General features: G+C 47.5%; 3 protein-coding genes across 20 annotated transcripts; 2 read left to right on the forward strand and 1 right to left on the reverse strand.

The window, feature by feature from the left end:
- Nucleotides 1-1,757: 1,757 nt before the first annotated feature.
- On the forward strand, nt 1,758-7,560 carry FITM2 (fat storage inducing transmembrane protein 2). The gene is made up of 2 exons (XM_059037859.2): nt 1,758-2,032; nt 4,261-7,560. The coding sequence occupies exons 1-2, from the start codon at nt 1,860-1,862 to the stop codon at nt 4,874-4,876; spliced, it is 789 nt and encodes a 262-aa protein (XP_058893842.1). The 5' UTR covers nt 1,758-1,859; the 3' UTR covers nt 4,877-7,560.
- A 2,900-nt stretch (nt 7,561-10,460) lies between these two features.
- GDAP1L1 (ganglioside induced differentiation associated protein 1 like 1) lies at nt 10,461-49,229 on the reverse strand. 18 transcript variants are annotated; one of them, XM_067013617.1, is made up of 11 exons: nt 49,118-49,229; nt 41,573-41,676; nt 39,644-39,742; nt 33,416-33,604; nt 32,231-32,372; nt 31,949-31,988; nt 26,341-26,533; nt 25,140-25,313; nt 21,405-21,502; nt 20,508-20,622; nt 10,461-10,831 (listed from the first exon to the last, which is right to left on the reverse strand). In XM_067013617.1, the coding sequence occupies exons 5-11, from the start codon at nt 32,341-32,343 to the stop codon at nt 10,488-10,490; spliced, it is 1,077 nt and encodes a 358-aa protein (XP_066869718.1). In that variant the 5' UTR covers nt 32,344-32,372; nt 33,416-33,604; nt 39,644-39,742; nt 41,573-41,676; nt 49,118-49,229; the 3' UTR covers nt 10,461-10,487. The 18 variants fall into 18 exon arrangements, with proteins under 18 accessions (XP_066869718.1, XP_066869711.1, XP_066869719.1 ...); XM_067013610.1 differs by having other exon boundaries at nt 20,490-20,622; nt 33,416-33,524; nt 49,118-49,192; XM_067013618.1 differs by lacking the exon at nt 33,416-33,604 and having other exon boundaries at nt 49,118-49,192.
- Nucleotides 49,230-49,370: 141 nt separating this feature from the next.
- OSER1 (oxidative stress responsive serine rich 1) lies at nt 49,371-59,914 on the forward strand. Its single transcript, XM_059037845.2, has 4 exons — nt 49,371-49,499; nt 53,142-53,257; nt 56,177-56,290; nt 58,613-59,914. The coding sequence occupies exons 2-4, from the start codon at nt 53,181-53,183 to the stop codon at nt 59,298-59,300; spliced, it is 879 nt and encodes a 292-aa protein (XP_058893828.1). The 5' UTR covers nt 49,371-49,499; nt 53,142-53,180; the 3' UTR covers nt 59,301-59,914.
- Nucleotides 59,915-65,165: the final 5,251 nt, after the last annotated feature.

Genomic DNA, 65,165 nt, shown 5'->3' on the forward strand with positions numbered 1-65,165 from the left:
CAGTTGGGAAAAGTTGCACAGTAACATACTATACAATAGATGTAAGCAACCTCAGGGGCATAGGTAATGGTGAAACAGAGTAAAATAATTTGGAAATGATGGGTTTTGAATATTTATTGTGCATTTATATAAATTGTTCATTTATATAATGTGATTTTTAATAGTGGCTTTAACGATCAGCTGGCAGAAGTCCGGAAAATTTAACGATCTGTTCTCGCCATCCGTATGGGTTCCCTCCAGCACACAGCTGGACCCACAACATGAATATGTATTTCTTCACATGGGTTGAAGTTTTTAAAAAAGAAAAGAAAACTTTAGAGACCTACAAATTTTCAGGTCTGGGTGTAGCTCAGTCTTCAAAAATCTCCAGGGATTAAGTTATAGAGTTTCAAATAGAACAAACCCATTTCCTTTCTAGAGAAATACAAATCCTAAAACATACAGGAGGTATGTTTTTGCTGGTTCCTCTGGGTGATGTCTAGAGTTTCTGTCACCTAGAGCCCTTTCTCCTTTTCTTGGGGGTGGGGGATTAGCATCTGGATTTTCGTCAAAGGGGACCACTTAGCTAATAATGTCCAGTGTACCTCCGTTCTTTTTTATTTATTTATTTATAAATGTATTTATTTAGGCTGCATTGTGTCTTTGTTGCTGTGTGCGGGCTTTCTCCAGTTGCAGCGAGTGGGGGCTTCTTTTTTTTTTTTTTTGCGATATGCGGGCCTCTCACTGCTGTGGCCTCTTCCGTTGCAGAGCACAGGCTCTGGACGCACAGGCTCAGCGGCCATGGCTCACAGGCCCAGCCACTCCGCAGCATGTGCGATCTTCCCAGACCCGGGCATGAACCTGTGTCCCCTGCATCGGCAGATGGACTCTCAACCACTGCACCATCAGGGAAGCCTGGTAGGCGGATTCTTAACCATTGCACAACCTGGGAAGCCCTACCTGCCTGTTCTTGACCATTATGCAGCTTGCTATGGAAAGTAACAATAATTCAGCACCTGACAATCTTCAGGAGATACGGATGGTTTCAGATACAATTTACAAGCTGCCTTCACAATTAACATCTTGCCAGCTGTGTGGTTTTTATCTCCAATCATGAAAAGGCAAATTAGTATAATCACCAGTACATTTGCTTTTTTCAACCTAGCTTTTTGAAGACCGATGACAGGGGATGAGTGGGTTTAACTCTGTGATAAACGAGTGACTAAGTCATCAACGCCCTCATCTGATGGCCATTAACCTCCAGCGTCCAGCATTTTCTCTCAATACCAATCACAGTTGTTTTAAAAGTGAAAATAAAGCTAATAATTTAAAATGGTTATTGTATGCATTTATTTTCTCATGTCTGGACCACCATAATGAACCTCGAGTTCATAAACTAACTTGGGAAAGGTTGATCTCCTCTTGGCTCCCCATGTTACAGATGAGAAAACTAAGGCTCATATGGAGGAAGCATCTCCAAGAGAGACTAAATGATGCTGGGACCACTGCTCCAATTCCTACAGCGCTACGTTTATTCTTCCCCACCTCCAGCAAATATTTCCACAAGCGCTTTTTCCTCCGACCAGAGGAAGGCACAGAGGATGAGATTCGAGGCCGTCTTACCCGGAGCATGTTGCCCTGGCTGCGGGATTTCGAGAAGGCAAGGAGGCAAGCGAGGATTTTGGAAACAGGAGCGCTGCAGAGGCCGCCGGTGGCCAGGAGGGGGAGCGCGCGGGCTCCGGAGCGCTCACCATCCTCGGGGGCGGGGCCTGCGAGCGGCGCGCGTGCGCTGAAAGGGAGGCGGTGGCGCCGGCCTAGACGAAAGGCAAGACGGTGGCCGAGAGGGCACGGGGAGGCTGACGGTGGCCGACAGGTCGGGCATGGAGCACCTGGAGCGCTGCGCGTGGGCCCTCAGGGTGACGCTGGTGCGGGCGGCCGTACGTAGCTACCTGCCCTGGGCCCTGGTGGCCTCCATGTTGGCGGGCTCCCTCCTCAAGGAGCTTTCCCCGCTGCCGGAGAGCTATCTCAGCAACAAGCGCAACGTCCTCAACGTGTGAGTGCGCCCCGGGTCTTCTCCTGTCCCCGCCGTAGCTGTCGCCTTGCCCAGAGAGCCGGGGGTTAGCTGCCCTGATGGACGAGTCATTGGAAGGGGAGATCTTTCTCCCCTTCGTGACAGTAGCGTCTGCACGCGTGTCGCGATGGAGGGACCCCGGAATAGCTAGTGTCACTAGCAAGTCGCGTTTGCACACCCAAACCAGACAGTCTGAGCTTGACTGGGCAGGGGTGATGGGCAGGGTGGTGTGTGTAGGGGTGGGGGGGTGGGAAGCGAGGGTGAAGCTGCCGGTGTCGCTGCGCCCCCTGCCTCCCTTTGGGGTTAGGAGTTGGCCCCTGCCCTGGGGGAGATGCCACCTCCCTCCTGCCTGCCAGTGTCAGACCCTGCGCCTCCGCCCTAAATCTGATACCCCCCAGCTGGTGACAGAATCCCATCACACCTGGGTGGGGCAAGCAGACCTAACTTTTCCCACCAGCACCCCCCGCCCCCCACCTTTGAGAGCCTGTCCTAGCCCATGCCAACCCCCGTTCTAAGACAGTTGCCCCGGAGTGGAACCCTCCAGTCCGTGACATTTCCCCTGGATCTGCTTGGATTTTCTCAGCCACTCGAAGTTCGCGGCAGTGGCCTAGGAACACCATCCCAGCCGGGCTCTTTGAGACTTCTCCTTAAGTCCACCCGTCCACTCCTTTTTTTTTTTTTTTTTTTTTTAAACCTCTTGGATTTTAAGTTTATCGACACAAACACCGTTGCAATAGTAAAGGGAAACTCTGAAAGATAAAACTCCTCGCCTGACGTTAGCTTCGATTCTCCTTGGGAGATACAGTGTCTGCAGCATCTCCCAAAAGTCAGTCCAACTTTGGTTATCTACTTAAAACCCTGGTTTCTCTCTCCAGCAGTTTCATCAAATACCTGACAGGTCTTGGCTGTGGCCAGATCCTTGCATATCAGTCCCAGGGAAGATTTTAGCGACAGGCCCTTGGGTAGTGTCTGAAGAACCTTTGGAACCCAGGAAGAGTCCTTCTGTCCTTTGCGCACCTTCCTTCCTCACCTGCCCATGGAGGCTGGGCTGAGAATAGATTTTGAGAGTGGTCATGGTCCCAAGTCTCTTGCATATGTGTTTACCGTGCCTGGTCCCCAGGTCAGCCACCTTTGATGAGGGCAGGGGAGGCAGACAAGACAGCTGCTGCTTGATCTGGCCTGAGTGAGCTGGGAGCCGAAGAGCCTGGCAGACAAGTCCCTGTCTTTTGCGAGTTGCCGTGGATTCTGGTGTTTTGCTCCACACCTCTATGCTAGTTAATTATTGAAAGGGAACAAGTGAATCATTGGCTCTGGATTTAAAAATCGTTGGGTCCCCTCAGTTATATTTAACAGTTCGGAAACAGGCCTGGAGGTGTAGTAATAAGTCGGAGTCAGGGTTTGAACCTGGGTCTTCTAGCGTGAAGTCAAGCTGTGTCTGATCATTTCTACCACGTAGGAAAAAGCCTTGGTGTAGGAAAAGCATGGGCTTTGGGACTGGCCAAACCTTGGTTTAACCTGGGCGTGCTGGTCATGTGAGTGTGATCCTGGCAAGTTACTGAACTATTCTTTTTTTTTTTTTTGGTGGTACGCGGGCCTCTCACTGCTGTGGCCTCTCCCGTTGCGGAGCACAGGCTCCGGACGCACAGGCCCAGCGGCCATGGCTCACGGTTCCAGCCGCTCCGCGGCATGTGGGATCTTCCCGGACCGGGGCACGAACCCGTGTCCCCTGCATCTGCAGGCGGATTCTCAACCACTGCGCCACCAGGGAAGCCCTGAACTATTCTTTATCTATAATATGGGGCTCATGACACTTTCCCCCGCGGTAAGTGTGAGTATTCTATGGGAAAGTGGATGTATGTGAAAGCTCTGTAATTCCTTTCCTCAGCAAATAACATAGTGCTTAAGATCACAGAACCTGTGTTTAAATCCCGGCTCCACCACTGATGACCTCTGCTTTGGGCATGATGCTTCTCTGTGCCTCTGTTTTCTTCTCTGTAAAGTAGGGATGTTAGCAGTACCTACCTCACAGAGTTGTGTAAGGATTCAATAGTTAATACACTTACAGTACTTAGTGAATAAAGTTGTCGTCTATAGCTTTTATCACCTATTTCTCCTTTTTCCCTCCGTCGAGAGTCCGGAGTCCTGAGTCATGACATTGTTCCCTCTCCGCCATGTCCCCGCTCTTCACTCCCACTTTCTTCCTCTGCCAGGTATTTTGTCAAAGTGGCCTGGGCCTGGACCTTCTGTCTCCTCCTGCCTTTCATCGCCCTCACCAACTACCACCTGACGGGCAAGGCCGGCCTGGTCCTGCGGCGGCTGAGCACACTGCTTGTGGGCACGGCCGTCTGGTACGTGGGCACAGCTGTCTTCGCCAACATCGAGCACTACACGGGCAGCTGCTACCAGTCGCCAGCCCTGGAGGGGGCGAGGAAGGGGCATCAGAGTAAGCAGCAGTGCCACGGGGAAGGAGGCTTTTGGCATGGCTTTGACATCTCAGGCCACTCCTTCCTGCTGACCTTCTGTGCCCTCATGATTGTGGAGGAGATGGCTGTGCTGCACGAGGTGAGGACGGACCGAAGCGGCTGGCTTCACGCTGCCATCACCACCCTGGGGGTCGCCCTGGGCTTCCTGACCTTCATCTGGGTGTGGATGTTTCTATGCACGGCCGTTTACTTTCACAACTTGTCCCAGAAAGTGTTTGGCACCCTGTTCGGTCTGCTGGGCTGGTACGGGACGTACCGGTGTTGGTATCTGAAATCCTTCTCTCCAGGGCTTCCTCCCCAGAGCTCTAGTTTGGATCTGAAGCAAGACAGTTACAAGAAATAAAAGAGAAGCGAAAGGGATGGCAGCAGGACAGTGGCTAATAGATTTTCCACCTGTTTTTCTTAGTTATCGACTAAGCTTCCGGGGAGGAAGCTTACCGGGCAGTGTGTGGGGCGGGGGTGGGGTGGAGTCTGGGGGGCGAGCGAGGTCAGGCCCCAGACTGTCCCTGGTGGCATCGCCCTGTGTCACAAGCACCGCCACTCCCAGTCAGGCACTTTGCGTTCCTGGCAAGACTTGACCATGATCTGGAACATCCCTTTGGGCCCTAGAGGGCCAAGCTCCGGCTCAGCGAGAGGGCGAGATTGGGAAAGCCTCCGTTGTGTGGCTGAAGTGGGGCCAGGGCCTCAGGACTCTCCTCTGCTGCCATCAGATGCCCCCTGATTCTTCCTGTCTTCTGTGCCAATGGCTATTAACGCTGTTACTTAACAGTACTTCCCTCTGGTCAGTTTTGCAGAAGCATTTATTTCCAACAGGGTTCTTTATAGAACACCCAACTGCCTGAGAGACACATTCTGGTGGTTGTATTTATTGCATCCGCGGAATGTCAAATATCGCAAGTGGCTTGTGATTAGCTACCAAAACAGTTAAACTGGAGTGCCTCTGCGACAGAGTATTGTATGATTTTTAGGTAACGAACATTGATGATTTTCTGTCCATATTGTCTATTATATATTGGTTTTCGGAGCAATAAGCTTACTTCCCCCCCCCTTCTATTATGAGTGAATGCTTTATAGTTTTTGATAACAATCATGGCATTTGTTCTTTGTTGACAGAACTCCCGAAAATAACTCACGACTCTGCACTCTGGCACATGTGTAGATTGCTTTGAGGGTTTTTTGGAACACTCTTGGCTTACGGTATTAAATTCAAGCTCACGGGACTCTTTGTTAAGAATAAAACCGGAAAGCAGACGTTTTAATAACCTGTTGAATTTTAAGCTGAGTCAGGGTAATTTTGCAAAATGCACATTTGCACTGAACCTCCCCTGACCACACGTCAGTGGTGTAGACTGAATGGTGCTTCAGAGTTGCGTGATAATAAACCTTCTGTTCATTGCTGTGGCCCAAGGCACTTTTACCCTTTTGGACAACGTTATAAGTCAGAAGTGGACGAAAATATCTTCCCTTGCTTCTGATGGCAAGAAGCCAACCTGTTTGCAAAAATGTCCCTGATAAATGGTGACTTGACTTTGGCCCACCCCCTCCTCTTACTTGGACCACCACCAAAACCAGACCAAACAGGCCCCTTCATCTGCCCTTGAACTCAACCTTTTATTTCCCCTTGGCAGCACTTCTCAATTGCCAGCCTTATCCTTGTGTGGCCCTCACCTTGGGAGTGCTGAGAATGGTGAGATTCCCTGTCCCCTCTGCCCCACAAAGGCACAGTTACCGCTCTGTGATAAGATGCCCCTTCCCTATCTCAGGGTGTCTCCTTAAGCCTTTCAAACCAAGCCCCTTGCATTTTGGATAATCATCCTGGAAGCTTCTTTGACGCCCCTCCCCCCCCAGTCAAGCCTGGTAATAGCATTAACTGATAAGCACTACACTTGCCTGGCTTAACTCAAGCTTAGGTTGGTAGGAGTTTGAGGTCTGGAAAATCTTCAGTGTAAAATGTATTGCGTTTAAATATGTACTTAAAATATGTAGTTCATATCTCATCTGGCCACAGGTTAACCTATATCGATCAAAATGCGGGGTGTGATACGTTGTACCCAAAGGTGGCAGAAACACCTGACAGTGAGATTTCGAAGGTGTCACCGTGGTGCTTTGGCAGCATTGGCAAGCCATGATGGGCCCCGGGAGAATTGTTTTGCCCTCTGGAGCTTACATCTGAAAACGGGGGTGGTGGAAGTGGGGCTGGGGTAGGTGGCAGGGGCTTGCTGAAGGGATTGACATCTCTCCTACGTTTCATGTTCAGCACCAAAAGGCAACAGGCACAAGGTGACGCCAGAAGTTGACTTGTCCCACTTACATGTCCAGACATTTCTCTCCTGCAGGTCTGATTCAGGCTCAGCCTTACATTGACTCTGTGGAAAGCGTCCCTTACCACATCTTGTATATTGATGAGTCTTCTGCCACTTCCTATTCAGTCTTAGCACCTTTGCCTGTCTCTAGGGAACATGCTCTCAATCCCTGTGTGAGACAGCGTGGCGAGGCTGAAAGTTTAGGCAAATGTGATATGTGGGTCCAAATCGTGTCTGACCCTGGTTAAACCTCAATTTCCCCATCTGTAAAATGGAGGTGGTACTGTCAGGATGAAGGGAATATGTATGTAAAATGCCCAGCACATGTGCATAGCAGGTGATAATCCTCCTGCCTCCTTTTTCTTGACTAAGCCTTTAGAACTTTATGGCTCCTCTGGAGAAGGCAGAGAAACGAATATGTTCTTTGGAGTACCATTTGGGGTCTGGGTGTCCTGTTGAAGTAGCCTTGTATTGTCTTTTGAAAAGTGTCTGTTCCCCCGGTGCTGAACAAGAGGCTTTTGAGGGCATCTGTGATCACAGAATACCACCGTGCTTGGTTTGTCTCTCTGTGTTGAGGTTCATTCACTGGCGCCTCATTTTCCACATGCATCTGTCATAGTCTGAGTACCAGATTGTATTTAGAAAATGGCTCTTACCACTGTTATGTACACACACAGATCATGTGTGTAAACAGGCAAATTAAACTAGAGATAATGAAATCCCACATTCCTGCGTTTTGTGTGTTCTTTTCCAAAACCCTCAATTCCAGAACCAGGAGAGCTGAGCCCATTTTATGAAAGGAGGTTAATTCTTTCTGGAGCTACTCGTTGTGTATAGGGGAATTTCAAGGCTGTAGTCACTCTGATTTTTTTTCTCCTCAATCCTGTAACCTAAGGATATGTTGTCATGTATTTCTCAGCTTGATTTACTCCTTCCCTCTGTGCCACGTCTGTGTCTCAGAGTCTTGAGGTCTGAAAAGGGCAGCAACTACCTGGGACCTGCTCTTCTCGTGATGAACACTGAGGCCCCCACATGGCACGTTTAAAGCCTCTACTCCCATCACATCCTTCCACTAACAGTCCACTGGCCCAAGCTGGTCACATGGACAGTACCCCGATGCGGCAGGGAATAAACTCCACCCACAGTGGGAGGGGCTACAAATTTACATGGCAAGGGTTGTGGATGTATAACCCTATTAGGGAATCCAAAAATCCAATCTACCACTTGTACCTTGGGTGCTAACTCTCTGAGCCTCTGTTTCCTCATCAGTGAGACATAAAAAGCTATGCTTTGCAGACTTAGAAATAATTTATGTGAATTTCCTAGTACCTGGTTAGTACTCAAAGGATGGTGGCTATTATTATTATCAGCTCCATTTAGAGATGAGAAAACTAAGGGTTTTAGGCAATGTGGGCCCAGGTTGCTAGGGAAGGACCAAACAGGTCTTTTGAGATAACATTGGAATGGCCTGGGCAGATGATTCTGTGACTTTGGCAGTGAGTAGCCAATGAGCTGAAGGAGATATGACCTTCAGCAGCCCTTACCGTCTTCCCCAACAGGCATCCTTCTGTGAATGTTGGAGAGACCTTAGCATTGTGAACATTGGGGGCGCCCATTACCTCAGTCCTGGTGGTGGTGGTGTCTGTCTTCCCAACTAGACTGAACTCAGCCCCACACCCTGTCCATCTCTGCAACCCTCCATGGCACCTGGTAGAAGGCCCAGCAGCTGATGGATTCTGAGTAAACGTACGCATGTTGACTCTTTCCCACACCCGAGCTGTTCTCCGTCACGTTCTGAGACAGAAAGGGACCAGGGAAAGGACACTTACCTCTATCTCACTTGTTGTGGGATCCTGACCAAACCAGACACATGCCCATCCCAGGCCTCAGTTTCTGCACATGTGGAACAGGCAGGTGGGGCCTGTGGAGTGTTGGAGTCTATGGTTCTCTCCAGCAGTCTGCCTGGGCCTCTTCCCATTCAGTGCTTCCTTATGTCAGACGCTGCTGGCTGTCCACCGGGATCTGTTCTCTCCTTCCTTAGCAATAGGCTGCCCAATCACAGACTACATTTCCCAGCCTCCTTTGCAGCTGGGTGAAGCCTGGTAATTAAATTCTCACCCATGGACCATGCGTGGAAGTCACATGACCCTCTTCCACAGCTGGGCCTTAAAGTGCTGGACATGTGCTCTAACATCCTCTCTATCCTTTCCTATCAGATAAAACCTGGCCATGGGAATTCCCTGGCAATCCAGCGGTTAGGACTTGGAGCTTCACTGCCTCGGGCCCAGGTTTGATCCCTGGTTGGGGAACTAAGATTCCTCAAGGCATGCGGTGCAGCCAAAAAACAAAAGACCTAGCCTCCCCAGATCCAGCCTTGGGCCCCCCAAGCAGCCATCAGTCATCTCTTCCTTCTCACCAGAAGTGAAATGGTCAAAACATTGGTGGGAGTCAGAAGAGTCAGACTCACTGAGTCTCAACGTCGTACCTCCACCCCTCTGGCCCCAAACTCTGGAAACGAGAACTGGATGGACGGACAACACAGGTTTAGAAATGAGAAGCAGCTGCTTCTCCTCGATGCTTTTTACTGGGGGCTTTCAGCGGTTTCTAAGCATGAGCTGCAGTGACACCCTGACCCTCTCCCAACAGGCAGAAGGCACAGGGAGGTGAGACGCCGCGAGGACGGGCAGCGTGGACGCAGAAACGCCCCTGCATGGCATGGCAGGGCGTGGGGGGGCCCCGAGAGTGAAGGGGAAGGCAGACGTTAACAGAGATGGCTTTGGCAGAGGCTGGAGGAGGGACCTGAAGGCCATCCACCTCCAGACCCACCCCTGCACTCCGGCCAGGGCTGAACTTTGAGAGAAGATCAATGTGGCTTTTCCTGAAAGTCCCCCTCACATGGTGGGAAAACTGAACTCCGGGTGGGAAGAGGAGGATGGACACTGCCTTCAAGGACTTCCGGCAAAGTGCCAGACCAAGCACACTGGCCAAATCAAGAGGGGAATGGGAGGGTGTGCTCATGGCGTCGGCCCCAGACATGGCCTGTGGCTGGAAGTCACTGCCTTGGCTCGGCCAGTGCTGTCTCAGTTCACTTCCAGGAGAAGAATGAAGCCCCTCCAGTCTTCAGGGGCCTCCCGTGGGGTCTCCAGGTCTCCAGCCCCACCCGGAGGTAGTGCTTAGAAGAGTCAAGTCTTGATGTTGGCTTTGTCCTGTGCAAGAGTTCCCTGGGCAAGAGGGAAGGGGAGGCGAGGGGTCAGGCCCTCCGAGCCCCCAGCACCTCCCAGTCTGGGCCCTGGTGAATGAAATGACCTGACACTCACCTCAGATCCTAACCACTCCCCACAGTTCCATCTTGAGACCTTGAATCGAAAAAAAAAAAAGGCATTCGTGTTTTTGTTTGTTTCTCTCTCTCTCTTTCTCTCTCTCTCCCACTCACTCTTTCTCTCCTTTAGTAGAACCGTGGCCTCAACTCACAGCATTGGCAACATCTACTCCTAAACTATGGAATGTTTTCACACTGACGATAGAATTACTCCGAACAAGGGGTGGGAGGGGCTGTCCAAGTGCGCATGAGACTGTGCGTTACTGAGAGCTCACTGGGAATCACACAGGACAGAGACACCAACAGTCAGACACCAAGCCCGGGGCCTGGCTTTAGATGTATTTTTTCTTGAGGTACCAGTAGGCAAAGTAGCCCATCCCACCCAGGGAGCCCATGAGGAAGGATGCCCCAAAGAAAGATGGGGGTTTCCGCTTGACCAGCCGGAACGCGTTGGGGATGACGGCTGACAGCAGAGTGGTGTGGATGTCGCCCAGAACTTTCCGGAAGGCAAAGCGTTTCTGGACCCTCTCAAAGAAGGACTGCAGGTTGGGCCGGCTGCCATCTTCCCAGTATTTCTTGGACAGTCCCAGGAATTTGAGGCGGTGCAGGGTGGCTCCCAGGAGGACATCAGCCAGGGTGAAGGCACAGCCACAGAGCCACAGCTCACATTTCTGCCCTAGAATGGAAGTGACAGGAGATTGGGGAGGGGAGGGGTCAGCTCTTCTTCCCCCATACACTCCCTCCTCTCTCAGTAACGCCTCTGGCTTCTGTCTACCTGCCATAGTGTTTCTCCAAGGTCACCCACTCCTGTACTTTCATGATTTTTGCCAGATGCATATACTACCTCTATTATTTGTTTTCTTTAAATCAACGGACTTATTAAATGCAAATATATGTACTGAAACTCTGGATACATATAGCCCACTGCCCATTTTCCAGCTCTACTTGCATGTCCGCTGTGCATCTTACACGCGACATGTCCAAAACTGAATCCCTAATCGTCACCCCCCAAACCCACCACATTCATCCCACGTCAGTAACAGCACCTCCATCCTTCCAGCCACTCAGGCCAAAAGCCTCAGGACATGTTGAATTCTTCTCTTTCTTTCACACCCCACATACACTTTGTCAGCAGTTCCCATCAACTTTATTTTCAAAATACATCCAAAGTTTGCTGTTACCTCCGACATGACCATCCTGGTCCTAACGACCATTATCGTTTGCCTTTGACTCCCTAGAGTCTATTCTCAGCACAGCAGAGACAGGAATCCTGTTAAATCTTAAGCCAGATCATGTCCTTCTCTCTGATCAAAGGCCTCTAATGACCCCCTGTCATAGTCAGAGTAAAAGCTGAAGCCCTTCTAATGGTCTAAAGGTCCTACGTGATCTGGCCCCCAGGTACCTTTCAGACCTAGGAGTCTACTTTTTCCCCCTTGACTCACTCCTTTTTTTTTTCTTTTTTTTTTGGCTGTGCTTCATGTCTTGTGGGATCTTAGTTCCCCAAGCAGGGATTGAACCCAGGGCCACAGCAGTGAAAGCACCGAGTCCTAACCACTAGACCACCAGGGAAGTCTCCGACCTTGACTCATCCTTCTTCAACCACACTGGCCTTCTTGCAGTTCCTCATTCCAGGCACATTCCCACCCCAGGGCCTTTGCACTTGCTATTCCCTCCGCCTGGAACACTCTTCCCCCACAGAGCTACAGGGCTTATTCCTCCACCTTTCAGGTCTTGGCTCAGTGCCATCTTCTCGGGGGGCTTCACTGACCACCCAGTTAAAATTGAAACCCCAATCCCAGCAATCACTGTCTTCCTCCCCTGCTCTGTTTTCTTCCATACAACTTTTCCCCAGTGTTCCACCATATACTGTACATGCTCATTTTGTTTATTGCCTGTCACCCTCTACCAGAATGGAAGCTCCATGAGGGCAGGAATTTGGGTCTGTCTTGTTCACAGCTGTATCCCCTGCACCTAGAACAGTGCCTGGCTCACTATATCTTTACTTAATGAGTGATGAATGAGAAAAGAGACTGTATCACTAAGAGTATCATTTGCCATAACCTATGTGCCATGATAAAAGTACATTTAACAAAAACCAAAACAAATGCTATTAAATTCCAGCTGGATCCTACTGCCTGCCGAAAATCCCTGAGCCCAAGACTTGTTTTGTTTATTTGTTTGAAGAAAAGGGCAGGTATTAATACATAACCCCTTTATAGGAATTAAATACTAGCATCATACTAACACTCTTTCTTTAATACAATCAAAAGAATTAAAAAGAGAATAATTCTCATTATGTGGTTTTATGTTATTTATCGCCATGGTCACGTGACATCTAAGATTAGCCTGTGTATTTAGGAAACACTAGACTTGAAATTCTGGAGCCCCTTTGGTCTCCTTCATCACTGCTTTGCTCAAAACCCTCAAATTCTCCCCACTGACTACACATTATGTTCAGATTCCTGTGTGGCTTTTAAGCCCTTTCAGTAGCTGGATGAGCTCCAATGTATTGGGTTGGCCAAAAAGTTCGTTTGCTTTTTTTCTAGAACCTCTTACGAAAAACCCAAACGAACTTTTTGGCCAACCCAGTACTTCTCTGATCTTCACGTCTCACAAATTGCCCACTTGCCCACTGTTCCCCTCAAGCAAGCCACGCCCATTTCGGCCTCTGGGCCATTGCCCCTGCTGCACCCCATGCCTGGAGTGATCCCCCCTTCCTCTGCACTTCCGGTGAGGTCTGCTTTCTTGGGAAGCTTGCTTCTGCCCTTTTGTAGAGGTGTTCCTTTCAGCTCAGAAATTCCATGGATCTAATACCCTTCACCCTCACAGCCTGAGCCTCCCCCTCTCACTGTGTCCTCATGTTCATTCATTCATCCAACTAGTGTTTATCTGGTAGTATGTGCTGGGCATGAAGACATGACAAGACACAAATGTCTTCCCTCCAGAGGCTCCCGGTCTCACGGGAGGAGGAGCTAAAGTGTAATGAAGGCTCTGATCAGAAGTTTGTTCTTGAATATGGAATCTTCCGGATGCCTGTTAGACTTCTGAGGGGAGATGATGTGTCTGCAGCTAGAGGTACAGGTGCACAGCATCATCAAGGGCGTGAGTGGAGACAGAGCTGAGAACAGAACCAAGGACTGAGCTTCGGGGCCTCAAGATTTAGATATTGGGCAACAAGAAGCAACCAGCGAAGGAGCGTGAGGAGTAGCCGGTGAGGTGGGAGACGACCCAGGAGAGTGTGGTGTCCCGGAAGCCAAGATAAGAAAGTGTTCCAAGGACAGAGTGCTCAGGTGGCTTCAGATGCTGCCGGGAAGTCACAGAAAAGGAGGCTGAGAATTGGCGATTACATTTGGCGACTGGTGACCTTGACAAAAACAGTGGGAGTAGATGCTGATGACGAAAGCCTGGTTGGGAGGGAGTCCAAGAAAGAAAGGGAGGAGAGGAATCAGAGACGGTGAGCAAAGGTCACCCTTTCAAGGAGTTTTGCTGTCATGGGAAGGATATGCCGATAATGTGAGATGGGTCAAGAGTGTTTTGGGGGACTTCCCTGGTGGCGCAGTGGTTAAGAATCCGCCTGCCAATGCAGGGGACACGGGTTCAAGCCCTAGTCCAGGAAGATCCCACATGCTGCGGAGCAGCTAAGCCCGTGCACCACAACTACTGAGCCTGTGCTCTAGAGCCCAGGAGCCACAACCACTGAGCCCACATGCCTAGAGCCCGTGCTCTACAACAAGAGAAGCCACCGCGATGAGAGGCCCGCGCACCGCAACGAAGAGTAGCCCCCGCTCGCCGCAACTAGAGAAAGCCCATGCGCAGCAACACAGACCCAACGCAGCCAAAAATGAAAAGATAAATAAATAAATAAATATTTTTTAAAAAAGGAGTGTCTTTGCAAGTTGGGAAGAAAAAAAACAGCACGTTGATGGGAATGATCGAGCCGAGAGGAGGTGATGCTACGAGAGAGTGGAGAGAATTACTGATGTGGTGTCCTTGAAGGGATGAGTGAGGGTGGCGTCAAGTACACAAGGGAAGGGACTAGGCTTTGCTAGTTCAAGAAGTTTATCCTTGGTAACAAGAGGGAGTACAGGGCACCGCCTTTCAACAACTTTAAGTTGCTGTCAAATGTAAGACATCTACCTGAGAGAGTACTTCGTCGTACATGTGTATGTATCTCCACTGATACATAGGTCCCTTTCAATGGGTACATTTTTATTTGGGTCTGTGTGTGGACCTATGTGCCTGCATCCTGCATGGTGTGTATGCTTACCCATGTGAATGCCTGCTCAAATCCAGGAAGCTGGTTGTGTGTTAGCATGTAGACGGCTGCGCACATGGGCATCCGTGTCCATGCAGTGGGGTACTACCACACGCACAAGTGAAGTGTCTGCCCACGTGCACTTGGTGTTTGCCTGCAGACTGTTCATGAGTGTGTAAGCATGCATCACTATTTAAGTATGTCCATTCCTGTGTTTCTGTTTGTAGGCAAACACTGCTAGCCATGACTGCATGATGTCCGTGGGCACGGGTAGCTAGCTATCTGGCATGTCACCAGAAGGTCTTTGGTTTCCCCGGCTCCTGCAACTGTGGATTCCCTTTGCCAAGTCGCAGCCCTGGATGAACCCTGTCTTGTGCCTTCTCCAAGTCTGCCAGTTGAGTGTGCTGGAGACAGTTACCCTTACCAGTTACACTTTAAATCCTGACCACAAAGCCCGGGAGGGCCGGCAGCCCTGCCCGGGTCCTGTAGCAGCTCTGGGGGATGCTTGCTTCACTGCCCCCTGCAGAGATGACGCACATCTTTCATCTTCTCTCCTCACACCCGGTGGTTTTCTCTGCTGATGACGTCACCTCATGCTTCATTCAGAAAACAGGAACCTTCAGACATGAAAGCCCTTATCCCCCACCATGAAACCCACAATACCAGGCCCGTGCATTTACCACCTGCTGACACAAGGGAGGGTGTGAGCCACCTACGCTCAAGGTCAGGCCCTCCGTGGTCCTCTGCACCCACCCAACGCTGCGTATCCTCCCTGTCCCTTTCTGGAGCCACTCTCCTCCCCTCCCCACGCTGCTCTGCGCCCCCCAGGAGGCCAACTTGACGGATACACTGATGGGACTCCGTGCCCTCTGGCTCCAGGGGTGTTTGGCCAATGGGGAGCAGAGGTGGGAGATATGATGGTGGGCGAGGGTGAGGTCAGAGCCTTACTTCCCTCCGTTTTTTCTCTGCAGGTTGCCACGGGCTGGCTGTGTTGGTTTGTTTATTTGTTTGTTTTTGGCCACACCAGGCGGCAGGCGGGATTTTAGTTCCCCGACCAGGGATCGAACCCAGAAAGTCACAGCTCCTGTCAGGTGGCCCTCTTTGTCCCGGTTCCTGAAACTGCTTCCATTGCTCACAACCCCAGGTCCAGGTACTGCACTTTTCCTTGTGGTTTCCCTGTGTCCCGCCCACACATTTGTAAACAGTCCCTTTATGAAGGCCTCTTTGATTTACCCAATTTGAGGGTGCCCTGTGTGTCCCCTGGGGACCCTGCCTGAAGCACACCCTCTCCATCCTCATTGCTCCTGCATCACTGATTTCTCCTTTCCACTGAGGCATTTCTACCAGCCTGAAAACATGCTGTGGTATCTCCTATCTTGAAAACATTCCTCCCTTGGCCCCACAGCCTTCTTCAGGCACCACCCCATTTCTCTATTTCCTCTACAGCTGAACTTCTCAAAAGGGTTGTCTACACTAGCCATCTTCACGCCTCACCTCGCATTCACTCTTCAGCCATTGCCCTCACATTCCAGTGAAACTGCTCTTGGCAAGGTCACCACCAACAGCCATGGGACAAAACCCAAGGGACGATTTCCTATCCTTGGTTTATTCAGCCTCTCAGCTGCATTTAACACTGTTCTCCCCCCTTAAAACACAATCCTTTCTGGGTTCTATGACACAGGAGTCCTCACACCTCACTGGCCATTGTATCTCATCAGCTTTGCCAGCTCCTCTGCCTTTACCCTTCTCTCAATGAGGGGGACCCTCAGGGCAGATGTGGTAGTTTTAAAATACGAAACAGTGCTTGTCTTGCTCTGTGGAATTTAAAAAATAATATAAACACATGTATATGCAAAACAGAAACAGAGTCACAGGTATAGAAAATAGACTAGTGAATATTACTCAGCCACTAAAAAGAATGAAATAATGCCATTTGCAGCAACGTGGATGGACCTGGAGATTATCATACTAAGTGAAGTAAGTCAGAGAGAGAAAGACAAATATCATATGATATCACTTATATGCGGAATCTAAAAAAAATGATACGAATGAACTAACTTATTTACAAAACAGAAACAGACTCACAGACTTAGAGACGGGGGAAGGGTTGGGGGATGGGATAGATTGGGTGTCTGGGATTCACATGTATACACTGCTATATTTAAAATAAAATGCCTTTCCATAAAAAAAAAAAGAGAGAGAGAGAGAGAGAGAAAATAAACTCATGGTTACCAAAGGGGAGAAGGAAGGGGGAGGGGCAAATTAGGGGTATGGGATTAAGAGATACAAACTACTATGTGTAACATAGATAAGCAACAAGGATATACTGTATAGCACACGGAATTATGGCCATTATCTTGTAATGACTTTTGATGGAGTACAATCTGTAAAAATACTGAATTGCTATGCTGTACACTTGAAACTAATATAACGTTGTAGGGAATTCCCTGGCAGTCCAGTGGTTAGGACTCCACACTTTCACTGCCCAGGGCCCGGTTCAACCTCTGGTCGGGAAAATAAGATCCCGCAAGCCGTGCAGCGCAGAAATAAATAAATAAATAGATAGATAAATAAATAAATAAATAAATAAATAAAATAATATAGAGTTGTAAATCAACTATACTTCAATTTAAAAAAAAGAAAAAAATACGCTCACAGATTACTTGATACTTATCTCTTTGGTGGAGCCCAATTTTTCTCCCCTTGAATATGGGCTGATTGAATGCCTTGCCTCAAATGAATAGAATGTGGCAGAAGTGACAGAATGACCTCCAAGAGTAGGTCATAAAAGATAATGTGGCTTCAGCTGCTTCTGTCTCTCAGGGATCACTTGCTCAGGGGAAAGCCATCTGCCGTGTGGTGAAGAAGCTCAGGCAGCCCTAATAAGCTGCCCATGTAGTGAGGTCTCCGGCCAACAGCAGTGGGGAACTGAGACCTCTAGTGAAGACCCATGTGAATGAGCCATCGTGGACCCTTCAGCTCAGGGTGTTGCAGCCCCAGCCAATGGCTTGACTTTGAGACGGGGGAAGAGTTGGGGGGAGGGATAGATGCATCATGCATCTATCCCTGCATCATGCAACCCTGAATTAGAAACACTCAGCCAAGCTGCTCTGGAATTTCTGATTCACAGAAAATGTGTGATGTGACAAATGGTTTTTTTTTTTTTTTTTTAAACTATGACTCTCAGCTCAAATCTAGCCTGCTGCCTGTTTTTATTTATTTATTTATTTATTTATTTATTTATTTATTTATTTATTTTTGGCTGTGTTGGGTCTTCGTTGCTGCGTGCGGGCTTTCTCTAGTTGCGGTGAGCGGGGGCTACTCTTCGTTATGGTGCGCGGGCTCCCCATTGCGGTGGCCTCTCTTGTTGTGGAGCACGGGCTCTAGGCACACGGGCTTCAGTAGTTGTGGCACGTCGGCTCAGTAGCTGTGGCTTGCGGGCTCTAGAGCGCAGGCTCAGTAGTCGTGGCACACGGGCTTAGTTGCTCCGCGGCATGTGGGATCTCCCCGAAGCAGGGCTCGAACCCGTGTCCCCTGCATTGGCAGGTGGAGTCTTAACCACTGCGCCACCAGGGAAGCCCGACAAATGCTTTTTTTTTTTTTTTTTTGGTTTAAGCCGCTGAGTTTGGGAGCAGTTTGTTATAAGCAATAAATAACTAATAAGCAGGTCTTGATTCCTCTTTCTGTCTCTCCACTGCCCTCTAGGTGACATCATCCAATTCTACGGCTTTAATCACCGTGTATATGCTGAAGACTTGCAAAATCTCCCTCTCCAAATTCTGACCTCTCCTTTGAAAGTCAGACTAGAATACCTAATGGCTTATGTGACATCCCCTCTTGGGTCTTGTGAAAGCATCTCAAACTCACTGTGTCCCAAACTGAACTCTTGGGTCCCCCTTGCCCATATCAGGAAATGGTACCACTCAGTAGCTCAGACCAAAACCTCATGAGTCATCTTTGATTCCTTTATCCCCTCTTACTCCACTCCCTCCAATACCCTCAACCTTTCAGCAAGTTCCTGCCCATTTTATCTCCAAAATACCTCTCAAGCCTTTCATGCCTCACCATCTCCACTGCCACCACCTCAGTGCAAGCCACCACCATCTCATCTGGGCTTCTGTCTCCCTTGAAATCCATTTTCACAGCAACCAGAGTACTTTTAAAAGTAAAATCAGGGGCTTCCCTGGTGGCGCAGTGGTTGAGAGTCCTCCTGCCGATGCAGGGGACACGGGTTCGTGCCCCGGTCCAGGAAGATCCCACATGCCGCTGAGCGGCTGGGCCCGTGAGCCATGGCCGCTGAGCCTGGGCGTCCGGAGCCTGTGCTCCGCAATGGGAGAGGCCACAACAGTGAGAGGCCCGCAAAAAAAAAAAAAAAAAAAAAAAGTAAAATCAGAACACCTCACCCCTGAGTAGATTGCAAAAATGGCCACAAATTCCTCCCATTCCTGCACGCTTGCCCCTTTGCAAAGGCTTTACTGCTTCTGCCATCAAGAGGCAGAGTCCAACCCTCCACCCTTTTAATCCTGCCTCTGCCATGTCACTTGCTTTAGCCAATGGGGCTTTCGTAAATGTGACACAAGTAGAGGCTTAAAACATATTTGCACTTTGGGGCTTTGCTCTCTTGCTGCTCTCAGTATCCTTGCAACCACCATCATATGAAGATCCTGGCTTAGCCTGCTGGGTGATGGGCAACATGTGGTCCAGCTACTTCCATTGGCCCCTGAACACTCTTCTGTAATGGCCCCTCTCCAGCACCCTCTCTGATAGAAAGGAGAAAGTTCCTTCTTGAGGTATGTATTGTTTTTACTCATTTAGCCATACTCTGCTTTTTTCTAGAAAGGATTTATGGCAGTGTTCCTGTTTAGGACCTTAGGTATCTGTGTGTGCCATTTGCTTGAGGCCTCAGCTGTGAAATGCTGGAAGAACATTGGACCCATTGAGAGGGAGCCTGTTCTTACCCTAACTATGCCATTTAAGAGCTGTGTGACCTTGAGTGAGTCACTTTATCTCTCTGAGCCTTAGTTTTCTCACCTGGAGAATGCACGTGCCTTTAGCTGTCATATGTAATTAACTAGTATGTTCCAGACACTGTGCTGAGTGCTTTTCATTTTTTGAAGAGTTCAACAAGATGGAGTTTAGGTTTTAAATTCTACTATTACCATCCTGTTTCACAGATGTTGAAACTGAGGCTCCAATAAGGAAAGGAAGTTGCCCAAGTCACACAGTATAGGCAGCAAAGCTAGGATCCTAACTCATATCTGTCTCACTCTAAACCCATCTTTCAGAACACTGTGCTGCACAACCTTCCCACATACACAGACATCTCTGTGTGTGTGTGAAGCTATGAGTGTAGCAGCGTATGTTGGATGGGTTCCACAAATTTGCATTGTTGAGGAGACCAGACTAACAGGGTACCTAAAATAGAGCAAAATGGGAAGGTCCAGAGTGAAATTTGAAGAAGGGTGGTGGCAAAGATGGTGTATAGATGAAAAAAGGAGCAGAGTGGTAAGGAGAGGGTACTCCAGTCTGGAAGAGCTGCAGGAGCTAAGGTGTGGAGGTGGAAATGTAGCTGGCATGCTCAGGGTCCAGAGAGGAGAGGCACTTGAGAACAGAAGGAGTCAAGGTCAGAGAGTCTGGGTGAGCCTAGAGGTCTGGCTCCTACAGCATGAAGAAGCCATAATACATCCTTCAGTCAGGGAAAGGGGAGATGGTGTAGTGGATACTGACCACCACCACCACTACCATCATCATCTTCAATAACCTTTATTAAATACTGTGTGCTAAGCGCTGATCTAAGCATTCTACATATATTATTTCATGCAGTGTCTCAACATCTCTCTGAGGTCGGTCTTACTATTATCCCCATTTTATGGATGGGGAACTGAGGTCTAGGGAGGTGAAGCACCTGGCCCAGGGTCATTCAACTAGCAAGTGGCCATGCTAGGACTTAAACCTAGGTCTTTCTGACTCCATGGCTCATGATCCTAACCACCTGGATGGTCCTCTAAGATCTTTGGGGGAAAAGATGCTGGGAATGTCACGGACAGGGTGGGCTGGATGGGCTCCAGCACTCACCTACCCCAGAACTGGCACCCACCCTCGTTCTCAAGCTTCCTCTTCTCCAGCTCAGCCTCGATCTGGTCCAGCACCATGGCCAGCTCCCCCAGGATCTTCTTCAGGTAGCTCACATCATCGTGCTCCAGGATCTTGGCCTGGGGGCAGGACAGGCAGGAGCTAGAGGAGCTGAGTTGGCTTCAATAGAACAAGGATGACCAGGGATGGAAGACTCTTGGCCCAAATCCCCTTCTGCAGACCCAGTCTCCTTATGTCCCCTTAAGTGTATAGGATACCCCATTGTTACAAAGCATCCTCATCCGGTGTTCACAATAGTCCTGTGAGCTTGACTGTCCTGGCCAGATCCCTTTCATGGGGCTGGTACTCTCATACACCAGCTGCTATGAGAGTTGGTTGATAGTGGCTCACAGCTGCCCCTTCTTCAGAGAATTGTTCTCAGCCAATGAGGAGTTTCCTGGAAATACTTGGGAAATAATTGGGTCAATGATTGGCTGATAAAAGGGTATAAAAGTCTGTCCCTTTGTCTCAAGGTGGATTGACTCTGTGGCACCATTTATCCTCCAGAGCTCCCTGTGGGATCAGGTGAACTTAGCCCCTTCTTCATTCCTATCTCATCCTTACTGGGTTCTCCTTAGAGCGCTCCCTCAATACCTCGCTTACCCCAGAACCTCTGTCCAATGCTCTGCTCTTAGGGACACGACCTAAGACATTAGGAAAGTGAGGCTCCAGGGCGACAGTGACTTGCTCAAGGTCAAAGAGCCAGTAAATGACAGAGGAGGCAGGATTGGGAAAGCAAGCCAGTGGTTTTCCCATTTCATGTCATCAGCTGATTCTCTACTTAGAACCAGCTTCTTCCAGTTCTTCTTTTCCATGGAAAAGATGGTGGGAAAGGAGAATGAGCAGGCCTGGGGTCACTCACCATGAGCTTCTTCTGTTTAGAAAGGTAGGGCTCAGAGAGCTGGGGCTCCTCTTCATGGTCCAATTTCATGAAGTCCATGGTGGCATTGGCTAAATGTCCTGGGGAGAGAATAAGGAAATGTCCCGTTCTTCTGATACCTAGTGCTCTTCCTTTCCCTTTTCCCCAACAACTTGGAATAGGTCCCATTCAAACACTAGTCCAGGAAGTAACAATATTAACAGGCATAACTAGGAGACACTATGTCATTACAGGCTGGGACATAGGGATGGATGAGATGCCATCCTGCCCTAGACCATAAAAGAGATACCTACGACATAGCATGATCAATCTCTAATGAAGAGTGAACAGAATGCTGTGAGACCCAGAGGGCTACCTGCCTGGGGCACAAGCTGTCAAGAAACCTCATTGAGGAGGAGACTCTAAGGGATGAGTAGGAGTTTGCCGGAAATGAATATCACCCTAAATTGTGGACAAGCTCATGCTTCAGGGAACGTCTCCCTCACTCCTTTCTGTAGGTGAAGAAACGGATTCAGAGAGCCTAGTAAATTCCACACTAGTAAACGACCAGCAGATGGTAACATTTCAGCCATTCACTCCCAATGCTTAACACTCCCTGAATGTGCCAGATCATTCCAAACTTCTAGGCTGTTGCTCACACTGCTTCTTCGTCCTGGAATAGCCTTCTCCAATATTCCTGAAAACCCCCTTCCAGGTCCAGCTTAAGATGACCTCTTCCTTGAAGCCCTTCCTGATCTTCTAGGAGGTCTGACCACTCAATGCCTTTGTCCTCCAGAGTACGCTGTACAGATTTCCACCAGAGAATGCACATACACACACACTAATCAGAGCTGCCATTGCACGAATCCATTCACATTGTAGTCTATGTGAAAAGCACCCCCTGGACTTGTGCAGTGCACAACCTGTGTTACTGTACATGGAGATTTTGATGCTAATTTACTTATCTCTGGATGTATATGTCTCCCTCTAGAATCTGAGTTTCTGGAGAGCAGTGGCTATATCAGATTCATCTCTGTTCCCTTAAAATCCAATACAAGCCTGGCATAGAAGAGGAGCTTAGTGAGTGTTGAATGAATGAATGAATGGAATGAGTGAATAAATGAGTGACTGCAATTGTTCAGCTTCTGCCCTCTGAGGTTTCACTATCCACCACCCTATCTCCTGGCCTGATACCAGTAAGCATAGTCCCAGATCTTTCAGCTTTGGGGCTATATTAAGTCTCATTGATATTTTATGAGTTTGAAGGTCAAGTACAGCATCTTCTCTCTTGCCAGTCACCCAGGGCTGCCCATGTGACTCTCTTTAGACCCCAGGAGGGCAGACTAGGCCAAGGAAAGACCTTGGACTAATTGGGTTGGGGGGTCACTGCGAGATGACTTCTGCATCCTGTGAGGTCCCCCCCACCAGCTGGGCTGGAGCCTTGAGATCCTCTCTGCCCCCCCGCTGCCTTCTAGGCACCTTCAAATGGCTCAGGACAGGGTAGGGGAGCACCTCCAGCTTCCAGAAGCACTTAGGGACTCCCTCCACTTAACCCAGGCCACCATCATTGCTCACCTAGATGACAGCCAGGACCCCCTAACAGCTCCACCCAGTCTTCTCTCGGTTGAATAATCTTTGTGAAATGCAGATCTGATCATGCCACTTTCCATCACTGTTTCTCCACTGCTCTTCGGATAAAATTCCAATTCTGCCAGCCCTACTCCCCAGACTTGTACCACGACTACACTACACATACCCACATTGGGCTACACTTCAACCACATTAAAGTCCTTCATTTCCTGAAACACACCAGGCCCTCCCCTACCCCCAAACCCAATAGGATTCTCCCTCTCCTTCCCTTTCCAACTCCTGGTCATCCTTGGATGTTGCTGCATTCTAGAAGCCTTTCACGACCCCGGAGGCTGGGATGGGCATCTTCTCTGGCCCCACTGCCTCTATGTTCCCCTTATCATAACACTGATTGGTACTAGGTTAGAAAAATTTTAATCAATGTGGTTTTGTGGGGTTTTTTTGCCACAATGCGTGGCACGCAGAATCTAAGTTCTCTGACCAGGGATCAAACCCATGCCCCCTGCAGAGGAAGCACGGTGTCTTAACCACTGGACCGCCAGGGAAGTCCCCAAATCAATTAGTTTTGAATCGATTATACATGCATGCTTGTTTAAAAATTCAAACAATATTAAGGAATGTACAGTGAAAAGTAAATCTCTCTCCTCTCAATCTGCAGTCCCTTAGTTCTGGCTCTCCCAGTCTTCATGCGTCCTTCCAGAAATACTCCTTGTGTTTGCAAGCACCTGTGTATCCATTCGACCCCCTTTTATATATATTAACGATAGCACACTAGATGCATTTTTTTGCCCTTCACTTTCTCCCTACTTACTAATATATCTTAGAGAGCATTCCACATGCCTGTTATTTTTTTTTTTAACAGCTGCACAGTATTTCATTGTTTGTATGTACTAGAATTTATCTACCCAGTCCCCAAATCATGGTCAACTGGGTAATTTCCAGCCTCTTGCTATTACCCCTCATGCTGCAATGCATATCCTTGTACATACTTCTTTGGCGCACACATCCAAGTGTCATTGCAGGACAGTCTCCAAAGTGTGGGCCTTTTAATATTTGATATAGAGGGCCAGACTGCCCTCCTGAGAGGTTGTTCAAATTTACTTAGTCCTGCATCGTAATTATCTGGTCGTTTGTCTTTCTGCTTCCATGAAACTGTGACCCTGGGAGGGTAGAAATTGTGACAGTCCCCTTCTGTCCCCAGCCCCGTGCCCAGGGCCTGGGTCATAGGAGACTTCATAAATGTTGTTAAATGTTGTTGACTCAATGGGGACAGGACAATATAAATATGTCCTGAGTCTTGTTCAAGGGCACTCTAAAGAGACGAAATCGAGTGCCACAACCTGGCCCACCTTTGGACATGAGCCTCACTCCTTTGAGAGAGAGGAAGTGACCTTTTACCGAGCACCTATTATCTACTTGGAATCATCATGCTTCAGCTGTGTATTGGACACCATGGTGTCTGCATAGAGCCTGGACCAAAGTCTGTAAACAGTTGTTGATGGACGATCTGATTTAATCCAACACTTATTTTACTGAGTACTGAAAAAAATGAAAGGATAAAGTAGGCTGTGGGCACAATCAGGTTGGCAGTTAGGACAGTATATGGGATGCTTGAAGAAGAACTCAGAGACCCGGGGCTGTGCAATATCTGGGCAGTCTTCCTTCGTGATGCCAGCCCGGATGTCACTCAGTGCCCTGGGCTGCCAACCCCAGGTGTCTAGGGCTGAGATGCCTGTGGGGAGGTGTCCCAGCTCCCATGGACAGGCAAGCCTCTAGGGGCACAGATAGCCCTATGGCCTCTGTATGGGATGGCAGGACAAGAGGAGGGGGTAGGAGAAGGGAATGAGAGAGAGAGACTGCCAGAGAGGAAGAGAGACATATTCAGCTCAAAACAGGGTGAGTGAGATGGAGAGCCAGAGAGAGAGAGAGAGAGAGAGAGCCAGAGTGAGAGACAGAGAGCTGAACAGAGACAGAGACAGACACAGGGATGGAGAGAGAGGCAGAGGCAGAGGGATATCCATGGGGAAGAGGAGAGATAAAGGGAAGAAAGTGAGTAAGAGATACAGGAATGGGAGGAAGAGGGAGGAGGTGGGCGAAGACCGGGTTACCCTGAGGGTTCTGCGCCCCGACCCCGACCCCGGGACTCACTGCGGATCTCGGCCGTGGCGTACTTGGGGATCATGGAGTCGGCAGTGAGTTCGGGGTGCAGGATGCAGCCGTGCGTGTAGGCGTCCATGGGCAGCGCGTCCAGCAGCTCGCGGTACTGCAGCACCCGTGCGTGCTGGGGGCTGCCCGCCTCGGGCATCAGCGCCACCACGTGCTCTGCGGGGCACGGCCGGGGGCTAGGAGGCGGCACGCAGGGCCCTGTGTAGGGCCTCCCGCCCCCCTGATTCAGAGAGGCCAGCCTCTGGCACCCCATCCCCCAGCCTCAGCATCCCGGAACCACGAGATGTCCAGAAGTTTGGGGCCCATCCCCTTTCCTTGACTCTTGAGAGAAAGTCCCCACCAGGCTAACAGGGAACCCTAGTGATCCTGCCGGCCTATCTCTCCTCACTGGAGCCCCGCCGAGCTGTCCCCTGAGGGGCAGCTCCTCACCTGCCCGGGCTTGTTGCCAAGTTGGTCTCTAGGCCTAGTGTTGCCAGACTTGGAGAGAAGCTAGAAACCTGGATGTTTGAAATTGAACTCTCCTTGGTTTTTAAATGTTGGCAACTAATTCATATTCTTTTAAAACAGTGCATGTCTGGGCCCCGATCTCTCAGTTACATTTGCAGCCTCTGCCATGGGCACTGAGCTTCTGGACTTGAGCAAGGCCAGAGGGAGGGAAGTAGGGACAGAGGACGTAGGGTTCTGAGAGGTTCTGGGATGCCGGGCCCTGCTCATGTCTGCAAAGTTCTCAGGTATCCGGGCCCATGTCTGTGGGGTTCCGGAAGAGCCTGTGGCCCTGACTATGCTTACAGGGTTTCAGGGGGCTGGGTCCTGGCCGAGCCCTGGCATCCCCGGGAGATCTGGATCCTGTCTGTGGGGACTTAGAAGGGGGTCTGGGTCCCGTTTATGCCTGGTGGGTTCCAGACACAGGCCAAGCCTGTGACTCCAGAGTTCCCGGGCAAGGAGGCTATAGCCCTAGCCGCTCGAAGGCGGGTGTCTGGGCCATGCCCTTTCCCTCAGTACCGGGGAGGGGGGTCAGATCTGTGGGGTCCCCGGGGACCTGTGGCCATGCTCTGCGGTTCCTGGGGGGCCTCTGAGGCCTGCCTGCAGCCCGTGGCTCCTTGCGGGGTAGCCCGGGCCCGTGGGGTTTCCCCAGGCTTCCCAAGGCTCTGGGGCGCTGTCTGGGCCCGCGCGGCCGCCGTACCTCCCGTGAACGTGCGCTCCACGTAGTCGATGATCTGGTCGTAATCGCTGATGATGTTGTCGCGATGGATGATGACGGGCACCTCCTCGCCCAGGTTGAGCCGCATGAACCAGGGCTCCTTGTGTTCGCTCTGCGGCAGGCTCACGTCCCGCTCCTCACACGCCAGGCCCTTCTCGGCGATCACCAGCCGCACCTGCAGGCGCCAGGGTCAGAACGGGGAAGGCGGGCGGACACACGGGGACCCTCTGTCCAGGTGGGGCGGGGCGTGCGGGGAGGGAGGTCAGAGGTCACACACTGGAGGGGCCAGTGTTGCTTCCGGCCCACTCCTGGGCCCCTGGGGTACGGGATAGGGGATACATCCCCGGGGCCTGGTGGTGGGAGGAACACAGCTCTGCCCTGGGGACAAGGGGCAGAGGTGCCTGGTGGTGACCGGGCTGGGTGTCACTGCTGGACGTACCTGCGATAGGATTTCTGGCTCTTCTGTGTGAGTTTGGGCGGATTCGTTACACTTTCTGGGCTTCATGGGTTTTTTATTTGCAGAATTGAAGTATTAATAGTAGTACCCACACAGTGTCTGGTATATAGATGGTGCTTAATTCATAACTCTCATTATCAGGATTGGACTCACAGCCTGGCCTCCAAACGTGAATCTGGCCAGGAAATTTGCAGAAATTCTTATCATCACCATGATCAGTAGCAAAATTTCTCAAATTATTTGAGAAACAAAGTGAAGTGAAAAATAATTTGCCAACATCAGCCTAGCCCTTTATTGTCCCCAGACACCTTCCCATCTGGTTGTTGGATGCTCACAATAGCCTTCCAGAGGAGCGCAGAGCAGAGACTATCTCCCGTTTTTGCTGATGAGAAAAAGAAAGTACAGAGAGGGCAACTAACGACCCAAAGCCACACAGCCAATTTAGCAGTAGATCTAAAACTAGAAGCAATGGTTCCTGACTCTCAGACCAGTGTTCTCTGCCCTGGGGGCTCCTTCCAGGGAGTCCTGGGCCTCGCCCCTCCTGAGTCTTTCCCTTATCTCCAGGGGGTCCCAGACAAACATATGACCTGGTAGATGCTAACGGAGAGCCTCCTGACCCAGCCCAACAGTTCTGAGCTGGCAGATGGTTAATGATCACCTAGCCCAACTATCCGCTGCCTGTGGACTGAGACTCAGAAGGTAGGCTAGACTTGTCTAAAGTCCCCCAGCAAAAGGATGGCAAGCTCCACTCCTACATGCTCCTCCCTACTTCTAGCTCCAGCCCAGGAGAAAGAGAGGGCACCCCTGAGAGAGGCAAAGGTCTCTTCCTGTTAAGCATCAATGACCCCTATACATACCTAGGTGGTAGTTCCCATTCCCTTCCTGCCTGCCCTGGCATCCTCCTGGCAGGTTCCGCCCAGCCACCCAGCGTCTGGGTCAAGCTGGGATGTCTGAACGGATGGAAACAGAAACTAAATCAGTCCTTTGCCCTTGGCGGGTCCAGATGTTTGGCCTTCCATCCTGGCAGGGCATCTGCTCCCAGGGACCACTCCCTGGGCACTGCCCTTGAACTCCAGTGAGGGTGCCTGGTGGGGCTCCTGCCTGGGGAGGGGACTGTGTTTAGAGGAACAACAGTCCTGCTTGGAGCTGCCTCAGGATCACACCAGCAAGCAGCCAAGGAGACTTTCTCCTTTAGCTGAGCTGCAGGCCAGAGCCATGTGCCATCCTGCAGGGGAGGGGGTGGGGAGGAAGCCAGGCCCAGAGGGAGGGCATGCAGCTACCAAAGCCATCCGCCTTCTTTGCCTCCTGGAACTGTGCCAGACTTAGGTGGTCACCACTCAGTGTGACCAGACATCAGCCAACTCTGGGCAAACTATCCCCCCTGTGGGTGCCTGAAAGTCACCCACTGGTGCTTCATTGTCATGGCTAGGTACTGTCCCCCCTCACCCGGGCCCTTGTTTATGAGAAAACTGTGATGGGCTGGGTAGGCATCTCTGCCCAGCCACTTAGTTGCAGTGTGATTTTGTAAAAGACATTTAGAGTCTCTGAGTCTTAGTTTATTTATCTCAAATACTTTTAAAAAATTAATAAGCTTTATTTCTTACACCAGTTTCAGGCCTACAGAATCGAATGCCTTTTTTATGTAACATCTTATGGCTTACAAATGTGCCACTTTTCAACACTTATTCATTGAGTGCCTACTCTGTGCCAGGTCTTGTTCTAAGTGCTCAAGACTCAGCAGTGAACAAAACAAAGATCTCTGCCCTCAGGGAGCTGACATTCTGGTGGAGGCAGACAGATGAGAAGCAGTTAAAATGAGATGGTGTGGGGCTTCCCTGGTGGCGCAGTGGTTGAGAGTCCGCCTGCCGATGCAGGGGACACAGGTTCGTGCCCCAATCCGGGAAGATCCCACATGCCGCAGAGCGGCTGGGCCCGTGAGCCACGGTCGCTGAGCCTGCGCGTCTGGAGCCTGAGCTCCACAATGGGAGAGGCCACAACAGTGAGAGGCCCGCGTACCGCAAAAAAAAAAAAAAAAAAAAAAAAAAAAAAAAAAATGAGATGGTGTGTCAAAAGATAGTGAGTTCATCGGAAAAAAGAAAAAATAGAGCAAGGTAAGGGAAATTGGGGGGTGCCAGGGCATCAGGGAGGCAAGTGGCAATTTTAAATAGGGTGACCCATCAGGGCAGGCCTCTCTGAGAAGACGACATTTGAGCAAAGAACAAAGAGAGAGTAGTCCACACAGGGATCCAGGCAGAGGGGACAGCCAGTGCAAAGGCCCTGAGGTGGGAGCATGTCTGACATGTTTGAAAAATGGTGAGGTGGCCATCCTGCTGGAGCAGGATGGACGGAGGTGACAAAAGGAGAGGAGGTCAGAAAGGGTCATGCACAGGGATATTTAATTGAGATTCTTAGACCCAGGGGTCTCTGAATAAATTCAGGGAGCCCTCAAACTAGGATCGGAAAATTACAGGTTTATTTTCAGGCATGTCAAGCTGACACTTAGCATTCTCTTCAATTATGAGTGTAGGCAACAAAGCATGGTGGTGTTAGCCGTGCCTATAATATTGTCACCGCTAGGAATCAGATATTTTCATCACTTCACAGTTGCTGCAATTACATCCGTCACGACTTCAACATTACAGTAGTTATTAGTCCTGCCACTAGATCGTGTGATACTATGGGTTAATACAGAAACACATATTATTATGTAACAAATTTGTTTTGAAAATATGTCAATAGCTTTACTTCAGTATGATTGGTTTTCGTTCTAATCTAATACTCCTATGTATTTGATGTTATTCAATTAAAAGTACTATTCTGAGAAAAGTCCATGGGCTTCCCCCAATTGATGAGTGGGTCCATGACCCAGGCAAGGTTAGATCCTGCAGTAGGGCCTGAGGCCATTATGAGGACTCCGGTTTTTTCCTGGAAGGACTTGTGAGCCACTGTAGGCTTCTGAGCAGAGGAGTAGTAAGATGTGCAGTTCTCGCCTGTGGACCTCCTGGGAGTGGGAGAGGGGGTGGTAAATTGTCGAGGGCAGCATGGACAGGGCTGGAGTGCCAGTGCCCAAGAGCTTAAAAAGTAAGGCCAGAGTGGCAGGTAGAGGTCATTTACTTCCCTTCTGCCATGTCTGGGAGGCCCCTCTGCATGCAGGCAAGGCCCTTTAGGACTGATGAGAAAGAAGGAAACGCACCTGCTAAGCCCATACTGTGTGCCAGACACTTAACACATGTCCCTGTCCTTTCAGTCCCCCAGGAATCTTGCACGGTCAGATGTAAATGTCCCCTTTTCCAGATGAGGATGTTGAGGCACAGAGGAGGTGGAAGTGACTTGTCCAAGGTCACACAGCCAGTAAGCACTCAAGATGAGACTGGAACCAGGACCATCTGACTGCAGAGCCCATGTGTTTTCCATCAGGCTACACTGCCTCTAGAACCCACCACAGGCCCCTGGGCAAGGGGAAGGCCCTGGCAGGAGAGTCAGGAGAATGCTAGGCTGCCTTGGTCAGAGGCTTGGTCACAAATGGGATTGCAGTAGGTGGTCCCATACCTGACTAAGGGGCCACCTTAGCCCTGAGCTCATGCTGAATAAGGAATATTCAGGAGGCTCCCTCAGGAAATGGTGATGGGAGGGGCCACCCTCCTACCTCCTGGTCACTGGGGCCTGGCTCCTGAGGTTTTGGGGAGGAGGAGATCCTGGCATCTGGAGGTCAGTCTGATTCATTCCCAACCCCCCCAGCAACTTGTATGGAGCCTGGCATGCAGTAGGTGTTCAGCATGCATGTACAGAAGAGTCCCAGCATGACCTTGATTAACTCCAACCCCTCCTTTACCTAGCGCTTTAGTGATATCGTAACACCCTTTACTAACAGAGCCTTGACACCATGCCAGGCACTGCGATCAGCACTTTTTGTGCATCATCTCATTTCACCATCACAATAGCCTTCTGAAGAAGGTACTCCCATTAGCTCCATTTTACAGATTATAAAACTGAGACTTTAGGGAAGCAAAGTGACCTGCCAAAAACTCCATGGTGAATTATTGGAGAAGATGGCTCTCCTGCTGGGGCCTTTCTGGCCTCACAGTCTGTACTTTAAACTAGGAACTACTCAAAGGGGGATCAGAGGACCAGCTTCACCTGCATCACCTGGTAGCCGGTTAGAATGCAGCATCTTTGGCCCTACTCCAGATCTGCTGAGTCAAAATCTCTGGGGTGGGACCCAGCATTCTGTGCTTGAACCAGTAAGGTATGCTCAAGTTTGACTAGTGCCATTGTAGGACACTAAGCAGTACCGCCTGTTCAACAACCCTCAGCGATCCTGAGAGGGGGTTGCAATTAGAAGAAGTAGCTATTATTGTTATTATCATCCCATTTTCCAGATGATGGAACTGAGCCTAGACCAAGAATCAAACCATAGAGCCTGGTTCCAAGGCCATTTCTCTTTAAGGAATCTGTTTCTCCATCTGGAAAATGAGTGAATGGAACAAAAGGATCTTTCAGGGAGAAGAGAAGTCGAAGGGTCAGGCAGTGGGTGACCCTTAGGCTCCAGCAGGACCGCCTGCTGGGACCTGGCCATGGTGCTGAATCTGCACCCCACAGAGAGGACAGCCCAGGGTGAGAGACTGCGCTCCTAGAGGCCCCTGGTCTTACAGGCTCAGTGCTTGGACCTCACCCCCAGGAAGCGGGAACCCCGATAACTCAACACCAGGCTGCATTCCCAACCGCCTTCTAGCTCCCCTGAGTCTGAGATGGGACCGTGTGGCCGTCTGTGCCTTTAAGAGCAAAAAGCACAGACCTTATGGGCCAGCTGAGCTGGTTTGAGGAGATGGGTTAACTCCTTCCTTCTCAGCTCAAGATTGGGGGGTGGGGTGGGGGGAGGGCTAGGGTCAGACCCTTCAAGCTCCAATCAGAAGGCCCCCAGCCGGGCAGAAGGGCAGAGGAGCTTTGACCCGCAGGCCTGTGGCATGGGGACAGCAGCGCGGGGGTGGGGGGGAGGGGGAAAGGGCCTGCGATGGAACTACTGGGGCCTGGGGCCGGAGGCTGGACCCCAGGAAGCGCCCCTCCCCCCTCCGCGCAGCAGCAGCCCCCTCCAACAGGCCGCGTTTCCAGCAGTGCCCATTCCCTTCCCCTTGCCTTTGTCTCTCTTCTCAGCTCTTCAACAGACCGGGTCTTTCTGGGAGGGAAAGAGGCAAAATGGGTGTTCCTAGAATTAGGGACGGTGCTCCTGGGGCCCAAGACAGGGCCAGTCACCTCCCGGGAGGGCAGCCCAGCTTCCCCCGTCCTCTGGGCCCCGAAGCCCCCGATCCTACCCTCCAGTCTCTCACCAGGTCTTCAGACCCCTTAAGCCCTCCCGGATCCCCTCCCCCAAGCCTCCTGGTGCATCGGTCGGATTCCCCTGCTCCCTCCGGGCTCTACCTTCTGCGAGCTGAAGGACTGGGTCCAGTGGTACAGAACCAGGCTCTCCTTGGGCCAGTGGGCGTGGCTGGCCGCTTCGGCTGCTTCGGGGGCCTCCGCCGGCTTGGCCACATCGCTCTCCAGCGCCGAGATGGGCCACCAGCTGCAGTTGGTGGGGGTCAGATTATTGGGGGTCGCCATGACAGCCCGAAATCAGAGGCAAGAAAGAAGGAGGCTCCGGCGGTGGCGGCTCTCTCTCGCCCAGCATCACATGGCCTCGCCGAGCCTGCCCCTCTCCTTCGCTCCCTCCCTCCCTTCCCCGTGAATGTCATTACTCACTGGGCGAGTGGGGGAGGGGCGAGGGGGATCCCAGGAGCTCCTTCCCTCCTCCTCCCCTTGGCCCACCCCTGGCCCGTGCCAGAAAAGCCACCAGTCCAAGGTCAGGCTCGGTGGAAGGGCACCAGGAGCCACAGGGAAGTGGGCCATGCCCCCAGATAGCTCGAATCTGGCCAGCCAGCTGCCGAAGATTCCACCATTATAAACGCATTCTGCCTCTCAAATCTTCTAAAAGGCAAATAGGACAACTGGTGTCATAGAAATACATTCCTTTTATAAATCAGTGTCTGGAAATTAGCTCGTCTCTCTTTGAAGCTGTTATTTTCTAACTTTTCTCCAGAAGGACCTCTAAGGGCAGAAGGGAACACATTATGATTTATTGAGCAAATGCTTACATAGCACTCCTGTGTGTCCAGGCACCATCAATTCATTTAATCCTCACAATAATCCTATTAGACTCACTTTACAGAGGCGGAAACTGAGGCAGGAGAGGCTAAGTGACCTTGCCCAAGGTCATCTAGCTAGTAAGTGGTGGAGCTGAGATTCGAACCCAGGCTGACCAGCTGCAGGGTCTCTGTTTTTAGCCATAAGGTCATAACATGACAATAATATAAATGACAGCACAGCAAGCATTTATCAACCCAAATACTCTACATGCATCACCTCATTTCATCTGCTCAGTAATCGTTTTTTCCAGATGAGGGAGGTGAGGCTCAGCGATGTCAAGTCATTCATTGGTCCAAGGTCACATTTTCACCCCAGAGACTGAGGCATGACTAGAGGAGCCCCGTAATGCCTTTGCCATCACATAGTTTATCCTAAACATTCATGGGAACTTTACATAAAATTCCTTAATATATCCTTGCTTACCTTGCTATAATGTTTTATTTATCATTGAGCAACTAGATGCACCAGGAAAATAAGCTTCTCAGTTTGCCCTCCCTTGGCAACTTTGATCTTGGACTTTCAGCTTCCAGAACTGTGAGAAAATACATTTCTGTTGTTTAAGCCACCCAATTTGCAGTATTTTGTTATGGCAGCCAGAGCAGATTAATATACCTACAATAGAAGCGCATTATTTGTATCTTTTCAAAAGAATTCAAGTTGGGGCTTCCCTAGTGGTGCAGTGGTTAAGAGTGGTTAAGTGGTTAAGTGGTTAAGAATCTGCCTGCCAATGCAGGGAACATGGGTTCGAGACCCGGTCCGGGAAGATCCCACATTGCCACAGAGCAACTAAGCCCGTGCACCACAACTACTGAGGCTGCACTCTAGAGCCCGCGAGCCACAACTACTGAGCCCGCGTGCTACAACTACTGAAGACCGCGGACCTAGAGCCCGTGCTCCGCGACAAGAGAAGCCACTACAATGAGAAGCCCGCGCACTGCAACAAAGACCCAACGCAGCCAAAAAATAAATTAAAAAAAAAAAAGAATTCAAAGTTGATAAAAAAAAAAAAGAGATACTACTGGATTTCCCCTTACTACTGGGGGCAAAGCCAGGCTTGGTCCCCACACTACAGGAAAAGAGGGAGGAAATTAACATGGTCATCTCAGTGTCCTTTAACCAGGTCCTTTACAGAAGTCCCACAAGAAGAGTATTAATGTCCACGCTTGACAGATGGAAAAACAGGCTTGGCAAACAGAAAATGTCTCACCTCATATCACCACCTAGGAACCACCTAGGAACTGGAGCTGGGATCCCCGTCTACCTGATCCCCACATACACCTGAGGTTTTGTTGCTGTTTTTTCTTAAAGATTTTTTTTTTTGATTTGGACCACTTTTAAAGTCTTTCTTGAATTTGTGACCATATTGCTTCTGTTTTATGTTTTGGTTTTTTGGCCACGAGGCATGTGGGATCCTACCTCCCTGACCAGGGACTGAACCCGCACCCCCTGCATTGGAAGGTGAAGTCCTAACCCCTGGACCACCAGGGAAGTCCCAACACCTGAGTTCTTTTCTCCTCCTCCTCCTACCTCCATAGAACAGATACTGAAATGGTCACAGGGTGGGGTGGGGCTGGACGACATCCTTCAGCCAGTAAGGATCACTCAGGAGATTTTGCTTCCAAATTCTGGGCAGGATGAATGGTTCTCCTGGGAATTAAAAGTCACCTGAAGGAATTCACTGTGAAAAATCCTAACAGCGAATGCATCTAACTTCTACATCTATTACATCACGGCCCCGCTGACTCAGGAAGCCACAGAGATCAGAGAAATGCCATAAATGCCATAAATATGAGGCCGGCCAGGTATGATCCCACAGGGTGTGGTGGGGATTGTGGCGACTCATAGACCTCAAGTTGGTCTTGTAACAAACATACTTGTGAGCCAGAGCTAAGCCCTCGTGTAGTTTGTTTGCAGCCTCTGCTTTTGATAACTTAATTTTTGCCACAATCCTCGAAGGAGTGTGTTAGTTAATATAGCACTAGCTACTGTAACAGCTAAACTGCCAAATCCCAGTGACTTTCTTTACCCAGTTGAAGTTTATTTTTTCACTCACATTAAGTCCAATTAGCAGCCGGTGGGGGGAGGGGCAGGGGGTTCTGTCAACCTGCCTTTGTGGCTCCCAAGATCACCCAGGCATTGATATCCAATGGGCATTAATCTTTATGGGCAGATAGTAAAGAGAGAGAGCAGAGCACCAGGTGAGCACTCCTCACTCTGCTCACATTCCACTGGACAGAACCCTGTGGCTGCCCCACTTCAATGCAAAGCAGAGCTGGGTATGTGAGTCCCTGGCCTGTAGCAGCCACTTTCCTACAGCTATGCTATGGACGGGTAAACAGATCTTATCCATCCCTGCCTCAGGCAGTTATTATAAATAATCTCTGGTTTATCAATGGAGATACAAATCTCAGAGAGGCTAAGTGACCTGTGAGAAGTCACACAGGCAGGAGCACTGTCTTTCTGACTCCAACCCAAGGATCTTTTTTCTACCTTAACGTTTCCCAAACTTGCCATCTCATGAGCACCTCTTGTTAAACATACAGGTTCCTGGCCCTCACCCCAGACCTTGAACTGAATGTTCGGGAGAGAGTATGGTAACTTGTACTTCCACTGAGAATCCCAAGATGATTTTTATATCAGTCTCTACCCTAGGGGCTGCACCCTGGGCAACTCTGTGAAACGCTAATCACTTGGCTTCAGCCCCTAGAAATTCTCAATCAGTTGGTCTGCAGGGAGGGCCCCTGATATCAACATGTCGTAAAGCTCTCGGGTGACTCTGATGTGCAGCCAGGACTCAGAAACACTGCCTCTGGTCCCCAAGCAAACTGGGCTGGTCATCAGAGTCACCTGCGGGAGACTTTCAAACTAAAGCAGCAAGAGAGGGAGGGAGGCAGGGAGGGAAGGAGGAAGGGAGGCTATCACGTGATTCTTGACCCTGGGAATCGGCTTTTTAAACAAACATTCAAATGATTCTAACATGCAGTCCAGGTTGAGACCTACTGAATAAATGGACCAGAAGATTCTGAATCAGTAGGTCTGGGGGAAGCCAAACTTTCCACATTTTTAAAGTTCTTCCAGGAGACTGTGATTCCACTGCCCTAGGGCTTTGCTACTCAAAGTCTGGTCTGAAGTATCACCACATCACTGGGAACTTGTAAGACATGCATAATCTCAGGCCCAACCCTAGACCTGCTAAATCAAAATCCACAATTAACAAGACCCCCAGGAGATCAACACACACGAGTGGGAAAAGCACTGCTCTCAGGCACACGGGCTGTTTGCACGGAGGACAGCAGTTTATATCCTCCAGTCAGGGCTGACTCAGCTTCTCTCCATCCCCACTCATCCCCTCTTGAGGCTGCAGAACCTCTTCTAGTGTCACTAGCAATAGTCTGTCCTCAAAGGTCTGGGCCTTGCTGCCCCCATGCTGTGGCCATCTGTTCACGGATACTTTGTTGGAAGGTCTGGGCATGCTCACAGGTCAATGACTCAACAGGGAGCTGGCAGGCCCTTCCTGCCAGGGCAGGACATCACAGATGCTGGGCATTGACTTGAGGACCAGACCGTGGGATTGGTTGCTTCACCTGAAGAAGATCTCTTCTTCAGGTGGGAAGCACCTGGCACAGGGTCTGGCATGTAACAGCATCTGCCCGGTAAATATTTGTTGACCTAAATGTAAATGGCTGAAAATGAGCACTCATCATTTGTCTATGAATGGTCATTTTTGTGCCCTCCTTTTGTGCCCTTTAAAGCAGTTTTTGTCAGGAGTTCAGATTGTGTTTTTCTTCAGGTGTTCAGATTGTGTTTTTCTTCTTGTTTTCTCATTAAGTTCTAATTCTTTTTCATCTAGCTTCTCTCTGCACGGCATTCTTTGTAATGGTAAAATAACAGAAATATCCTAAATGGCTCATGAGAGGGGGTTTGTTAAATCATTCAGGGGCTCTCTTCCCCCAAAGCCCATCCACCAATACACGTTAAGAACCTCTTTTCGGGCTTCCCTGGTGGCGCAGTGGTTGAGAGTCCGCCTGCCCCGGTCAGGGAGGATCCCACGTGCTGTGGAGCGGCTGGGCCCGTGAGCCATGGCCGCTGAGCCTGTGCGTCCGGAGCCTGTGCTCCGCAACGGGAGAGGCCACAACAGTGAGAGGCCCGCGTACCGCCAAAAAAAAAAAAAAAAAAGAACCTCTTTTCTGGAAGGATCCCAACAAGACACCAATAAGCATGGTCTCTGGATTGGTGGAATTCTGGGTGTTCTCTATGAATTCTCTATGAACTACTTTTCACTTGGCTGTATCTTCTATTTTTTTTTTCCTATTACTTTTGAATAAGAAAAACTAACCAACAGGAACTGGACTGGTTCTAAACTTCATTTAAAATCTCTTGTTTATTTTAGACAACTTTATCTAATTGACAATGTTTTTATTTAAGCAAATTGCAAGTTGGAAAAGAGTTAGTGCTATCAATAACCAATTAACAAGAAAGCTGAGGCCCAAAGAAGTAAAGTGGTCTATGTGTCCCAGAGAAACAGCCAGGGAGGAGCAGAATTCAGGCCCTGACTTGCGGATGGGTGTTCTTTCCCTCACATCACTCCCTTCCCTTCCCTCTGGGAGCCTCTTACAGCTCTCTCTCTCCCTCCCTCTTACTCTCTCTCTCTCTCTCTCTTTCTCTCTCTCTCTCTCTCTCTCTCTAAGTCAACAATGCAGGGGCATCTCAGGCATCCATGGCCTCACAGGCTGGACATTCCATCCCACTGTGTGAATGGATCTGTGTGGATTCCGAGAGTGGACAGAGCCATTAGACGAGGCAGCCTCACATCTGCCCTTACTTCCTGTAAAACCACAGTGAGCTGCATATCAAATGCACAGAACCACTGGCAGAAGTCCTGCCTGCCTGGCCCTGGGCCAGGAGGAGCTGTCTGCCCACTTTGAAAGTCTGCTACTGGGCCACCTGCAAAGGCTGCAGGCAAGCCTATGCCATTTCTGCCACGTGGGACATTTTCTTAGGAGGATCCAAGTAATACCAACAAGTCCTCCATGGACACTTCCTTCAGGCTGGCTATGGCTTGCTCTGGGCCAAGTAAAAGGAGTGGGACCCTTCTCTAGGGGTCCTTGCCATGCTGGGCTGGGCTTGGGGCAGGGCTCTAGCCCTTTTCCATTTGGACAGGACCCAGGGGAGGGAAATGTGAGCACGTCCTTGGCGCACTAGAGCTGATACCAGCAGCCCCAGGCTCTGCAGAAGCCCCATGGCCTTGGCTGGCTGTAATGCCTGGGAGGTGCACAGGGTGAATGGATCTCAGGTTTCACAGCTAAGAAAGGAGCCTGAGGATTTTTTTTTTCCTGGCATCTGGGTAGCTGAGTCCCTGGCAGGTGTTCGGGTGCCCTAAGGTCAGCCTGGGAAACCTTCTGTCTTGGAGCCCTGTTCTGTGGTGAGGAGTGTCTCTGGGCTAAAATGATTCTCGGAGATGGCTCCTGGGCCTGGGAGTCTGCTGGGAGAAGGTACTTTGGAAGAGAAATGGAGAAATTCTGAAACCAGAGGATGAGGGACTTGAACCTGAAATATTGACAGCTTCTCAAGGCCCACATTGAGGATTTCTTGCTACATCTTATCAGGAAAGAACAAGCAGGCACTTACACGATCAAATCTTAAGAACAGACAGCGTACAAACCATCAAAGAGGTATAGATTTTTAAAAACCCTTAATGGCTTTTCAAAAAAATACAAAAATATTACATGTTCATTATAACAAATTCAAGGGAATTCCCTGGTGGTCCAGTGGTTAGGACTCGGCGCTTTCACTGCTGGGGCCTGGGTTCAATCCCTGGTTGGGGAACTAAAATCCTGCAAGCTGTGTGCCTCGGCCAAAAACCACATAAACAAATCCAATAATATATTAAGGAAGAAGTAAAAATAACTCCATTCTCCTGAAGAGGTACAAAGTAAAATAAGGTATCATTTTTAGAACTACCAGACTGGCAAGATTAAAAGAAATGGCCATAGCCAGCACTGGCAAAGGTGTAGGTCAGGGTTTTTCAACCTCAGCACAATTGACACAGCTTAAGGGATTCCTTGTGCCCCACACTTTAAAATTCCCAAGGCAGCGGGACTTCCCTGGTGGTGCAGTGGTTAAGAATCCGCCTGCCAATGCAGGGGACACAGGCTTGAGCCCTGGTCTGGGAAGCTCCCACAGGCCGCGGAGCAACTAAGCCCGTGCGCCACAACTACTGAGCCCGCATGCCTAGAGCCCGTGCTCCACAACAAGAGAAGCCACCACGATGAGAAGCCCACGCACCGCAACAAAGTGTAGCCCCCGCTCGCCGCAACCAGAGAAAGCCCGCGCGCAGCAACAGAGACCCAATGCAGCCAAAAACAATTTAATTATTATAAATAATAATGTTTATAATAAATAATAAATAATTTATTTATTATTTATTATAAATAAATAAATTTAAAGGAAAAAAAAGACTCTGCACTTCCACTACAGGGGGCACGGGTTTGATCCCTAGTTGGGGAACTAAGATCCCGCATGGTGCACAGCATGGCAAAAAAAAAAAAGGTTTTTGAGGAATATTTTGTGCCATGGAAGATGCTTACAATAGTTAATGAAAAAAAGAATATAAAACTGTATACATAGTTTATCAGCAATAAAAATACATACATTTAGGGAATTCCCTGGTGGTCCAGTGGTTAAGACTTCACACTTCCACTGCAGGGGGTGCAGGTTCAATCCCCGGTCAGGGAACTAAGATCCCACATGCTGTGCGATGCAGCCAAAAAAAAATAATAAAATTTTTAAAAAATAGATACATATAAAATAATAATAGCAGCTAACATTTGTTGGACACTCACCAGGAAACTGGCAGGGTCCTATCAAATCACTCAATCCTCTCCAAGCCCTCTGAGGTGGGTCTTATCATCAGCCCCATTTTTCAGAGCAGTGAATGGAGGCACAGGGCTTGGGCAGCATGTCCAAGGCCACACAGAGGGGTGGGTGTGGTGAAGCCGGACTTCTAACAGAGCCAGCCTGGCTGTTGGGCACATCACAGCACTACGACAAAATGCTGACAGTGGTCATCCCCGGGTACTGGTAGTGGGAGAGAAGCGCTGATGGCTGCTGCAGGGCCACCCAGGGCTTCTCCCGACAGAACCTGAATCCTGTGCAGAGGGGCATGGAGGGATCACAAATGCATGGCATCTGATGGCAACGCCCCAGAGAGGCTGCCTGCGAATTCCTGGCACCTGGGAAAGGCTCTGTCCCCAGTCTGATGAGGCCTGGCTGTTCAGCATTCCCTTTTGTTGAGTGAGCTTTCTGATATCCTTCCAGTAAATTCCTTTTCCACTCAAGCAAGTCAGAGTGGATTTCTGTATTCTCTGACACAGGCTCATCCAGGGAGTGAATGAGGTGAGAAGCGTGGTGCGGCGAGGCCTGAGGACCGCAGACGAGCAGATGAGGAGACTGGGGAGGAGAGGAAGCAGGACAGGCGGCAAGGACGGCCCTGTGCGCAGGGACCACAGAAGCTGGACGGGGAGTGAGCTGAGGAGGAGGCCACGACCAGCGTCAGACAGTGCTCAGAACTCAGGCAACGTGAGAGCTGAGAAAGGGGCCGCTGGATTCAGCAGCAAGGAAGCCACTCCTGCCCTTGGCCAGAAGCGTTGCAGTGAGGATGGAAGTCTGGTTGCAGCAGACAAAGGAGAGACACTGACTATGGTCTAATGGGGAGAAAAAGGACGGGAACTTAGGGGGAATCCAGGTAGAAAGGGGATTTGTGGGTTTGGGTTTTGTGGAGGTTTTTGGTTTGTTTTGGTTTTGTTTTTTTAAATACAGAGGAAGACATGATGTATGTTTGCATGTACAGAAAATAATGGTGTGAGTTTCCAGAGAAGGTGCAAGAGACAGAAACCAAAGTGACGTTACAGTGGGGGCTGGTCTTGGAGGGAAGACACTTTAAGGAGCTGGGAAGGGAAAAGAATGGCGGTAAAGACAGGCAAAGGTGAACGGATGAAGACCAAGATCTCAGATGGCATCTGAGGGCACAGGAGCACTCTTTTGGTGAAACCTTTTCCTTTCCCCTCAGGCAGAATAAGATGCTCATGAATTATAGGTAGATGTCAACACTTGAGAGGGCGGAAGACTGGTTTAGAGCACGGGCAGGGCGAGGAAAAAATTCTTGGGAGTTGAGGCTGAGCCAGGAAACCATGACACAGCAGCTCAAATGCAGAAAAAGTTGAAGACTCTCATCAAGACACAGCTTCATTCAAATTTAAAAAACCAAACCCAGTCATTGTGCAGTTGGCAGATATTTTTATAATAAGTATGAGAGCCTAGAAGCTTAGCTCAAGAGCTTCAGAACAGGGCTCTTTAAACCTGCTGTGGCTGTTGTTTGGCATAGGTAAGATACTTCAGGATTCAAAAATCAGAACCCAAGGTCCACGGTACAAAGTCTGGCTCCCCCGTCCCCCCATCCTCTGACCTGCTTCTCTTGCTGTCCTGTATACCTTTTCAGTGTTTCTTTATTCAGACACAAGTAATACAAATATATATTCTTAGCTCACATCTTGGTTTTTTGTTTGTTTGTTGTTTACTTACTGTATCTTGGAGCGCTTTCCTCAGTCCACAAAGAGCGTCCTCTGTTTCCAGCTACCTAGTACTTCTGCATGGAGCCACATCGCAGTTTCTGTGCCCGGTCCGTCCTGTACAGATGGACATCTGGGTTGTTTCCAATCTTTTTGCTCTTACAACCAATGCTGCAATGGCTAACCTTTTACATAAGTCATTGCATAGATCTACAAATGTCATCTACAGGGTGGATTCCTAGACTTGACATTTCACAATCCCTCCAGTAATATCTAAGAGAGCCTGTTGCCTACTGCCCACCCCCTACCTCCAACCCCACCGAATGTGCTGTCAAACTTTGGAACTGTTGCCAACCAGATAGGTTACAATTGGTATTTCTGTGCACTTTTAACAAGCATTCATTTTTTTGAAGACTGAAAGTAAGCATCTTTCCATATGTTTGAGAGTCAGTTGTATTTCTTTTTTTGGTGAACTATCTGTTCATGTGCTTAGCTCTTTTTCTCTATTTTGCTGCTGCAGAAGTTCTTAACCTTGGGTCTTTTTCAGAGGGTCTTGTGACTCTGATAAGGTTAAGATTTATGGGGTAAAAAGAACAGTCACCCTAATCCAATGCATATCTTGTGTTATACATACAGGTGGGTTTTTTTTAGTTTTTAAAACATTTATTGAAATTTAATACATATACAGAAAAATGTACCTATACTATGTGTTATAGCTTGATGAATTTTCACAAACTGAACACATTCCTATAACCAACATCAGATTAAGAAACAGTATTACCAGCATCCCAGTAGCTCTTCTCAATAATCCCTTCCTGTCCTCACCATTTACAGATTCTTTTCTTCTTGTAGCTTTACTGGTTGATTCTATTTCTTGGCCTTAATACCTTCCTGATGTCATCATACAGTTTAAATTGCAAAGTTGAATGAAAATTTTAGCTAGAAGGCAAGTGACTCATAACTCTCAGTCTTCAACAGTTTTGAAAACCCACCCTACTCCGTAAAGGGGTTTAAGCACACTTAAGAGAATCTGCGATCCTAGCGCTCCCCCTGCTGGTGATCAAGTTACCAGGAAAAGCCTCCCATCCCCTCTCCAGGCTCTGAGGATTGAGTCGTGGGACTCAAACTGCTGCAGATTTAACCAGAACCAGTGCCTAGAGGGATAGAGTGAGGTCACTTATCAAGGCATCCCGAAGTTCCCATTCCCTCCCCTTTCTGTGAGCCAATATTTGAGGAAGGCAACGATCAACTAACAGATCATAATAGCTTTGGGGTTATGAATAGAATGACAGGAAAACACAGTTAATCTCCACTTCCCCACCTCTCGCCTATTCCTCCCCAAACAAGAGACTGTTGTGAAGGGCCGTGCTGCTAAAATCAACTGTCAAAGGAGCCCAAAGGCCCCAGTTACAGGTCTCAAAAGCCAGTGGGCAACTCTAATTATTTACTGAGCAAGATGATCGATGGATTGACTGACGGACTCTCTCACTCATTCAGTAGATTCTGTGGCAGACCCCGTGCCGGGTACCAGGGACACAAGATGCAGCCCTGCCTACGATGGAGGAAGTGCGAGGTGGTATGGGAGCACACAGCGTAGGGACATTTAACCTACATACCCAGGGTGAATGGGGCTCAGGGGGAGAATAGGGAAAGTTGGGGGGGAAATGTGCTTCTTGCCCTCTAGAAGCTTAGAATCGAGCTGGAGACACAAAAAAATGTAAGGGTAAAAGGCTAAAAATAACTTGAGGAGGTACCTGGAGTCCCAAGTGACGTTATTTCTGGAGCCCTGGAGATGGGGAGGGCCCCTGGGCTGACAACACTGACAGGAGGTAGATGGAGAAGCTAGTGGCCCTTCAGTTGTGGTGAAGGGCAAAAAAAGGTGTCCAGGAAGCCAACAGGCCACCGAGTGGATCTTGTGGTAGGAGAGGGTGGGGAGGATCACCACCACCCAGGGTAGGTCCTTAGGGTTGCAGGTCCAAGAACTCTGCTGTGCCAGGGTACGCAAAGCTGACCGAACTCAATAAATTTTGGCTGGTGACCTGTAAACCTGATGCCAATTTATTCATGTGCCTAAGGGAAGATACCTTCCCCACAGCTGGAATGCTTACTGCTCGTTTCCCAGGGTTCCCCTTCTTTCTTTCCTCGTGGTACTTCTCACCTCTCCGTGGGGGCCCGTGCCCTCCCCTGTGGCTTCATCGGCCACCTGTGTGCTGACTCCAAAATCTCTTTCCAGTCCGAATCTCTCACTTGAACTTCGGACCCATATCTCTTCCCATTCCTTGGATACCTCCTTGTGTGTGCCCTGCAGATCTCTCAAGGTCAAAGTGTCTAAACCGAGCTCATCATTTAGAGGTACTACGTCACAGGAAGGCACAGCCCGTGTGAGAGCTGACTCCAGACTGAGTGCCTCGGTTCAAATTCCAGACCCATCACTAACCAGCTGAGTGACCTCACGCAAGTTACTTAATTTCTCTTGGCTTCAGTCTCCTCATCTGGAAACCAAAGATGATAAGGATAATCTTATAGGACCGTTGTGAGAATTCGAATGAGTTTTCTGACACAGAGGAAAAGCTTTAAAAGTATTGGCTTTTATTATGATCTTCCATTTAAATGTGGTTCTTCATCTTTTCCCTGTCAACTGGATTCAATGTTTCATTAGAAATAGGCAACAATACCCATTCGGTTGCTAAACTAGAAAGCGAATTGTCGTCCCCGACTTTCTCTCCCTGCCCCTTCTGTTCACATCCGATCTCTCACTAAAGCCTATCTATACAACTTTCAATCTGTTAACTTGCTTTCCATTCCTATGGCCACGTGCTTTCAGACCACTGTGCCATCCACGCTGAAACCAGAGTTATCTTTCTAGAATAAATTCACTCATTTCTCTTCTCTTCCATAGCTCCCACGATTCTTAGGATAAATCCTGTGACGTGAGTCCCACTTTCATCTGCATTTCAAACTCCTTATGCCTAAAACTAAACTCTACCCAGTGCCCAAGTCTACTCTCCTGGATTTCCCTCCTCAGTAAATAGTGCCACCTATTGGCCACTCATTCACTCAGTCTGGACAACTCTCTGATCAGCAGGCCCTGGCAAGTCCTGCTAATCTCTTTAGACTCTGTGGCCTCCTATTGCCCTCTAGCCATTGTTTCAGTTCTGGTCTTCACTCACATCATTTCGAGTGTCTGCTAGCTGGCCTCCCTCCCCATCTACTTTCTAAGAGGCTTCCAGAGTGAAATAAACTGCCCACGGGCACATCACCATTTTGCTTAAGGACACAATCCCAGCTCCTTAACACGATTCTCTCCTTGAGTGGGCTTGGACTCTCTGCCTGGTCTCATCCCATCCCTTCCCACTTCCTGGGTCAATACCTGACATTTGAAACCCAGTTACAGCACCTCCTCCAGGAAGCCTTCTCGGAGACACCCCCCTGCACCTCCAGGCCAGCTAGGCAACCCTTCCGGGTGCCCACATTGGCGTCCTGTGCCTCCGTTTCCGCTGGAGTTCCCAACTAGCCCGTGAGCTTCTCAAGAGCTTCTGTGCAGCAGTGGGTAAACAGCAGGTACTCAGCAAGGTTGTGCAAAGAACAAGAGGGAACTGTGGACACGAAAGGCACCGTGGTCCCACAGCAGAGCAGAGCCGACTAGGACACAGCTCTCTTTACTTGCCATCTTCCAAAATGATCAACACACATGGAATTCCCACTACCACACTGCTTTGGTAGCAGAAAGTGTTTCGTAACAGGATAATCATGGGGATCAAAAATATTTAAATAGTTTCTCACGCATAGTGAACACTCGATGCTTTTATTTGACAAGTAATTACCAAGTGCCAGCTTGGTGCCAGACTTTTGGCCCTGGGGATAGACTGTATTGCCAACCACTCTAAGACATTATCATTTTAAAGACTCACCATTTACTATAGGTATAATAAATGCTACCAGTTAAATTAGGACACACAGTCGATCAGAAGATGCATCCAGATTTTCAGAGTGCTAAATTGTGGGAAAATGTGCACCTTAGATTCAATGAAAAAGGTAGTGATAATCAAAAGAGACGAGGTCTCTGTTCTCAGGTAGCTTCTATTCTAGTGAGGGAAGTGACAATATACACTGTCAAATAGTGATTAAGTGCTATAATGAAAAATAAAGCCAAGTAAGGGGATGCAGTGTGAAGGGGGCTACTAGGGTGGCCCAGAAAGGCCCCTCTGGGGAACTGAAATGAGCAGGCAAGACACATCTAGCTGGATCACAGTCCCAAACCCTGGGTAGCCAATTTCCTCAAGCCCAACAGTATATCCCAGGTAGAAGCGGGCATCCCTGATCTAGTCAGGGTGTGAAAGCGGTAGTGGGGTTGAGGATAAGAAAGGTGGTGTAACTCAGTGATCACGAAGGTGGGTGTAGAGTCAAGACGTCTAGATTTGAATCCCAGTTCGGCCATTTACAATCTGTGTAACCTTGGGCAAGTTACCTAACTGTTCTGAGCTTAGTTTCCTCAGTTGTAAAATGCAAATAATAAAAGCACCTGTTTTACGAGTTGGTTCTGAAAATTAAACGAGACAAACCTTCTAAATCGACACAAAGGATCATCATCATCACCATCTTCCACTCCAAAGTCATTTAAAAAATATCAAGGTAAGGAATAAATTAATTTATTTGAGCCTTAAAACATAAGAAAAGACTATCTTCCAGATTACCAACTTGTAGGATGGCAGCCATACCATTGGGGGAAAAATTTTTTTTTAAGGCTTTGAACTTACCTTCCCCAAAGTTATTTTTTAAAATCAAAAGTTACCTTCCTATATAAATCGATTGCTTTTGCAGTATAATTTGATGGAACTAGGTTTCCTTTGTTCAATCACTTATAAGGTTCATGTAACAAGAAGGAAGTACACTTAAAGGAATTTTACAGCTACCATAGCTTTCTGGTTAGATGGCATTACTATGTGCATTAAGTTAATACCAAGACAGTTTCCCGCATATAGGCTCCACATAAGTTCAGGGCTTTTTCTTTGGTTGGAAAGATCCTGTGTCACTGATGTAGGAGCGCAGATCGGGCTTTTTGTTCCCTCAGGTCATGTTTTGTGGCTTCTCTCTCATTCTGTCATGAGGTACCACACAGTGAATCAGGCCTTTATCTAATGACTTGGAAGTTCTGGCCACATCAAGTAGTGTGAGTTAACAGACTTTATTCCCAAGAGGTTCTCGCCTTCCAAATACTCCCCGATCAATGAGCCACATCCTCAGAAAGCACCCAACTTTATGATAGAGACGTGCTTACCTAAAACAAAGCATTTTCAGACGTTTTAGTCTGTAGGATTTTAATGCCATATGGATGGAACTAAGGTAAAATGAAGAATTCACTAAAACTGTACGTACCTAGGAACTAACTAACCAGGAACTGTGTTAGGCTTTGGGAATTCAACTGATCTAGATACAGTCCTTGCCCTCAAGGATGTGTGGTTTTACCCGCAGGAATATTTTCAAATGACAGCTTAAAAACATGTATTTGGTCTTGATGAAATTCCCTTGGCATCTTCTGATGGAAAAAATGCACATTTTCCCTTTTTTTTTTTTGGCACACCACACAGCTTGTGGGATCTCAGTTCCCTGACCTAGGATTGAACCCCGGCCACGGCAGTGAAGGAACCAAATCCTAACCACTAGACCACCAGGGAAACCCCAATACTTTCCTGTTGCTTATTCTTTTATAAGAGATGTTGAGAGATGGGCAGCAGTGGGTGACCAGGCTTTTGAGACTGTTTAAATCCTGACTCAGTCACTTCCTAGCGCTGTGTGACACAGAACGGGAGCTACAACAAGATATCTTAACATCTGAGTCCCAGTCGTCTTCATCTGTAAAATCACAGGAATATTAAATGTATGAACATGTGCACGGCTGCTGCATAGTACAGGGTAGTCATTATTAGCATCATTAGGTTTGATGTTGGAACTTTACAATTAACAGGACTTTAAAAAAAATAAGTATTTATTTTATTTACTTTTGGCTGTGTTCAGTCTTCATTGCTGCACGCAGGCTTTCTCTAGCGGCAAGGAGGGGCTACTCTACATTGCAGCGGCTTCTCTTGCTGCGGAGCACAGGCTCTAAGTACCGCGGGCTTCAGTGGTTGTGGCTCGCGGGCTCTAGAGCGCACGCTCAGTAGTTGTGGCGCATGGGCTTAGTTGCTCCGCGTTATGTGGGATCTTCCCGGACCGGGGCTCGAACCCGTGTCCCTTGCAGCGGCAGGGGGACTCTCAACCACTGCGCCACCGGGGAAGCCCTGGGTAAAACATTTTAAATCCTTCTTGTTCATAGGAGAGGCTCAGTAACTGACAAGGGATGAAAAAAACCTATTGGGACTTCCCCAGTGGTGCAGTCGTTGAGAGTCCGCCTGCCGATGCAAGGGACACGGGTTCGTGCCCCGGTCCTGGAAGATCCCACATGCCGCGGAGCAGCTAGGCCCGTGAGCCATGGCCTCTGAGCCTGCGCGTCCGGAGCCCGTGCTCCGCAACGGGAGAGGCCATAACAGTGAGAGGCCCGCGTACCGCAAAAAAAAAAAAGTTTTACCCAGGGCCCACGACATGCTTTAACAACCTTATCCAATGACCTGTAGATTCCATTCCCAGGCATGGGCCAGGCATTCCAAGATCTGGCTGTAGTTAAGTTGATTATACTAAGCTATTTTCAGCAGCCTATCTAGTTAGGTGATTACAGCTAAGGTATTGGGGAGTGGGAGGGTCAAGTTTTGGTTCAGGTGACAACCTCACACAAAGGTTGGGCCGTAACCAACTCTAGCCCATTCTACTGAGGAAAGCCATCTTTTCCTATAAAGCTCTGAGAAGTGCAGACGTGGAGCTGGGTCGTGGTCAGTGAGGAGGGGCACAGCTAGCGCAGCAGAACCAGTCTTGGTGTTGGAGGGAGTGGCAGCTTGTTGCTCAGCCTACCCCTTCTCTGCCTGCCATCTGAGCAACCGTCAGTCATACAAATGGAAAAAAGATCCTTAAAAATAACCTACTTAGGTGAACTGTCCAAAACTTTTTGCAGAATTTAGCATGCATGTGCGTTTCTCTGTCGAGGTGTTCTACAGTTCTCACCAGATTCTCAAAGGAGTCCATGCCTGAAAAAAACGAGATTCGCTGAAACAGTCCAAGGTCCTCACTTAGCGGAATGGAAAAACCGAGGCCCAGAGAGGGAAACTCAGTCGCCTCAAGTCAAACAACAGGCACTATTAAAGCAAAGGCATTTCAGTTCCAATTCCGGCGTTACGTTCACGGTCCTGACCGTGTCCGATACTTCCTTGCTTCTCTGCAGTCCTGTTAGATCCCCGGGAGTCCAGGGCTGGTGTCGGAGCCCTGGAGATGTCGCAGGCTGTCCAGATTCGAGCATCGAGGCGGCTTGGGCCAAGCGCTCAGACGGGCTCCGTCGCTGTTAAAATCCCCCCACCCTGGCCTCACCCCGCGGAATTCCGCAGCCTCCCTGACTCCAGGTGGAGCACCAAGCACAGGGAGACCCGGGGAATGGAGGCAGCTCGGCAACGAAGAACAACGCCCACTCACTCACCTGACCGAGAGGAGGAAGCAGGCACACCCCAAAACGCGTTCCACAGCGAATCCTTTGCGGAGGGAGGGACGAATAAAGAGAATAACAGGAAATGACGTCAGGCGCACGTGCTTCGCGAGGGGCGGGCGTCAGGCGTTTGAGAGGCGCGGCCACCGCCCTGCGCCTGCGCAGCCGCCGCCTGCCGCGTTGCGTAGTCACTGGAGTAGGAGGAGCACGAACTGGGGGCGGGGCGCGTGTCTGAGTGACGCAGGCGCAGTGCGACTCTGGAGGCGCGGGTCGCCCCCTCCGCGGATCTAGATCCGGGTCAGTTAGGCGCCGCGATCGGGGAGAGACGATCTGAAGTGACTGGACTGGCTCGTCGGAGCGCCCCTGCTGCGAGGAGGTGCGTGCCCAGACGTGACAGGGAGGCGCCGCGGCACCGCGTCTCGGCCTCCAGGCCCGGTCTGGCCACGGGCGGCTTCCTCTGGGCCCTCCCGCCTCGCGTCGTTCCCCCAGCGCTGGCTGCCTGAGCCCGGCAGGGCCTTTGCTTCTCCGCGCTCCCTCCGCTGCTGCGGCCTGGCCCTGCCCGAGCTCCGCTCTCTCGCCCCTTCCCGCCTCCGCCCTCTCCCGCTCGTCCGTAGCTTCCCCTTTTCGCCTTTCTCGGCCGCCCTTTGCCCCTTCCCGCCCTTTCCCGCTCGTTCCTGAGCCCCAGTCTCGTTGTGTGCCTCTTCGGCTCTACCCCCGCCTCCTGCATCCCTTGCCTATTGGCCTGACCCAAATCTCTCATTCTGGCCCGGGGAGTATCCTCAAGGGGCAGTTTTCCAGCGGGAGACCCCGGGCGGGCACAGCTAGGGCCCTGGACAGCTCCCCTTTCTCCGAACCCCCCAGGTCCCGACCTTTCCCCCTATGTTTAAGCACGACCGATCCAGTTTCTGGGTAAAAGGAACATAGTGCTCTTGCACCGAGAGTGTCGGGGTTGAGTTGAGTGAGTAGAGAGAAGCGTGACCGTGTTTTGTCTCGGGGGCCGATTGTTGGCAACTTAGACTTGTTTGCATCTTCCAGAGTTGCTGGACGCGATTTTTTTTCCTGCATTCCACGCTTCCTGGTGGGCAGGGAAATTTTCTAAATCTTTAACATTGTGATGACACGCTTACGCGCAGATCCTTTATTGATCGTTCTCAGGTTTTTCAGGGTCCTGGAAATTTGGACCTAGGCTTGAGGTTCAAAGAGGTATTGGTTAAAACTGCAAGATGTAAATAAGATTGTGAGACGTACTCTTCGTTGAAAGTCAGAGAAAATCAGGAATTTTCCCTTTTGATGGAGGAACTTAAAAGAATTTTGTGTTTTTTGAAAGGTGAGGGAAAATCCGAGGCCCCTTGTGATTTGACTTAAAACAAAGTAGAAGTTTGATCTTTGGGGGATTGTTCAATTTCAAGAAGTTCAAGAAGTTAGAGCAGTAAAAACTGCAAGAACGCCTCCCACAAATTTAATATTAATGAAGAAGGGCAAATCAGGTACATGTTTCCCGGAGTTAGTTGTACAGCTCTTGATTTGAGTGAATGGGAAACTGGGAAGAAGGAGGAGCGTAATAAGCCTTTTTGTAATTAAAAACATGCTCTGATTTAGCTCTTACGGTCATGCCTAAGATTCACCTTTGCCCTGGGTTAATATAACTGAGGGAAAAGGTGAGTAAGCAAAATGCTGGAAGTCTGAGAATAGTTTAGTTGGAACTTCATTCCTAAAGTTTTAGTCTGTAGCCAGTTTTATTTTGGTCTGTTTTGGTTTTTAACTAATGGATCTTTTAGTGTGTCAACAAGAATGTTAGCTAAATTTGTATTAACATCGAGAGGTCACCTGCAGTAATGTTAAGTTAACACTGTATAAGTAAAAGTTCCATGTTTGGGTGCAGAGCATCTTAGCACAGTGTTAGGGCAGGAATGAGATTCCAGTCCTTACAGGAATAGGGTTCACAGTCCTGGTGTCAGGTTCTCCCTTGTATCCCCGTATTCTTCAGCAGGAGGAATTTGTTTATAGACTACAGAAGCACTCTTTTAGATGCTGTGGAGCTTCAAAAATACTAGAATATGTGATCTTTGCTCACCCCTCTCCCCAAGTATATAGGACATTATTGTGTATCTGGGAGAGGATCTTTCTCTGAATCCTGAAGAATTAGGAACCAGTGAAATGTGGAACTGATAATGTTTCCTCAAATTGATGTACTGGTTAAGTAAACCAGCAAAATACATATGGGGAGTGTATTTAAATTTTTTGTCTTAAGAAGTTGAGGTGAAAGCTAGCTGAATTCTTTTGAGACTGTTTTCAGTGCTCCCCAGAGAGATCTGCCTAAAATACCTTCTACACATTAATAAATGAAACAAATAGTCTTGATCACTTGCTTCTTAATTTTGCCACTGGTACTACATGGTTACATTATATCAAACATGTTATGACACGGTGACCTGTAGAGTATTAGAGGTCTCACAATAGCATCAAACCCACCCCTGAGAAATGAGCAGATATAGAATCAGAGAGGATCCAAGGATCCACAGAGAGGCACTGCTCCCTTTGAGAGTGCCTAAGGGCACTCTAGAAACAGAGAAGGTAAAGTGAATTCTTTGCTTCAAAAATTCCCCATCTTATATTTTTTGTTTTACTTTTTTTCTTTCTGATTCCCTGTGATATGTTTATAGAGACTGATATATGCTTTGTTCAGGATGTGGTGTTAAGAAATTTTTTGCCCTGAGTAAAAAAAAAAAATGGGAGACTAGAGTCAAAGAATTCATTAACTTCTCTATTGTATCTCTTGTTGCTTTGGTTGGTCTCTCTCCCCTGCCTCCCCCCCCCCCCGCATCTTTTTTTTTTTGGTTTAAATATAAAAATCAGGGTAGAAGAAATGGAGAACTTTGGTTAATCAAGCTAGTTGATTGAGTAGAGATCATTTAAAGGCACATCTGTAGAATAATAATTTCAGTTTTTTCCTTTACTTTCTACCTCTTTTTTTAGCTAATTTTGTTTTAAGTTTGTTTTTGAGTTGCAAGTATAGTTCATCTATTCTTGTAAGAAAGTATTTGAAGCTAAAGAAAACAAAGGTTGAGTGTGGAGTAAGCAGTATCATTGAAACATGTTTGCAATTCTGCCTTAGTAATGGTAACATCTTGATACGTGGGTATGAATATTCATATTAGTATAAACATTGATATCTGGGTCAGGATTGCTTTAGAGAAATGCTATCATGTGTCACAAAGTTATTCTTACCTGAAATGTTTAGAGCTGGATGAGACACTCAGTAGTGGTTTTTTGTTTTTTTTTAAAATAAATTTATTTATTTATTTTTGGCTGCATTGGCTCTTCGTTGCTGCGCACAGGCTTTCTCTAGTTGCGGTGAGCTGGGGCTACTCTTAGTTGGGCTTCTCATTGCAGTGGCTTCTCTTGTTGTGGAGCACAGGCTCTAGGCATGTGGGCTTCAGTAGTTGTGTCGTGCAGGCTCAGTAGTTGTGGCACATGGGCTTAGTTGCTCCGCGGCATGTGGGATCTTCCCGGAGCAGGGCTCGAACCCATGTCCCCTGCATTGGCAGGTGGATTCTTAACCACTGTGCCACCAGGGAAATCCCCTGAGTAGTGTTTTAAAGCTCAGAGTCCTATATCTTGAGCTTTTCCCTATATTTCTGATGCAGAGGTCATCTTGTCTGTAGGTTTCTAGACTTCTACAACTGGAGAGATTTCCCCTCCTGTTAAAAAGTATACTTAAACACAGATTTTAGGTGATGTAGTTCCAAAACTGTGTAATAGGATATTGGCATCAAATATTTGGACAGTTTAAATTCCATCATAATAAATATACTTTTTCTGTATTATTTCATGTGTCTTCTCTTAAGAAATAAAACCTACAGTTTCCTAGTCATTGAAACTTCCTTTTAGAAGTAGAAATTTGCTTTTTCTCCCCCTAACAAGCAATGGAAGTATCAGGAATATAGATTTTAACAAAAGTATATGTTTGAACTCACCTGTTTTCACTTTGTTCATTTTATTTTTATTTTATTTTTAGTATTAACGGGAACATCCATAGTAGTGTAAAACTTTCACAATGAAATCTGAAGCCAAGGATGGAGAGGAGGAGAGTCTACAAACTGCTTTCAAGAAATTAAGAGTGGATGCATCAGGGTAATTAAATATGGAATATCTTATTGGGGAATTGTTTATTAGATTTAAGTAGACATTTCCTCAGGGGAGCTCTTTCTCTTCTAAAATTTCTTTTTATTTGTAGAAGGTGTCAATGTTAATAGTGTGACATTTTACCAAATTCTGTACAGCATTGTTTTACTTATAAAAGAAACTCTTCTGTTAAATTTTGAAAAGTAGGTGCTTATTTGTACTCCAAGGCTGGGGGTTCTTAACTTTGAGGACGGTTCCCCCTCCCCCCTCCCCCCACCTCTTTTTAATCAAACATCAGGCAGTGTCCCATCAGAGAGTTCCTTATACATCTCTAGGGAATCACAGTATTTTTCACTAAAAGTGAATTGGCTCAATAGGAATCTCTGCAGACACTGTCGATTTCATGGGCTCTGATTGCTGACCCTATCACTATGGAAACCTCTGTTCATTAGGGTCTGTCACTGAGTTCAATAATCTTGGACCCTTTGGCCAAACTAATTAGAGCATCTGCAGACCAGCTGCTGTCTGAATGTTAATATTTCACCCTTTGCAAAATGTTCTATGCAGGACTCTTTTCATCCCCCTTCTTTGCCCCAGGCCAGAAGAAATCTCAAAGTTTTAATGGATATAAGAATATTTCATTTCATGAATGGAAACTTAACACTCCACAGCCAAGGAGTAAATAATGATTGCTCAAATTTATTACTCATTTATTATGCCCTAGACACTGGCTTAAGTACTCTGTATGCATCATCTAATCCTTACTACCAACTTAGAAGATACTACAGAGTATACTATATAGTTTATAGAGGAGCTACAGATGAATTAAGTCACTTGTAAAAGGTCACATTGGTAAGAAGTGGTAGAGCCAGGATTTGAACCCAGACAGTTTATCTCCAGAACCTCTGCTCTTAACCATTCCTTTATATGGTACCTTGAAGACAACATGAAGAAATGCATTCGGTACCTGGTGCATGTAAAATTAAATAGTTAGTTGTTGTTATAGCTGTCTGCTTATTGCTAGTACTATTTTTGGCCTACCAAAGGAGAGAATTTATGCTAATAGATTTGCACAGTAGCTGTTACAGGTGCTTACATTTGCTTCCATGATACTTCAAATAAGTATCTTCTCCTAGTGATTTCCAGTATGGTCATCTTGCCATTAGAATTGATCAGTACTTTATAAGTTATTTGGGGAAACAGAAACAAAGCAGAGAAACAAATAGTTCCAGATTGCAGTCATAGTGTATTACTTTGTGATTTCTGGTATAGAAATATATATTTTTTAATCAGGAAAATGCTAGGAATGTATAAATGCACACGTACATGTATCCCTTAGTGTATAAATTTATATAACTCTTGATATACAGACTTCTTTCCTGGTGTTTTAAGAAGTTGGAACATAAAGTTAAGCTAGTCCCATGCCCCTAAAAATTACTTGGAACATTAAAAAAAACTTCAAAATGTCTGTACAATATATGGTCAAATATTATATATTTGTAGCATGTGCTCTACTTTGAGTAAAATTATAGAAAGAGAAGGAGCAGTGGAGAACATTTGAGAAAACCAAATAAGAGTACAAGGGGTGAGTCATTACTGTGACTAAGCAGAATAAGACTTGTATAGTGTATCATACGTTTCTAGTTGTTTTGTATTGTTGCTGATTTACGAATGGAACATGTGAGGTACTGACTCAAAGTAACCGAGCCTTGCCAGGAATTTAGCATGATCCTGTTCAACAGGTTTTGGTTTCTAATGGTATTTGTCTTATCAGGACAAATCTTTATATTGTAAAACAACATAGTCCTTTTCATCTGACTATAACATAATACATGCTTATTATGGGTAAATCACAAAAACAAAAAAAGATAAAAAAGGAAGTAAAAAATCACAATTTACCAATACCACAGTTAATATCTAGATCATCTGTAATAACAACATTCACTTTTTTTACACAGTTGAGGTCATAATATATGTACAGGTGTTTATGGTGTTTTCTCTTATGTTACAAGCATAACATAATATTATGTTATAAACATTCTCCTATGTCATTAAAAGTTCTTTGCACACTTAATTTTTAATAAATTCCTAATATTCCATTGTACAGATTGGCCATAATTTATATAGTACAGTATTTTCTATTATTAGACATTTAAGGTTATTTTAAATTAAATTTTAGTGGATATCTTTTTACTCAGTAGATTGTCTCTTTAAAGGATATTTATCAAGACTACAGCATGTATAGTAGGAGCCGTGCATATGTGTGTATGTATGTGTGTATTGAAAAGGTCCAAAAAAGAATTTGATGTTAAATGTTAATGTTGGTGACCTCTGGGTTGTGAGATTATAGATGATTCTTTTCTCTCTTTTAAATTTTTTCATCTTTACTGGGAACCCATGTTACTTGTGTAATTTTAAACTGCAGAGATTTAGCTCTGAGTAATATTTCAAGTTTATTGGTTGTAAAAATTAGAATATTTTTGTATAAGTTGTATACTGTTGGAAAAAGTATTAATTTAGATTGAGTCTCCTAAAGTTAGATTGAGTCTCCTAAAGTTTTTGCTCCTAAGCTTAGTTTCCATGGCTCGGGTTTGCCCATATAAAGTAACTGGTCATTGTCGTTAGCACTCTCCCTGGACATAAGGCCTGATCTGCCCCAGATCAACAGCCTAAAAGTCTATTTATATCCCACTGCTGGTTATACTTAAGAATCATTCTTTGGCTTATGATTTTGCAACTGTGAGCTCTTAGGGATCTTCCAAATTTGGTTTTGGAGGAAAATTTATACTAAAAGCTGAGCAATTTTTGAGAAACCCAAACTAGAAAGATAATAAAGATGTTAATACAAGTTACATTTGGGTTGGTGAGAGCAATATGTTCTCCTCCTTTCATGGTTTTCTAAGCAGTAAACTTTGTTCTTGTCTTCAGGTCCATAGCATCTCTGTCTGTTGGAGAAGGCACAAGTGTCAGAGCATCAGTCAGAACAGCAGTGGATGATACCAAACCTAAAACCACATGTGCATCTAAAGACAGTTGGCATGGGTAAGAGCTTCTCATTGCAGATGATTTTTATCTCAACACCTTAACGTACTATTGGATTTTCTTTCCTAAGTATCCAGAAAAGAGTGTTATGATATAGAACCCAAGATGCACCGGTTAAAGAAGACCCTTTCTTCTCATTGTGAATTTGCTGAGACTTGCTGTATAGACTGGATTGTAGGCAATTCTTATAAATGTTCTATGTGTGTTTGAGAAGAATGGCTCTCCTTTAATCATTCTTAGGTTTTATATATGTCCAGTAAATTAAGTTTAAAAATGTGTTACTTACAGAATCTTTTTTCAAATAATTTTTTTTTTTTTTTGGAAATAATGTGCCTAGTTCTCTAGCTGCTGTTAAGGTATTCATATTGTTTTTGATATTCTCCAGTTAGTTATCCTGCTTTAGTGTGTGCTTCTTATATCTGTAGATTCTCTTCTTGCATCAATTCAGAAAATTTCTCAACCATCATCTCTTAAAAAATTACCTGTGTTCCCACTCACTGTATTCTTTCTTTCAGAGACTCCAGACTTTTTATTCTGTCTTACATACCTCTTAACTTTTACATTTTTCCAAATCTCTAAGTTTCTGTGCTGCCTTCTAGGTCAAGAGTTGGCCAACTTTTTTGGTAAAGGGTCAGAAAATAAATATTTTAGGCTTTGAAGGTCAAGAGGTGAGATCCAGGGATATTTTGTAGGTACTTAAAAAGGGAGAAAACTCCTGCCCTGCCCTGTTTGCTTGATGTTCACCATCCTGGCTGGTGGACACACTTTGTGTTCAGTCGCTGAGACAGTCTCAGGCTGAAATGATGAGCCTGGTGGGATGGGTGGGGAGGGAGCATTGCCAGGGTCAGTTTTACTCTCTGCCTCGGTGGCACCCAGATTCCAGCACGCCCTCTCTCCTCCAGAGAGCCTGGCACAAACTCAGATTCTTCTTCTCAGTATCTAGCGATTGTTGATAGCAGAGCCCCAACATGTAGATAGTAGCCAGTGAGGGCCCCAGGCTGTGGTGTAACGCACATGTCTGCTGGCCAGGAAGACAGGCACAGGGAGTGGAGGGAAGAACAGGGGCAAAGTGGGGGACACCTCAGGCATGTCTGCATGGCTCACAGTTCTAGCCTATGGGAGCGGTGTTCATGGGCTATGCAGAAACAGGTAGGGGGCCGGATTTGATTCACAGACTGCAGTTTGCTGACCCCTGTTGTAAATAATTCAGATTTATCCTCCAGTATTTTCTTTTCTTAGCTGTATGTATTCTGCTGTTTAGCCCATCTGTTTAGTTTAATTACAGTTACAAAATTTTTCAAGTTCTACTTGGTTCTGTTTTCAAATTTGGCAATTTTGAGTCTTTTTCTCTCTTTGCTCAATTCTTTTTTTAAAAAAAATTTATTTACTATTATTTATTTATTTATTTTTGGCTGCGTTGGGTCTTCCTTGCTGCACGCGGGCTTTCTTTAGTTGTGGCGAGTGGGGCCTATTCTTCGTTGTGGTGCATAGGCTTCTCATTGCAGTGGCTTCTCTTGTTGTGGAGCACGGGCTCTAGGCGTGCGGGGTTCAGTAGTTGTGGCACACAGGCTCAGTAGTTGTGGCTCGCGGGCTCTAGAGCACAGGCTCAGTAGCTGTGGTGCACGGGCTTAGTTGCCCCGCGGCATGTGGGATCTTCCCGGACCAGGGATCAAACCCGCATCCCCTGCATTGGTAGGTGGATTCTTAACCACTGCACCACTAGGGAACTCCCTCAATTCTTATTTATTTAAAATTTTATAAAACGTTACAGTATGTCTGATAATTCCCAATATCTGAAAACTTCAGAGTCTAAATCTGTTTTTCAGCTGTTCCCAGTGATAGAAATGAACTCTAAATCTGCTCTTCTGTTGAGTAATCACGGCAGAGTGGCTGTTCATAGCATTAGCCCCACAGGGTACTGAAGCTGCTGTGCTGCATTCAGGGCATGGAGCACAACGTTGAGGTTTTACAACATCAGTCTAAGTTGTCTGTGCACAGTGCTTCTCCAGACCCACTGATCAGAGGTTCCCAAGCCAAGGGTTGGGCAGGACAGACAGGTCTTCTGTGCCAAATGTTTAGTCCAAGAAGTGTGATTTAAAACTACCCTTTACCTCTCCTGTTTCTATACCTTGGTAATAAGGAGATGTTGACATTTTTGAGACACAGACTTAGGCAGCTTGAAAATAGAGGTAGGCACATCTCTTTGGGGGAAACTTATTTAGACTCATAAACCAGAGAGGTGGCAAATTTCCAGCTATCTTAAAGAATCTCTTTAGGAGACCTCTGTATTCCAACATCTTCTTGTGCAATTTTTCCTCTTAGGTCTACAAGGAAGTCTTCACGAGGAGCAGTGAGGACCCAGCGTCGTCGGCGTTCTAAGTCTCCTGTCCTTCATCCTCCAAAGTTTATACATTGCAGTACAATAGCTGCTTCTTCCAGCAGCCAGCTCAAGCACAAAAGCCAGACGGACTCCCCTGATGGCAGCAGTGGGCTGGGAATTTCAACCCCTAAAGAGTTCAATGCAGGAGAATGCTCAACTTCTCTCGATACTCATCACACAGGGGCAGTTATTGAGCCTTTGAGAACTTCGGTTCCAAGGCTCCCATCAGAGAGTAAGGAGGAAGACTCCTCTGATGCTCCCCAGGTCTCCCAAGCAAGTCTCAAGGCCAATGATCTGTCTGACTTTCAATCCGTTTCCAGGCTAAACCAGGGCAAGCCATGTGCATGCATAGGCAAAGAGTGCCAGTGTAAGAGGTGGCATGATATGGAGGTATATTCCTTTTCAGGCCTGCAGAATGTCCCTCCCTTAGCCCCAGAGCGAAGATCCACGCTTGAGGACTACTCTCAGTCGCTTCACACAAGAACTCTGTCTGGCTCCCCCCGCTCCTGTTCTGAGCAAGCTCGAGTCTTCGTGGATGACGTGACCATTGAGGACCTGTCAGGCTACATGGAATATTACTTGTATATTCCCAAGAAAATGTCCCACATGGCAGAAATGATGTACACCTGAGAGTGAGAAGCTCATTGCTGCGCTTTAACCAGCGCAGGGCTGTCAGAGAGATTAGCTAACGGCGGACCTTGCGGCCGCTTTGGGTGAGGCGGCATCTCTTTCTGCTCGCTGTGCTTGCAGTAAAAACTTTTCTTGGCATCTCAGTGAATCTTCATTCTCTAAATTTAACTCGCTGAGTTCTTACATACCCACCAAGGCAGGCCGATCAAAAGAACAGTCCCTCTCATTTAGAACTCTTAATGGGGGATGAAGAAACAATTGCTTGACTGGTAGCAGTGGGTCTATGGTGAAAGCCTTTGAAAAACAATTTTTCAGCATTTTTCAGATCTGTTTAAGATTTGGGTGCCAAGAAGAATGAAATGTGGTTTTGTACCTGGACTGAACATTTGTCATGCTGTAGTTGCCAGCCCAGAGTATTAGTTTTATGACTGGTTTAAACCAGCTCTGATTTAACGCAAGATTTATTGTGTCTTTAAAGGTTTTCCTATGTTATTGTTAAGCCAGAGATCTAAGGTTTAGATTCAATATGAATAAACTAGCTGGCCTGCCCTATATTGTTTGAGAGAATCATTAACCATCACGAAATAAACCCCTGTTGGTGCTGTTCACCCTGAGACATGTCACATGAAGTTTCTTATGTGAGAAGCGACGTGGAGTGGGGCTGCTTCAGTTGGGGGAGGGGGTGTGATATTTGAAACTGCTGTGCGTCTTCTCCATCTCTGGCATTTTAGTACATATGGCCTGTTTCAGTCACTTGCAGTGTAGATCTCATACCTCAGTTTCAAATGTTCTGGATGGATATTATCTCTTTGTACTGCCCTCCTACCCCAGCAACCCCCAAAGAGAATTTTATGCATGCCATATCCAGTATTTAATGGCCAACCAGCCCACAGTTCCCCAAAGAGCATTTTATACATGCCATATCCAATATTTAATGGCCAACCAGCCCACGGTTCCTTCCAAAGTTTGGTAAAAAAATCTGTCCTCAGTGTCAGCTGGAGAATGAATCCCTTTCTTTTCCAGGTGGCTCCAAAGTGAATTTTATGTATGCTATATAACTTAATTCAGAACATCCTGAGCATACCTATCAAATTTAGTGAAAATTTGTCCAGCCATTTTAACGTGTTAACAGAAAGTTTGTTTCACTTTTATTTCGATTACAAAATAGGTTTTACTCTTTACTAAAACATCCCACTAACTGTGGAGTTGATTCATGAGAGTGGGGTTTGGGCTTCATAAATAGGTGATTTGTACTTGGGAGAGGTGGGAAGGGTATTTACTGGAAAAGCTCTGAACTTAAGTAGTGAGAGACCCCAGCTAGTTACTAGTTTAGTATGAATTTAGTAATATCTGAAGGCTCTGGTTGGAGCAAGAGAGCCTTGTCATCACAGTGCTAGAAACTTCACAGTTTTCTTAATGCTACAGAAGGTGCACTATTTCAAATAACTGAGGCAGAAGTTCTGAAACTGTTTGGTCTCAGGACTCTTACACTTACAGATTTGAGGATCTCAAAGAGCTCTTGTTTATGTGGGTTATATTTATCAGTGTTTACCATATTAGAAATTAAAACTAAGAAATTTTAAGACTATTACTTCATTTAAAAATAGTGAAGAATCCACAAATCCATTTAGGTTAATATAAATAATCTCTTTAATCGGAAAACAACTTTCCAAAACATTTAGTAAGAAGAGTGGCACTGTTTTACATTTTTGCAAATCTCTTTAATGTTGGGCTTAATGGAAAATGCTATATTCTCATATTTGCTTCTGCAATCTCTTGTGACATCCCATGTCATATGACCTCTGGAAAACTCTACACTTGTGAGCGAATGAGCATGAAAAAGACAAATGCTGTGTTAATATTATGAAAATAGTTTTGACTGCACAGATCCCCTGATGGAGTGGACTCCCGGACCACACTCTGAGAACCACTAATCCTAGGCTATTAGAGCTTCTGGTTGTAAAACTACCTACCTCCCCAACCCTGACCTCCACAGCTAGTGTTTTGCTTCACCTGTTTTACTAGAGAGAAGAGGAGCAAGTTGGGCTGAACATGTTACTTGAATTAAAATTGTTCCTGTGTCTCAAGTCCTTTTTAGTTTACTTACCAAACCAGTGATCTGGTTATTTACTTAATTCTGTATATTAACAGAACAGTCACCAGAGAATGATGAATTATGCACATTCCTTTTATACAAGGTTGTTAGGAGGGGTGTCAGGATTGAAAAGGACCAAGTTCCAATGGCCGAGTAACCTGTTGAAGAAATCCAAACTTGGATGAAAGCTTAGGCTTTCCAGGTTTGCAGGAAGGAGTTGTAAGCATTTACATCTCAGTCAAAATCTTCCTCAAAACATGAATCTTGGAGCGCTCAATTACTCTGCTCACACCCAGTTGGGCCAGCTTTAATATGTGTCCCCGATTAGAACATTTGACCTTTTGTGAGTGTAACTTACGGGACCAGTGTTTGTCAAATGCATCCTGGAAAATGGATTCAGATTATGGCTTGAGGAATTTTTACTCTGATGTTTTGGAAGGTGGCATCCTGGCATGTTCCTTTACTTAATAACTGTTCATTGAACATTCATTCAACAAATATTTATCAAGTGCTGACAACACACCAGGCACACTATACTAGGTGCTGGGACTAGAACAATATGTCCTCAGTGCAGAAAATGCTACGAAGAGAGAAGGATTAGGAGATAGTAAGGGCTGGGGCGGGGGGAGGGGGGGTTGCCATTTTAATTGGGGTGATCAGAGAAGCTTCTGTGAGGTGGTGACATTTGAGCAGACACCTGAAGAAACTGAGGGAGTGAGCCATGTGGATGTTTGGGGGAAGAGCATTCCCGGCAGAAGGACAGCAAGGATATCTGTGGCTTGAAGCAAGCGAGGTCCAGAAGTGTGAGTTAGGGGCAGATCATGGAGGCCCTCGGAGGCTGTTTTAAAGGCTTTGACTCCTGAAGAGATAGGGAGATTTTGAGGGGGTTTGGAGGAGAGGAGAGACATATCAGACTTGTCTTTTAGAAAGAGCATTGGCTGCTCTGTAGACTAAGGGGAACCGGGAGAAGGAAAGGAAGGAGGCCGTCAGGAGGCTCCTGCAGTAGGCAGTGGTTTCTAGTGGCTCAGATGCTTGGCAGTGCTGGAGAGAAGACGTATCCTGGGATTATTTTGAAGGTAGAGCTGATGGATATAGTGGTGAGAGAAGGGTTGGTATTAAGGATGACTCCAAAGGTTTTAATACACTGGGAGTTGGCTGGAGGGGCCGATCTGGGAGGAGACCTTGGGAGTTTGGTTTTGATCTTCCGCAAGTCTGAGATGCTCATGAGATATCATGTAGAGATGCTGAGTTGGAGGTTGATGATGTGACTGAAGATAGAGAGAGGTACAGGGTAGAGATACAAAGTTAGGATCCATCAGGATGTGGGTGTTAATGAAAGCTCTGCAAGTGAAGGAGATCACCTAGGAAGTAAATGTAGATAATCAGAGGACCAAACTCTGGGCCATTTCCAAGGTATAAAGATCAGGGGAATGAGGAGGAACCAGCAGAAGACTTGAGTGGGAGCAGCCAGTGAGGCAGGAGCAGAACCAAGAGACGAGCCCTAGAAGTAGAATGAAAAAGCATCTCGAGAAGGGAGTGGTCAGTTGCCAAATAATGCGCAGAAGGGAAGATGAGGACAGCCAGTACGTGCAGGTGTCAGGCACGCAAAGAGGAGCCAGAGTGCCAGGCAGGCACTTAGGTGTTCATGCACTTTTTTTTTTTTTTTTTTTTTTTTTTGAATCAAGGTAATCTTTGCTTCAAACAGCTCATAGTTTGGGGGAGGAGTCAGTATGTGGGAAGGCACATAACCCAGCCAGGTAACTTGTCTGGGAGGTGAGGCTTCTTCAGCTAAGTCTTTGATGGCTGAGAAGAAACTCAAGTGGATATGTTTGTGCATTTCTTCTCTCTGTTCGGGATTTTCAGTTCCCTCCTCTCCACTTTCCCTAGTAAGCAGCCGTGCTTGAGAAGTTGAGAAAGAAATAGAGGAAGCAAGCGACTGCCCCCTCCGACCAAAGAACAGAACCATGGAGTGAGAAAAGCCCTGTGAAAAAGAGAGAATGGGATAGCTACCTATAAAAACAGTTTAAAATTCGTCCCAAGACCATTCTCTTTGGTTTGAAGAACTTGCTTTTCCTAAGAAAAATCTGTTGTAATGCACATGTGGCCACAAGGGGTCTCCCTTTCCTTGAAACGCACTGGTTTAAAGGGAGATGCAGAAAAGGGATGGCTGGTCACATAAGGCCAGTACCAAATTTGGCAAAGAAATTACTTAAACTTTTAAGAAATCAAAGTGTCCCTTTACCAATAACACAGTTTGTCAGTTTAAAAAAGGAAAAACCACAGGGTAACGTTGAGTAAACATGTACTGGGAAGAGTACGGAGTGCTTCAGTGTCAATGTACTTAATATTTAGGGGGTGATTCTTCCCTCTTTGGTGACTATTTTATTAATCATGATAGTTTGAAAAGCAACTTGTCATGTGAGGATAATATTGATATTAGCTAACATTTATTAGGTGTTTAGTCTGTTCTAAGCCTTTTTACAGCATTAACTCATATAATACTCACCCAGCTATATAAGGTAGATACTATTATCCTTAATACTAAGAATCCTTTGAGATAGGTACTTTTACAGATGAAGAATTTGTGGCGTAGAGTAATTAACAATTTGTCCAAGGTCACACAGCTTGTGAGGGGCAGAACTAGGATCTGAACACAAATCTAACTCCATAACTATCCACCTGACACAGCCGATGGTACGTGGATGCATGAATTTGTACATCATTAAGAAACTGTTTCTTAATTTGAAAATATACAGTGGGGCTTCCCTGGTGGCGCAGTGGTTGGGAGTCTGCCTGCTGATGCGGGGGACACAGGTTCATGCCCCGGTCCGGGAAGATCCCACATGCTGTGGAGTGGCTAGGCCCGTGGGCCACGGCCGCTGAGCCTGTGTGTCTAGAGCCTGTGCTCTGCAACGGGAGAGGCCACACAGTGAGAGGCCAGCGTACCGCAAAAAAAAAAAAAAAAAAATACAGTGTTTTTTTTTTTTTTTTTATGTGTGTCTGTCCAGTTTTCCCAGCACTACTTGTTGAAGAGATTATCTTTTCTCCATTGTGTATTCTTGCCTCTTTTGTTTTGTTTTGTTTTTTTGTTTGTTGTTTTTTGTTTTGTTTTTTGCGGTACACGGGCCTCTCACTGTTGTGGCCTCTCCCATTGCGGAGCACAGGCTCCAGACGCGCAGGCTCAGAGGCCACAGCTCACCGGCCCAGCCGCTCTGCAGCATGTGGGATCTTCCCGGATTGGGGCACGAACCCATGTCCCTTGCATCGGCAGGCGGACTTTCAACCACTGCACCACCAGGGAAGCCCTCTTGCCTCTTTTGTCATAGATTAATCGATCATAGGTATGTAGGTTTATTTCTGGGCTCTCTATTCTGTTGCATTGATCTATGTGTCTGTTTTTGTGCCAGTACGACACTGTTTTGATCACTGTAGCTTTTTTTTTTTTTTTTTTTTTTTTTTGTGGTACGCGGGCCTCTCACTGTCGTGGCCTCTCCCGTTGCGGAGCACAGGCTCCGGACGCGCAGCCTCAGCGGCCATGGCTCACGGGCCCAGCTGCTCCGCGGCATGTGGGATCTTCCCGGACCGGGACACGAACCCGTGACCCCTGCATCAGCAGGCGGATTCTCAACCACTGCGCCACCAGGGAAGCCCGATCACTGTAGCTTTATAGTATAGTCTGAAGTCTGGGAGGGTTTTACCTCCAGCTTTGTTCTTTTTCCTCAGGATTGCTTTGGCAATTCGTGCTCTTTTGCAGTTCCACATAAATTTTA

Source organism: Kogia breviceps, chromosome 14 (genome assembly GCF_026419965.1).
Source record: "Kogia breviceps isolate mKogBre1 chromosome 14, mKogBre1 haplotype 1, whole genome shotgun sequence".
Classification (NCBI taxonomy): domain Eukaryota; kingdom Metazoa; phylum Chordata; class Mammalia; order Artiodactyla; family Physeteridae; genus Kogia; species Kogia breviceps.

Bases quoted from the DNA above. Each gene is read 5' to 3' on its own strand.
- FITM2 (XM_059037859.2), top strand. From the start codon at position 1,860: ATGGAGCACCTGGAGCGCTGCGCGTGGGCCCTCAGGGTGACGCTGGTG. The intron at 2,033-4,260 runs GTGAGTGCGCCC...TTCCTCTGCCAG, and splicing joins AAGCGCAACGTCCTCAACGT to GTATTTTGTCAAAGTGGCCT.
- GDAP1L1 (XM_067013609.1), bottom strand. From the start codon at position 32,410: ATGGCGACCCCCAATAATCTGACCCCCACCAACTGCAGCTGGTGGCCC. The intron at 26,534-32,230 runs GTAGAGCCCGGA...TGGCGCCTGCAG, and splicing joins AGTCCTTCAGCTCGCAGAAG to GTGCGGCTGGTGATCGCCGA. The intron at 21,503-25,139 runs GTGAGTCCCGGG...TTCTCTCCCCAG, and splicing joins CGCCACGGCCGAGATCCGCA to GACATTTAGCCAATGCCACC.
- OSER1 (XM_059037845.2), top strand. From the start codon at position 53,181: ATGAAATCTGAAGCCAAGGATGGAGAGGAGGAGAGTCTACAAACTGCT. The intron at 53,258-56,176 runs GTAATTAAATAT...TCTTGTCTTCAG, and splicing joins TTAAGAGTGGATGCATCAGG to GTCCATAGCATCTCTGTCTG. The intron at 56,291-58,612 runs GTAAGAGCTTCT...TTTTCCTCTTAG, and splicing joins TCTAAAGACAGTTGGCATGG to GTCTACAAGGAAGTCTTCAC.